This window comes from Nannobrachium achirus (assembly GCF_963921795.1).
Source record: "Nannobrachium achirus genome assembly, chromosome: 18".
NCBI classification, from domain to species: domain Eukaryota; kingdom Metazoa; phylum Chordata; class Actinopteri; order Myctophiformes; family Myctophidae; genus Nannobrachium; species Nannobrachium achirus.
The window spans coordinates 46,651,336-46,723,050 of NC_137825.1; the positions used below are offsets into that span (position 1 = coordinate 46,651,336).

Sequence of the window (71,715 nt, forward strand, 5' to 3'; positions counted from 1 at the left end):
GCAGTGTGATGTGTACACAAACCGTTGTGTACGTTGCTGTGGCAACAGTCTGTTGTTGCTGGTCTGTTAGTGTACGTTAGCAACCACCTTAGCAACCATGGTTTTACCCTAGCAACCAACTGTTTACCCTAGCAACCAACTGTTTACCATAGCAACCATGTTTTTTTACCCTAGCAACCAACTGTTTACCATAGCAACCATTTTTTTTACCCTAGCAACCAACTGTTTACCATAGCAACCATGTTTTTTTTACCTTAGCAACCAACTGTTTACCATAGCAACCATGTTTTTTACCCTAGCAACCAGCTGTTTACCATAGCAACCATGTTTTTTACCCTAGCAACCAACTGTTTAACTCATTGACTGCCAAGGCCCGAGTTTCCCGAGTTATTACAGTAGTCCCAGGCTGCCACAGCCCGAGTTTCCCGAGTTGGAAGCCAAAAAAAAAAAAAAAAATAATAATTTTTTTTTTATAAAAATATTTCTAAAAATGCCTCAAATGTATTAGGCATGATCGCAATTGCGAAATTGCATGTTTAGCCCCATAACAAACACATCTTTCAAAATGTCAAAAATGGCTGTTTTGTCTGACTTTGAAGGCTTGTATCTCATGAATGCCTGAACGGATTTCCAAGCGGATTTTTTTGTTTGAAAGCTGTTAAAAAGTACTACACATATGGTGCATGATCTAGGCATGGGCGTGCACGATCCGTGCACTAAAAATTGATCTGTGCACTCGAAATTTAGGAAGGTGGCAGTGTTTGTTTTGTCTGACTTTGGAGGCTTCTATCTCATGAATGCCTGAACGGATTTCCAAGCGGATTTTTTTGTTTGAAAGCTGTTAAAAAGTACTACACATATGGTGCATATATGGTGCATGGGCGTGCACGATCCGTGCACTAAAAATTGATCCGTGCACTAGAAATTTAAGAACGTGGCATCCTGGTACTTGGCGGCCATCTTGAAAAGGGCATTCAATGAGTTAACATATGGAGTTATATGTTGTTCGTGTCCAAATATGGGGCTTGTGAGGTCAGACAATGCCGGTCTTATATAAAGGTCATTTGTGTACGGTGTGATGTCATACTGATGTCAGCGGTGTGTGGAGATAAGCGACCAACGGTCGCTTATCTCCCGATTAGGGAGTCTTACTGGTATACATCATTGGACAGATGGCCAAGAATTGGCCATCTGGCCAGTGAGGTGTCTTTGCGACCGTCAGGTCGCAGTTTAGTATCAAAACCTCCACCGGCCGTCCGTCCGTCCGTCCGTCCGTCGGTCACACGTCACACCTTTGCCCTGCTCATATCTCCGCATCAGTATGACATCACACTGCTTGGTGTGTGCCGTCAGGGTCATTTGTGTACGGTGTGATGTCATACTGATGTCAGCAGTGTGATGTCATACTGATGTCAGCAGCTATGTCTCTATATATGGAGTTATATGTTGTTCGTGTCCAAATATGGGGCTTGTGAGGTCAGACTTAGTGAGATTCGTCGGTTATCTCCATATATGGAGGGAGAACCAGCTTATGAGCCGATGAGTTGTGTCAGAGTCGAGATCCTGCTTGCATCTAATCTGTCGGTAGATAATGCCGGTCTTATATAAGGGTCATTTGTGTACGGTGTGATGTCATACTGATGTCAGCAGTGTGATGTCATACTGATGTCAGCAGCTATGTCTCTATATATGGAGTTATATGTTGTTCGTGTCCAAATATGGGGCTTGTGAGGTCAGACTTAGTGAGATTCGTCGGTTATCTCCATATATGGAGGGATGTGTTGGTTATCTCCATATCTGGAGATTCAACCTTCAACGATTTTGACATCTTGTTACTAATCTGTCGGTAGATAATGCCGGTCTTATATAAGGGTCATTTGTGTACGGTGTGATGTCATACTGATGTCAGCAGTGTGACAGGAGATAAGCGACCAACGGTCGCTTATCTCCCGATTAGGGAGTCTTACTGGTACTAGTATACAACTCTATGGATAGACGTCAGTCTTTGCCATGCCATCACCAAGGGTTAATTTCCCCTCAAGCAGTCAGATCCACAGCCACTCTGCATTCCTTCACGCCCTGCTGCTCTCTCCTCTGTGTATTCATAGTGGCTCAATGCCTTGTTTGTTTAGTTCATGTTAACTCACCTGCACCTGCTTTGTCTCGATCATCTGCCTTTGACCCGTCTTCCCAGTGACACGGTGGCACACACGGTGGAAGTGTAGTTCACTTTAGAAAAGCCAAATAAACTCAGGAAATAAAAAGAAAAACGTCTCTGTGATCTGCTCTGGTAAGTCTTTCTCCTCTTTTCATTTGAAATTAAACTCATAAAGCAACTATTATGGGGCATATATTGCATCAGGGCACAGCCACACCGAAGTTTAATTCTAACTATGAGGGTGGTGGATTTTGCCAGTGCTTTTCAATGAGAATGGAATGGAGCATTTTTCTTCTTTTCCTCTCACTCTCTTTTTGAAGCGGTGAAAGCCGCTTCCAAGGAGTGGCTTTGTCTGTACCGTACATGTTTTTTTGAGGATTCACATAGATTCTCAAGGAGTGGCTTTGTCTGTCCCGTACATGTCCCGTGCATGCAGAATTGAGGATTGGTCAAGCTTCACATGACAATTTGGCCCTCCATACAAAATCATTCATTCATTCAGAATTCATACTATACTTTTTTGAAAATATAGATCTAGAACACAGAATGTATAGATCTAGAACACAGATTTCATAGCTCTCTTCAAGTACCTGGGCGCATGGGTCGACTCAACTGAGAAAGACCTTAAAGTAAGGAAGGCACTCGCGTGGAGGGCCCTGAACGGCATGAACAGTGTATGGAACTCTAACCTCCCCCGCCAAATCAAACTTAGCTTCTTCTTTGCAACGGTGGAGTCTGTTCTCCTCTATGGCAGTGAATGCTGGACCCTGAAGCCAACCCTGCAGAAGTCTCTAGACGGGTGCTACACTAGAATGTTGCGTGCAGTACTCAACATCAACAGGAGTGCACATGTTACCAACAGGAGCCTGTATGAGGGAATACCAAAGGTAAGCGAGAAAATTGCCACCAGAAGAATGAGACTAGCAGGACACTGCCAAAGACACCAGGAGCTTCCAGCCAGCAAATTGGTACTGTGGGAGCCAACACATGGGCACCGGTCGCGAGGACGTCCCACAAAAACATACGTGGACATACTCAAGGAAGACGTAGGGACACAGAACACCAATGAGCTGGCCAGATGTATGGAGAACCGAGATGACTGGAAACAACGATGGAGGGCTCGTCTGAGGACGACCTAGATAGATAGATAGCTCTAGAACACATAGAATAAAAATTCAATAAAATATTAATTTTATGAGGGACACCCTTTTCTATACAAACCCATTGTAACTTCAAACTCAATTTTAACCATGATAAATTAATCTAAAACACGCGTCCTTAGTTCTGATGACTCATATTACTGCCCTCCTAATACAAATATTTTTTTTTTCATTTCCACTATCAAATTACAAAAACTATTATTAAATTGTTTAGTTCATGGGGTTGAGACTATAATATTTATTTATTTATTTGCTTATTTTTAGTGTTATTTTAACACTTTCCCGCCATTTAACAATACCTTCGTACTCTATGGTGCCTCTGGTCTCCATAGACTTCCATGTAATTCATAGTGCACGGATCATGCACACCCATGCCTAGATAATGCACCACGTGTGTCCACATTGCTCACAGCTTTCAAACAAAAAAATCCGAATGGAAATCCGTTCAGGCATTCATGAGATACAAGCCATTATGTTTTCCTAAAATGTAAACAAAGATGGCTGCCATGTTTGATAGATGGGGTTGCTATGGGGGTTAAACATGCAATTTCGCGATTTCTATCATGCCTACTACATTTTTTGGGGTCCAAAAAATGTTTTGAATTTTTTTTTTTTTCTTTTTCAAAATGGCGGAAATTCTCGGGACTATCGGGCCTGGCAGGGAAAGACATTAAAATAATCTCGGGACTATCGGGCCTGGCATGCAATGAGTTAAGTAACTTTACCAATAATTGTATTTTCCTCTGTGGTAAAGGCTTGCTGCCAAATGACTTATGTAGCAAGGAGGGGAAAAAAGGCATTATTTGTTGTCATACCCTAGGCCAGCACTATAGGCACAGTCCTTACTGTACCTGTTTCCTTCTGTACCACAGAAAGGGAGATTGCAGTGAGGTATTGATATCAGATATTTGCATGCATGTCCTGAACATTGTGTTTGCACCACTGTGCACGGAATGCAAATCTTCCACCCCAGAACCATTCCAGGAAGAAGTAAGGCCAGTTCAGTGAAATGGAACTAACACGCACGCAAATTAATATGTAATGCAAATTGTATATGCATTGCATCTAAATGTTTGCCACAGAGAGCAAGTATCACCAAGCAGAAGCTTATCGTCGTTGTCGGGTGGAAACCTCGTATATGTCCAAAACCATTTGTTTTTTATATCATTTAAAAAAGTGAACTAAACTAGTTAAAACAGATGATCAACAAGCACACAACGCCTTGCAGTGCGAGTCGTTGTGTGCTTGTTGATCAGCTGTTTTCACTACTTTTGTGCGACGGCCTTGTATGATGAAGCAGGGCTTTACTTCACAAAAAAAAAAATACAAATTGGACACTTGGAGATGCGATGTTTCTGCCCGACAGTGACGTTATGCTACTGAAGTTATATGCTACTGTGTTTACTGGAGTATTTCATATCTGTGAGAAAACATGATGATGGCCTGTCATAATGCAATTCCCACAGACAAACTGTTATATTTCAGGTTTGTAATCAGATACCCGGCATAATGATAACATAAGCTGATCAGTAAAGAGTATCCCAATAGTGGAAACGTTTTCTACCATCAGTCTTAAGTTACATCGCTGGGTCAGGAAAGCAGCCATTCATGATGATTCATTGATATTACTTGGAAGTATTTGTACGTGTCATTTTCTGGCGTTTGTCTTGTCTTGTAACCTGCATCGCAGTTTATAGATTTAGTTCACCCAAAAATAACCCCAATATCGATTACCTATCCCGTGGAGACTTGAATTCATGGATATCTTTTAGTTTTCGTCGCATTCCTAAGCCAATAATTTGATGTCCAGCAGTGGCTCCCTATGGAGACACAAAGAGCCTGCTTTGTTCTCTATGGAGACACAAAGAGTCTCCCGCAGTGGTTAGTGCTTCGCCTCACAGCTAGAAGTTCCTGGGTTCGATTCCCGCTGGGGGACGCTGTGGGCACTGGGGGCGTGTTCCTCCCTCCACGTCATCAGCGCCCACACCCTAGGTGGGGTTGGCGATAGGGCCTTTCTGTGTGGAGTTTGCATGTTCTCCCTGTGTCTCCCGTGCAAAGTGAGCGGTGCAAACTAATTCCTGCAAGGGCGCCTGCGCGAATCAGTGTTGATAGGCATGCATGGCAATATTCTTGTTGTGTATGATGTCAGTCTGGAGGTCTGCTCAGACTATATAAGGTTTTCGTGTGTCCTGACCTTTACACCAGCTCAAAACGAACACCAACCAGGATTCGAAACAGCAACCATAGACTACAGGGTTTAATGTAGCGTGGTCGCTGTCTTGAATCTTGGGTGGTCGTAGATTTGCGCCAGAAAGTTCCAGGATATGCGGTTGGTCAGACTTTTTTATGTCGGTTACACCATCAGGAGTATATTATGCGCAACATACCAGCCAGGTTTGTTAGTATCCTTGACCAGACCAAATAACAATTTATCGTGCACATTCATGTGCACATTTATGTGTCACCAGAAACTCCATTTGGAGTAGCCGAGATGCAGGAGAAACTCTTAAATGTCGCTGTCTGAAAACAGATAGAGCCAAATAGAGCTTCTTGTGGGTTATAAAGCAAGAGGGAGACAGAGGGAGAACAGACAGGAGGTCAGACAAACAGCCTGGCCATTAACAGCTTGGTGGCAGTCAAAGAGTGAATAGAAGAGAAAAATAATATGCAGTCCAGACCAGAAGCTCAAACAAAACAGACAGAGGGCAGAACGGAGAGGGGATCAGACAGACAGAAAGATGGAAGGACCTTTCCTGAACTTTAAACCGGCACAAATCTTTCCTAAACTTTAAACTGGCAGATTGAACAACACACAGGATTCAAAACAGTAAATCATAGCCTGCAAGGGTAATGTAGCGTGGTTGCTGTTTCGAATCCTGTGTGGTGTTCAATCTGTTAGTTTAAGGTTTAGGAGAGGTCCAGGATATGAAACAACATGGCCATTACGCCTGGACCTTTCATGAACTTTAAACCGGTCTCAAGTGCAAGTGTAATGGCCAAGACAGATCTAAATTAACATGAACAACACAGCATTTGATTGGTCTGTTCTGTTTGGCTAACACATGTCATCATGAGTAGAACGGTTTCTGATTGGTCGATTCTAATGTTTAGTTACTCAACTAGCCAATCGATGAAGAATGAAAGAATCGTCCGGTGCTAATATGTTTTAACTAGATAAACCGAAAGTGAAATATAGGAGCGGTTTGCACCGCTCAAAAATTCACCGCTTCACTTCGAACCGAGGTTTGATATTTTTTTCTTTTTTTGCACAAATCTGAGAATGGCAAGAATACTCTTCCCATTGAAATGCATTAGCAGAATCCACCCTCATAGTTAGAATTAAACTTTGATGTGATGACCATGCCCTTTTAGACGCACAGTAGCTGCGTTTCCATATTAAGCCTTTTTTATGCACATTTTGGCATTTTTCGCAAAAAAATATTTTTACGCTTGGAGGAGGCGGATTTTGGGGCTTTATCGGAAAATAATGCTCAAAAGGAGAATGGAAACACTTAGCGAATAGTTTTTGAATTAAAATGCATTGAACTCGCGGGATGCTGGGGGGGCCGCCACCTCTTGTACCAACATCTGCCGGCCCAGCCCCCACTTGTGTCCATAGCAGTTTTCCGCAAAACCATTCGTAATTATTCTCCGTCCCGTGATGGCGTCGCACGCACAGAACGGCCGAGAACAGCAGACCTCAAGCTCACAACAGTCGCATCCACATCGAGCTGTGAGCTGTTCTCGTGCGCAATGCCTTTGTGGGGGTGATGTAGCCTATATACATATGTGGAACGTCTCTTCTTCTGTCTCTCTTATTTTATAGATGAAATCTACCAGCAGTGTCCACGTTATCCCCGCCCGCAACAATAATTATTTAAACAGAGTTGCAAACTATTGCAGAAATTACTGGTGAATGAATACCAAATCCTACCCATTCAACATGCAACTTCATGTCTTTCACAAATATTGAAAGACAGCCTGGAGTCTGGACAGCCAGAGGACTTGCAGCCCAATACTAATAGCCTACAAAGTTGTGAATCCTTGTATAATATTTTTGTATACAAACTAAAAAGTATAAAACAATAAACCCAATAATCAAAGGAAAGAAAGGTGACATTGAAGAAGAATCGCTCTCTGGTAACACTAGGGATGATGATCCCAGTGTCACATGAAAGCATAAGTAGTAGCAGATCTGCTGCTTTTGCCATTTATTAGGGCCCGAGCACACACAGTGTGTGAGGACCCTATTGTATTTGCAAAGATTATTATTCTTCTTCTTCCGCCGAATGAATTGCGTTTTTGAGGCACCAAATGTACTCCAAAAGTTGCGCAACTTTGCAAGCACATCACAAGTGGCGAAAATTTACGTATTTAAAAAACATTAAAAGGGGGCGTGGCCTAATGGTGCAACAGCGCCCCCTACAAAATTTCAACGCAACAGCCCCACTATACGGTTTCACCCACAAGTACGAAAATCGGTACACACCTGTATCATGTCCGGACTCACAAAAAAGTCTCTTGGCGCCATGTCCGAAACCAAACAGGAAGTCAGCCATTTTGACTAATTAGTGGCGTTTTGGCGCATTTTTGGCCGTTTTCACGGGTCGCACTTTAACAAACTCCTCCTAGGGGGTTAATCGGATCAACATCAAATTCGCTCTGCATACTCAAGACACCATAACGATGAAAAGTTGTGCGAATCGTGAGTTTTCGTAAAACGGCGTGCCCGTGGCGAAGCGTCAAACTTCCTTCGCCAAACAGGAAGTGCCTTTCGCCAAACAGGAAGTGCCTCTATATCTAATGAACTGTTTGTCGTACAGACACGTGGGTGGCGTCATATGACTTGATTAAGAGTCCTTAACCATAATTGGCGCTTCCTTCGCCAAACAGGAAGTGCCCTTCCCCAAACAGGAAGTGCCTCTTTATCTCATGAACCGTTTGTCATACAGACGTGTGGTTGGCGTCAAATGACTTGATTAAGAGTCCTTAACCATAATTGAGGCCTATTTCGCCAAACAGGAAGTGCCCCTCACCAAACAGGAAGTGCCTCTTTATCTCATGAACAGTTTTCCGTACAGACGTGTGGTTGGCGTCAAATGACTTTATTAAGAGTCCTTAACCATAATCCACCGTTTGTCAGCCTTCTGATTGGTCCCTGAGACTCCCTGACTGGCCAACCAGAATAAACCATTCACTTTTTGCTATCGGGGGTGGAGTTTGTGCAGTGGAGAATGTTGCTTCAGGCTTTCAAGAACGGTCCGCACTGCGCGACACGGCGTGCGTCTAGTACGGCCGCGCGAGGTGATCGCGATTTCGCTCAATATAATGAATAAGCTTCAACAAACAAGTTCACATGGACCTTATCAATGTAACTAAGAGTTACGATTGGGTACATATATTTTAAATGGGCAGAATTACGAAAGCCAGCCTATTATGTGAGGAGAACTATAATCTGGCTGTCATCTTCCTACCCAATATGCACTGCGCTTTCTCTTTCCATTTCTATTCTCTCTCTGATCCAGAGGATTAAACTAATTAAAACATATATTTTCGGGGGAAAACGACTGTTTTGCTATGTAATTACTGTACCTTTTTCTTCCCTTTTTATTAATATCACGTAGATGTGTTTTTTGGGTACTTTATATAGCTGTAATGAGGCTATGAAAAAAAGAAAATCCCATCCACTTCCACTATAAAAGAATCTGCAATGGTGATTCTGTCCCACTGGGATTACACAAATTAAAACATATATTTTCGGGGAAACCCCCTGTTTTGCAATGTAACTACTGTACCTTTGTCTTCCCTTTTTATTAATATCACCTAGATGTTTTTCCTTTGGTACTTTAAATTGCAATAATGAGGCAATGAAAATACCCTCTCCCCCCATTCACTGCCACTATAAAAACAATCTGCCCAGGGTCATCTGTACCACCATAGTAACAGGGCAGAATGGGGCGGGATTTGCAAAGGGGAGAATTGGGGCCTATTTAGCCAAACAGGAAATGCCCCTCACCAAACAGGACGTGCCTCTTTATCTCATTAACCGTTTGTCGTACAGACGTGTGGGCGGCGTCATATGACTTCATTAAGAGTCCTTAACCATAATTGGCGCTTCCTTCGCCAAACAGGAAGTGCCCTTCACCAAACAGGAAGTGCCTCTTTATCTCATGAACCGTTTGTCGTACAGACGTGTGGGTGGTGTCATATGACTTGATTAAGAGTCCTTCAGCTTAATTGGTTTAACTAGCCCCGCCCCCTCTTCCGATTGGCTGCTGCCCCTTGTGACGTGGGTAGAGCTGCGAGGGCCCGGTCATCGCTGCTTGCAGCTTTGATTGCAAAGATTATTCTTCTTACGCCGAATGAATCGCGTTTTTGAGGCGCCAAACGTACTCCAAAAGTTGCACAACTTTGCATGCACATCACAAGTGGCGAAAAACTATGTATTTAAAAATAAATAAAAGGGGGTGTGGCCTAATGGTGCAACAGCGCCCCCTAGAACATTTCAACAGCGCAGCCCCACTATACGGTTTCACCTACAAGTACGAAAATCGGTAAACACCTGTATCATGTACGGACTCACAAAAAAGTCTCTTGGCGCCACGTCCGAAACCAAACAGGAAGTCAGCCATTTTGACTAATTAGTGGCGTTTTGGCGCATGTTTGGCCGTTTTCACGTGTCGTACTTTAACAAACTCCTCCTAGGGCGTTAATCAGATCAAATTCGAATTCGCTCAGCGTACACAAGACACCTTAACGATGCAAAGTTATCAAAATCTTTTTTTTAAACGGCGTGACCGTGGCGAAGCGTCAAACTTCCTTCGCCAAACAGGAAGTGCCTTTCGCCAAACAGGAAGTGCCTCTATATCTAATGAACCGTTTGTCGTACAGACACGTGGGTGGCGTCATATGACTTGATTAAGAGTCCTTAAACTTAATTGGTGGTTCCTTCACCAAAAAGGAAGTGCCCCTTGCCAAACAGGAAGTGCCTCTATATCTCATGAACCGTTTGTCCTACAGTCGCGTGGGTTGTGTCATATGACTTGATTAAGAGTCCTTAACCTTAATTTGTGTTTCCTTCGCCAAACAGGAAGTGCCCTTCACCAAACAGGAAGTGCCTCTATATCTCATGAACCGTTTGTTGTACAGATGTGTGGGTGGTGTCATAAGACTTGATTAACACCGGGGATATTATTATTGAGTACAGTCAGTCTGCAGCAGGAAAAAGTATTCCTGTGTCCTTCTGAATTATGCAAATCACATGCAGAACTTTCCCTCTAAATAGCCCACGGTGGTTCCCGAACCAGCCCGTTCCGCGACAAAGTGTGGAAATGCACACCAGTCCCCAGGGAGTGGCGGTCGGGAACCCTTGGCCTAGACTGCTGCAGCTGTGTGCTATGTCTTTGCTGTCGGGTGGAAACCTCATGTTCAAAACGCTTCCAGGAAATGTAACATAAAACACTTTCACTTAAACCCATGAAGACGTGAGGCCGATTCCACAAATGCGTTCTAATATCAGTACGTTCTCACACTTTTTTTGTAATAAAAAAATGATACATGATTCAAACACTCTCAAGATTTTTCAAAAATGTTCAAGAATAGTAGATGTACAAGCTCGCAGTGCGGCACAAAGTGATGCGCTGTGAGCTTGTAGGCCTATATGTGACTACTTCTTATAGGCAACGCTAAAATGTTCAATGATACAGATGCTTTCCCCGTTTTAATGGGTTACGAATAAAATGAAATAAAAATAGCAGATCTATAAGTTCACAGCACAACGCCTTGTGAGCTTGTGGATGGATTTTTGTATGACACAATAGTATGAAGTAGGGCATTCGTTTACAAAGAATACAAACAGAGAAATATGGATATACAAGGTTTTTGACTGGCAGCAGTGAGATTCGTTTTGGTAACCCTATATGTGTCATTATATTTTTCTTTTCTGATTCTGTGGCAGAATGAACTCTGAGAAACTCCGAAAACGGATATCAAATTAATTCAGAATGCAGGTCTGAATTGAGCCCATTGTTTGTTATGCATTTTCTGGTCATGTGCAGCGGAATCCTGCGTTAATTTAACTGTGAGTGTAAAAATGAAACCAGATGGCCCCCTTACACTGTCTGAGTTAAATTAATTAGTCTATTTCCAATTTTATTTAACCGTCTGTCTGTCTGTCTGTCTGTCTGTCTGTCTGTCTGTCTGTCTGTCTGTCTGTCTGTCTGTCTGTCTGCCTGCCTGCCTGCCTGCCTGCCTGCCTGCCTGCCCTGTCAAAGGATGAATGTAATTTGTGCCCTGTCAAAGGATGAATGTAATTTGTGCATACAATGCACAAGCGCGTGTGCAGTGAGCACTGCCATTAACAGCTGTGGTGTTCACAAACATGCACGCGCACTTTAAGCCCCTCTACCCTGCGGACGTGTGCCCCATCCTGCCGTCTGAACCCTCGTGCTTGGTCTTAAATGCCCCTCTGCACCCCCACAGAGAGAGAGAGGGAGTACAGAAAAAGGTGATAGAGCAGTGGTTCTCAAACCTTTTCACATCAAGACCCCCGAAACGTATTTGGCTGGAGATCTCCATCTCAAAAATATTTTGTGCCATGAGACCTCCAGAAGTAAAGATTTTAGCTGAAAATATTTACTTAAAAAAAGGACAGGTGCTGAAACTAATTTATAAGCTCTATTCTGCATATTTATAGCCATATTGACCCCCCCCCCCCCCCCCCCCCCCACACACACACACACACACAAAGCATACATTTAACTAATAAGTGAGGCTAGGGAGGCAATGAGAGAGATGTAAATGCAACTGAGAGTGAATTATGATGCATCGCATTCAAAAAGATGAGAAAAAAAGAAAGAAAGAAAAAGACAAAAAAGATCGGGGTAAGAAAGAATCGGTGATAGAATTGCAATGAATAACTCAACTAGGAAGGGGTGCACCAGGGAGCGCATATCTCAGCCAGGCCGGGTGGCCAAACCAGGGCTGTGTGAGTCATGGGTTGCAACTTGCAGCTGTCAGGACCCTTGGACGTTTTCTGGCACCCCCTAAGGTTAGAAGTTAAAGCTCTTTTGGAGGTGCCCCTAAACATGCAGTTTCAATTTGAGGGTGCGTGCGGCGTTCATGATATGACATTTTCTTTCAAACAAATATGCCCAAAATGTGACTACACACCCTAGAGTAATATCTGCTTGACAGGTGGATGGAAAACCATCCGGTCACAGCGGCGTACTGCAGTGTTTCTCAAAGTGGGGTCCGGGGACCCCCAGGGTTCCTTGAGGGGTGTTCCGGGGGCATCTCAATCATTTTAACCACTTTATCCATATTTTACACGTTGGCTCTTAGCAGATGTACAAGCTCACAGGAGGTGACTGTTTGTACCATGGCACAAAAGATGTTGATATTTCGATGTATTACCTTGCTATTGATAGTCGCTCTGGATTAAGATGGGGGTCCGTGGCCAAATACAAATCAATTTGAGGAGGGTCCTTGAAATGAAAACGAGTACTGTACTAGATTGTCCAGTCTGCTGATCTGCATGTGACTGTTAGTACAAGAGACTCTTTTCACTGACAATGATTGTCCCAATGTGTTATCAAAATGCATTTTCAATAATGTGTCTCATGACTGGAAAAATTGTGCCACCGACTGCTTATTTCATGAACTATCTCCCAAGACTTGCATGTTATCAGTGGATGGAAACGGGCAAAATGCACTTTTCTTTTTACAACTTGCTGGTATCTATCTAGGTCGTCCTCAGACGAGCCCTCCATCGTTGTTTCCAGTCATCTCGGTTCTCCATACATCTGGCCAGCTCATTGGTGTTCTGTGTCCCTACGTCTTCCTTGAGTATGTCCACGTATGTTTTTGTGGGACGTCCTCGCGGCCGGTGCCCGTGTGTTGGCTCCCACAGTACCAATTTGCTGGCTGGAAGCTCCTGGTGTCTTTGGCAGTGTCCTGCTAGTCTCATTCTTCTGGTGGCAATTTTCTCGCTTACCTTTGGTATTCCCTCATACAGGCTCTCGTTTGTAACATGTGCACTCCTGTTGATGTTGAGTACTGCACGCAACATTCTAGTGTAGCACCCGTCTAGAGACTTCTGCAGGGTTGGCTTCAGGGTCCAGCATTCACTGCCATAGAGGAGAACAGACTCCACCGTTGCAAAGAAGAAGCTAAGTTTGATTTGGCGGGGGAGGTTAGAGTTCCATACACTGTTCATGCCGTTCAGGGCCCTCCAAGCGAGTGCCTTCCTTACTTTAAGGTCTTTCTCAGTTGAGTCGACCCATGCGCCCAGGTACTTGAAGTCCTTGACTTCCTTCAACACAGCTCCTTCTGTTGTTGTCAGAGGTGAGTGATCAGGTAGGTTATAGGTGATAACCTCAGTTTTCTTAGCGTTTAGCCTGAGACCAACTTTGGCACACTCTATCTCCACCCTGTTCAGGAGTTCTTGTGCTTGTTCCATGCTGTCGGAGAGCAGGCTGATGTCGTCCGCATAGTCCAGGTCTGTCAGAACTACTGCGGGATGCCGTCTTGACCTCCTTGGTGTTAGCGTGAAGCCAAGCTCTTGTTCCCGTCCCCCTATGGCTTTCCTGAGCGCATAATCTAGAACTATGATGAAGAGGTAGGGGGCTAGGGTGTCTCCTTGCATTACCCCAGCTCGGATGTCAAACACCTCACTGCTGCCATCTGGGGTCACCACTTTGGCCCTTGTTTTTGCGTACATGGTCTCGATAGCCCGGAGAATGTTGGGAGGGACATTGTAGGCCTCAAGGATCTTCACCATCTTGCTTCTGTGGATAGAATCAAAAGCCTTTTTGAAGTCAATGAAGCACAGTACAGCTGCTAGGTTGTTCTTTTTCACCTCCTCTATTAATCTCCTTAATGCCAGGATCTGTGCTACGGTTGTTCTCTCCTCTCGAAAACCATTTTGGTTCTCTCTCAGGTGAGGGTCGATGGCATGCCGTATCCTGTTCAGTATCATTCGGTTGAAGACCTTAGCAGTGATACATGTCAGGCTGATGCCTCTGTAGTTGTCTGGCTTTGAGAGGTCTCCAGCTTTAGGCACCGGGATGATATTAGACAGAGACCATATTTCAGGTTGCTTGTTGTGCTGTAGAGCATTGTTGCAAAAGTCTAGGATGAGGTTGTCTAGGTCGCAGTTCTTCAAGACCTCTGGGGGTATGCCATCCGGCCCAGCACTCTTTCCCTCTCTTAGGGTGGATTTTGCCCTGGCGAGCTCGCTGATTGTGAAGGGTCCATCGTCGATGTTCAGGCCCTGGAGGACTGTCGGTATATTTTCCTCCTCTCCCTCTTCCACTGATGTTCCCAGGAGCCTCTGGAAGTGGTCGAACCATGTTGCCACCCTCTCCTCTGGACTGTGTCCCTCCACCTGGCCCTCCTTGGCCCTCTTCCGCCCTGTCATCTCATTTATTACCTTCCAGGCCTCCCCGTATTGCCTTTCACCTTGCGCTGCCTGCACTCTTCGCACACTTTCCATCACTTCTTCCCCTTTGATGGCGTCGTAGGTGCTGAAGAGAGACTGTTTGGCCTCGTTCAGTGTCTCGCGACCCTCCTCTGTTGGTTCACGCTCAAAGTTGAGTCGTGCTTCCTCCATCCTGCCTCGTGCTGCTACAACCTTCGGGTGTCTGGACCGTGGTGGTGCTCTTACTCTGTTCAGCACTGGCACGCACAGTCTGGTCGCCTCCTCATTCGCTGTGATGAATCTCCCATATTCACGGCTGGGCTCCTCTCCCCTATCCAGCTGCCGAAAGCGCTTCCTGACTTCCTCCGAGTACCTGGTTTGGAGGCCCGGATTGGTCGTGAATGCCTTCCAGTCATGCCGAATCTTGGGGCTTGGCTTGGGGACCCTGAGGCTCAGTCGTACCCTCATGGAGACCACACGGTGGTCAGAGCCTACAGAGCTGAACGTGCTGTATGGCTCAGCGTTCAGGATGGAATTCCTCCACTTTTGCCTCACTAGGATGTAGTCCAACTGGTATAGCCTAGGTAGCTCCCCAGGCCTTGAGGCTCGGTCTCGGAAGGTCCATCTCTTCCCTGTTCTCTTCCGGAACATGGTGTTCGCTGCCAGGAGCTGGTGTTCCATGAGAAGGGCTGTGAGGTATGCGCCGTTGCGGTTGGTAGACTCATGGTATGGGAATGGAGCGTCCTCCTGTCCAATCCTGGCGTTGAAGTCGCCAAGGATTGCCAGGAAGTTGTGCGCTGGGACACCTCGGACTGCTGCTGTGAGGTCCTCATAGAACTTCTCAACATCCTCATGCGATGCCGTGTTAGTGGGCGAGTACACCACTAAGACTGTTGTTACTGGGTTACCTGCAAACTCAGCCATTAGGATCCTTTCGGTGTGCTTGTGAACCCGTCGAAGGGCCCTGCGCGCCAGAGAACCCAGCATTAGTCCTACACCCCCTGTTGCAGCCTGGGCCCCGTTTCGCCACGCAGATGCAGTGATGAACGTGCGTTTCTCCACTTTGCGGTAAACTATCTGGTCAACTATCTGGTCATCAGTGGGGTCAACAGTGTGGACTCTTCTGTGTTCCTGGACTCCCAGGATCTCTACCCCCTGCTCTTCAGCACAGTGTGCCAATTCCACCAGTCTAGCTTCTTCTCTCACTGTGCATGCGTTGAAGGTCCCCATTACAAATGGTCTCCGACAACGCATGAGTGCATTGGGTGGGATGCTGTGGTCAGACAGAACCCTCCCTCGTTCCCGTGGGTTTGAGGTCCTGTCGTCATGATGTCCTCCGGAAGGAGGACCAGCACCACCATCCGCCGCGATGCTCCTGCGGACTCCCGCCGCTGGAAGTATAGGATTTGGGATGACTTTGTTCTTCATGGTTGGCTTTTCAATGCTAGTTTAAGGACTGTGGGGTCGCAAATTCTCACAGTCCTGGTTTTTACCTCAGAGTGACCTTCTCCTAGGTGGGTTGCCTACCATGGCTAGGAGCCCCACCCGCCCCGACTGATAGCTCAGATTGCTGGATCTGAATGGTCCACTTGCTGATGTTTTAACTCACTGGATGGCTCTAAATCAATGAAAGCTTCTAAAGTGTTGAAGTAATCACCTGAGAGTTTCCAGCTGTGCTCCATGTGTCCCTCCTGAGCCATGACTGTACAGGCCACTCCAATGCCTCCCTTTATAAGCAGTGTGACATGCTCATTGGGGAGAGGAAGTGGGAACAGGCCAGCCACTCACAGAGTCAGATCAGAAACAATGGGGTTTACAGCTAAAAAGCTCCCATAGATACCAAACTAGCTAACTCAGTACAATTGCAAACTACCTTAATCACCTGAGAGTTATACAGAACTAGCTAGCTCAATACAATTGCAAACTACCTGTAAGCTCTAAATCAATGAAAGCTTCTAAATGTTAAAGTAATCACCTGAGAGTTTCCAGCTGTGCTCCATGTGTCCCTCCTGAGCCATGACTGTACAGGCCACTCCAATGCCTCCCTTTATAAGCAGTGTGACATGCTCATTGGGGGGAGGAAGTGGGAACAGGCCAGCCACTCACAGAGTCAGATCAGAAACAATGGGGTTTACAGCTAAAAAGCTCCCATAGATACCAAACTAGCTAACTCAGTACAATTGCAAACTACCTTAATCACCTGAGAGTTATACAGAACTAGCTAACTCAATACAATTGCAAACTACCTGTAAGCTCTAAATCAATGAAAGCTTCTAAATGTTAAAGTAATCACCTGAGAGTTTCCAGCTGTGCTCCATGTGTCCCTCCTGAGCCATGACTGTACAGGCCACTCCAATGCCTCCCTTTATAAGCAGTGTGACATGCTCATTGGGGGGAGGAAGTGGGAACAGGCCAGCCACTCACAGAGTCAGATCAGAAACAATGGGGTTTACAGCTAAAAAGCTCCCATAGATACCAAACTAGCTAACTCAGTACAATTGCAAACTACCTTAATCACCTGAGAGTTATACAGAACTAGCTAGCTCAATACAATTGCAAACTACCTGTAAGCTCTAAATCAATGAAAGCTTCTAAATGTTAAAGTAATCACCTGAGAGTTTCCAGCTGTGCTCCATGTGTCCCTCCTGAGCCATGACTGTACAGGCCACTCCAATGCCTCCCTTTATAAGCAGTGTGACATGCTCATTGGGGGGAGGAAGTGGGAACAGGCCAGCCACTCACAGAGTCAGATCAGAAACAATGGGGTTTACAGCTAAAAAGCTCCCATAGATACCAAACTAGCTAACTCAGTACAATTGCAAACTACCTTAATCACCTGAGAGTTATACAGAACTAGCTAGCTCAATACAATTGCAAACTACCTGTAAGCTCTAAATCAATGAAAGCTTCTAAATGTTAAAGTAATCACCTGAGAGTTTCCAGCTGTGCTCCATGTGTCCCTCCTGAGCCATGACTGTACAGGCCACTCCAATGCCTCCCTTTATAAGCAGTGTGACATGCTCATTGGGGGGAGGAAGTGGGAACAGGCCAGCCACTCACAGAGTCAGATCAGAAACAATGGGGTTTACAGCTAAAAAGCTCCCATAGATACCAAACTAGCTAACTCAGTACAATTGCAAACTACCTTAATCACCTGAGAGTTATACAGAACTAGCTAACTCAATACAATTGCAAACTACCTGTAAGCTCTAAATCAATGAAAGCTTCTAAATGTTAAAGTAATCACCTGAGAGTTTCCAGCTGTGCTCCATGTGTCCCTCCTGAGCCATGACTGTACAGGCCACTCCAATGCCTCCCTTTATAAGCAGTGTGACATGCTCATTGGGGGGAGGAAGTGGGAACAGGCCAGCCACTCACAGAGTCAGATCAGAAACAATGGGGTTTACAGCTAAAAAGCTCCCATAGATACCAAACTAGCTAACTCAGTACAATTGCAAACTACCTTAATCACCTGAGAGTTATACAGAACTAGCTAGCTCAATACAATTGCAAACTACCTGTAAGCTCTAAATCAATGAAAGCTTCTAAATGTTAAAGTAATCACCTGAGAGTTTCCAGCTGTGCTCCATGTGTCCCTCCTGAGCCATGACTGTACAGGCCACTCCAATGCCTCCCTTTATAAGCAGTGTGACATGCTCATTGGGGGGAGGAAGTGGGAACAGGCCAGCCACTCACAGAGTCAGATCAGAAACAATGGGGTTTACAGCTAAAAAGCTCCCATAGATACCAAACTAGCTAACTCAGTACAATTGCAAACTACCTTAATCACCTGAGAGTTATACAGAACTAGCTAGCTCAATACAATTGCAAACTACCTGTAAGCTCTAAATCAATGAAAGCTTCTAAATGTTAAAGTAATCACCTGAGAGTTTCCAGCTGTGCTCCATGTGTCCCTCCTGAGCCATGACTGTACAGGCCACTCCAATGCCTCCCTTTATAAGCAGTGTGACATGCTCATTGGGGGGAGGAAGTGGGAACAGGCCAGCCACTCACAGAGTCAGATCAGAAACAATGGGGTTTACAGCTAAAAAGCTCCCATAGATACCAAACTAGCTAACTCAGTACAATTGCAAACTACCTTAATCACCTGAGAGTTATACAGAACTAGCTAGCTCAATACAATTGCAAACTACCTGTAAGCTCTAAATCAATGAAAGCTTCTAAATGTTAAAGTAATCACCTGAGAGTTTCCAGCTGTGCTCCATGTGTCCCTCCTGAGCCATGACTGTACAGGCCACTCCAATGCCTCCCTTTATAAGCAGTGTGACATGCTCATTGGGGGGAGGAAGTGGGAACAGGCCAGCCACTCACAGAGTCAGATCAGAAACAATGGGGTTTACAGCTAAAAAGCTCCCATAGATACCAAACTAGCTAACTCAGTACAATTGCAAACTACCTTAATCACCTGAGAGTTATACAGAACTAGCTAACTCAATACAATTGCAAACTACCTGTAAGCTCTAAATCAATGTAAGCTCTAACTTGCTGGTGATTCGCTTCCTATTTTCGAAAAGGCTTAATGGAAACGCAGTTATTGAGTGTTACTGACTAGCAGGAATATTTGAGTAATAACATTTGAGTTATTATTCAGATCATTCAAGATTTGCCTGATTAATTGGTGAACTATAACTGCCGCACAGCAGGAACAAAATAGCAACAGGGAGTAAATGTGAAATACAAGAGGGTGAATTAGCAGAGAAGTAGCCTATAGGCACTGTGCTTGAATAGAACTTAACCCATGAAGGACCCCTTTACACAAGGCCGATTTCAGCTCCGATTAGATTGATTTTCTCGCAACAGCGGGGTGCAAATCCTTGTTGTGTGAAAGTCCTCTCAGATTTCAGCTAGGGGACTGTGGCTTAAAAAAACTTTGAAAACAGCCAATCTACAAGCTCACAAAGCGCTGTGGAACGCGTTGACTCATTGTAAGCTTAATTGTGGAGTTTATTTATTTTGATGGGGAAATGAAATTGACTTCTCATTGAACTGTACAGTCGTTGCTTGTGTTGTCTTGAATTGTCGCGACTCGCGACAATCCAAGACAACACAAGCAATATATCCAAACAATGGAAGTTGACTTATTTTTCACGACCAAATCTGAAGAACCAGTAGATTCTGCACCAACGTTGTCTTCCTCATCCATCTCTCTATCCTGCATGTGTGCGTGTGTGCGTGTGTGTGTGTGTGTGTGTGTTTGTGTGTGTGTGTGTGTGTGTGTGTGTGTGTGTGTGTGTGTGTGTGTGTGTGTGTGTGTGTGTGTGTGTGTGTGTGTGTGTGTGTGTGTGTGTGTGTGTGTGTCTGAGGGAGAGACTGACTGTGTGTGCGCTTCGCTCTATAGTTACTTAGAAACCCCGGAGCGGCAATCCAATTTTGGATGGTTTTTAATCAAATCTAACTGACTAATAGCTCATGTAACTCAGGCCTGGGCACGCAAAGACTTCGGGAATAACTCGGGCTTGGGCAGTAAATGAGTTAAGGTCATCCTATTGCAGCCTGCCATGATAACATTTTTGTTTGGTTTTGTCTTGTTTTGTTTAACCAGAGAACAAACTACAAAATAAGACTGTAGTGTTTCATACTGCTACATAAGCATTATATATAGCAGTGTATTATATTCTCATGTCCCCTCTCTTTCTGCTGCTGTCTCCACCACAGTGACCATTATGGTGTTGATGAAGGAGCCGGTATGTCTGATAAATACTGGCTTTGATGGCAAACTGTGCGTGGAGCCTGGAGCCCTGGGCATCCTGGAGAAGATTGACCAACATGTGGTTGTGGTGGCAGTAGTGGGCCTGTACCGCACCGGGAAATCCTACCTCATGAACAAACTGGCTGGGTCCAACAAAGGTGAGCATGTTTACTACATGTTTACTGCATGTGTACTGCATGTTTACTACATGGGGCGTCAGTGGCTCATGGGTAGAGCAGCCGCTTGGCTACCTCAAGGTTCTTAGTTCGATCTTGGGATCCCCCAGCGTTAGTGTCGGAGTGCCCTTGAGCAAGACTCTGAAGAACCCTTAACTCATTCTGTGCCACATGACGTCTTTGACGTTTTTTTTGCAAAGGCGTTCAGTGCCAATGACGTCTTTGACGTCTTTTGAGTTTTTTGTATAAAAAAAATGTTTTTTTTTTTTTCCATTTTTTATTGTTTTTTTTTTAAAGATGTCAAAATGACCTGGGATCAGAGAGATGCTTTTCTCTGTTTGTGTGTTGGCTCCCTCGTTTAGCTGATTGAGAAAATGTGTGTTCATTCTAGTGGATGGACACTTTTTGAGCGGTGGTCACAACGCTCCTATACGTGGCCGTGTGTGTGGGTCTGTCTGTCTGTCTGTCTCCGTGTCTGTCTGTCTGTCTGTAGCCTGCAGTAACCTTTTCTGACCACACATGTTAAGGGAGGGGCGCTGTTGCACACACACACACACACACACACACACACACACACACACACACACACACACACACACACACACACACACACACACACACACACACACACACCACCGCTCAGTTCACACGAGTGTGATTTTTTTCATTCAAACAGCTCTATCTCTGGAACCATTTGTCTGATTGACAAAATTCTTTTTGCCACTGAATCACAACAACTGTGTCTGTTTCTGTTATTATAATTATAAAAAAAAAACATTTTTTTTGATTGCGCAATAAAGAAAAACATACAAAACCGTGGCACAGCTACCTTGGAGCCATTTTGGCATGCCACCGATGAGCAGGTTGGTGCCTTGCATGGTTTCCTCTGCCATCTGTGTATGACTGTGTGTGTGTGTGTGTGTGTGTGTGTGTGTGTGTGTGTGTGTGTGTGTGTGTGTGTTACCAAGTGGGATTGTAGAGAGTAGGGATGCGAATCTCGACCACTGAGGCGATACGATACGGACCTCGATACACTGCCAGCGATACGATATAATTGCGATACATTGAAATCCTGCCGATACGATACATCGCGATCCACCCCTGTTCCCGATACGATGCGATACGATTCACGATTCACCACGATTCAAGCCCAAATCCCAAAATTTACAAAACATAGCGACTAAAAATTTATGAAATTTAAATTCAAGGCAATTTATTGTTTCACTGTAGTACTAGTCTCTGTCTAACAACCCAACATAGGCCTATAGTATTCTGGGAGAACACAAAGCTGCTGGCTATTGTAGAATTGTTTCATAACTAATCATATAGAAGGCCTATGTCATTATTAGTAGGCCTATATGTCTTCAACTGGGAGTCAGGGACCCCAATCCAGGGTTATTACAGGGGGCCTGCCAAATATTTGTGTGATACAGTAGGCTATAATGCCTAGCCTACAGCGAGGGTCCCTGCTTGATCTCTGTCTGAGCTAAGGGGTCCTTGACCTGAAAAACAATATAGTCCCTCCCTGGTTTGTATTATTATATTATATTATATTATATTATATTATATTTAATCCAGGATTATGCAATTTGTATAGCCAAAATGTTTTAAAACAGACCTACAAGCTCACAGCGCATCGCATCCACGACGCATTGTGAGCTTGTAGGTCTGCTATTTTAGGTGCGACACCCTTGTACTGCGATGTATAAATTAGGCTTCTTTCCCAGAGCAGAACTAGCAGCAGAGAAAGTGAGAGTTGCTTGCATCAACAGGAAAGTTGTAGAACAGTGACAAATACTTTGTTTTAAACGCAAGCAAGCAGTAGTCCTACAACACCCAGCAACATTGTTGTTGTGTGTGTGCAGTTAATATAGCGCAGAAGATGATCTCAATCAATTGTCCGTCGGAGATTCGCTAAGAAACGGCTGTTGATTACATATCACTCGATCAGCCTGTGCTACTCTGTGACAACAATCAGCGCAGCGGACTTGGATGTTATATAGCTAAGTACTGTACAACTAATCTTGCATCTTTTTAACCCGTGGGGCTGCTAGTTCGTCTGTGTTGATTCACTCGCATTTCGCTGCACTGTCTGTCTCCCTGGTTGCCTGCATGCAGAGTGCAGATGTTGTCTGTCCGAGTCGCAGCTCGCGTTAAAGACTGGCTTTTGGGGAGGGGGTTGAACGGCTGATGATGGTGCATTCATGGCGCCTCGGAAACACAGGATAGAATGAAATGCTATATGGAAGAACCGATACAATCGCGGAATTTACCGATCCAGACACTCACGGTACGATCCATCACGATTTCGGCCGTCTATTGTACCGGTACACACTGAATGAACCGATTCAACCGTATCGCGGACGTTTGTATCGCAATTACGATCCGTACCGGTATATCTTCGCATCCCTAGTAGAGAGGCTTAAAAGTCAGAGAAAACCCTTTAAAATGTAATGAATTGGATATGACCCACTAAACAATTTGAACTAGAAGTATAAGTTTATACGTATAAAAAATGGTCTACCAGAGGTAGATATGCAAGTTTTTTGGACGTCTAAACTTAGACTAGACGTCTAATATACGTCTAATAGACGTCTAAGTTTATACCTGGGTCTAAATTTAGACGTCTAATAGACGTCTATATTTAGACCTTAACTCTCCTCCTGCCAGATTATTTATTTATTTATTGGGTCTGGTGCCATCAAAAAGCGGCTTACCTTTGCGACGTTATAGTAGATAGATAGACATTTATTTATTTATTTATTTTTTGATTGTGCAATAGTGCACTTTGGTCTGCCAGGCAGCAGAGGGCGGCGTCATGCGAGAATGAATGTGAATTTGCCTGTTATGTGTTGCCGTGCATTCAGACCAGTCACTGGCCACAGAGCCTCACAGCCAGAGGGAATCAACAAGGAAGTGAATTGGTCTCCGTTGATGTTAACGCATAATGGATTTTTAACACCATCACCGCGGAAAATGTGTTTACAGTACACGGCGGCGCGACCCCTCATCAGCTTAAGGACATCAACAAGGTAAACGAACGAACGCTAACGAGCGCCGTATTGGCGCGGAGGTCTCTTGAGAATTGGGGCGAACAGGAACGTCCAAAGCAGTATAAGAGTTAACGGCCGGACGTCTATTAGAAGTCTAAATTTAGACCCAGGTATAAACTTAGACGTCTATTAGACGTCTAGTCTAAGTATAGACCTCTAAAAAACTTGCATATACCATTTTTATACGTATAAACTTAGACCTCTTGTATAAGTTTAGACGTATATTAGACGTCTAATATACCTCAAAATGTTTGCTGGGGAGGCAGGCTTGTAGGTAAAATAAAGATATTTATTTACATTCCAGGCCTGGATAACAGAAACAAACTATAACTCAAACAACACAACTCAAAATAAGGCAACTTAACTTTTAACAGAGAGACCAGAGCCGCTTTCCAATCCGAGGGATTCACACTTTGAAGTGCGCATTTCAAGGGCTATGAAGTCACTGGTCACAGATCTACAAGCTCACAATGCGTCGCAACGCAACACATTGTGAGCGTGTAGATTGCTATTTGGCGCGGCCCAGTGACGTCATAGCCCTTGAAATGCGCACTTCAAAGTGTGAAACCCTCGGATTGGAAAGCGGCTCAGGTGTCTGTCAACCTCTCCCCATGGCAGCCCAAACTCAACTGAGCTCTGCTCAGTTATATAGACACAAGACTCCACCCTCTGACTCAAATCAACCAACCCCAGTGCCCTATCAATCCAACCCAGATGCTTCCCATGTAGCAATCAACAGTAATCTATTACTCATACTCTGCTACTCAGCATCACATTCAAATACAGTTAGGCTTCAAGGCATTAGTCAGTTAGGCTTCAGCACCATACAGCATCTGATGAACAGATAAACAAAACATTAGTTTCCAGTCACAACAGAATGTGCACCTTCTTTGGGACTGAGAATCTACATGTTGAATGAATGAATGAATGAATGAATGAATGAAACTTTATTTGTATAGCACCCTTCATACAAAAATGCAGCTCAGAGTGCTTCACACAACAAGATATAAAAACAAAGCAGCAATAATGACAATACAGCAAGACAAAGTAAATAAAACATTAACTCAGCAAATAACAGCAATAACAATAAAGTAGTAAAAGGCAAAACAGTTAAGCTAGGGTAGGATTATTTAAAAGCAATAGAAAATAAATAAGTCTTGAGTTGAGACTTAAAGTTGTCCACCGAGGTTGACTGCCTTAAATATAATGGGAGGCGGTTCCAGGCCGTCGGCCCATAGAAACAAAAAGCAGCCTCACCGTGTTTTCTAATTTTCATTTGTAAGCTAGGGATTTCAAGTAGGTCAGCACTAGCGGACCTAAGGGGACGGCCAGGAACATATCTATTCAGACAGTCATCGAGATAGGAGGGTGCCAGGCCATTAAGGGCTTTAAAAATCAGTAGAAGAATTTTAAAGTCTATTCTAAAGGCAACCGGAAGCCAATGCAGCGAAGCCAAAACTGGAGTGATATGCTCCCTCATCTTAGTTCTTGTTAAAACTCTGGCAGCCGCATTCTGGATGACTTGTAGTCTGTCAGTAGTTTTTTTAGGCAAGCCAGAGAAAAGTGCGTTGCAATAATCGAGTCTAGAAAAGACAAATGCATGAATTAACGTTTTTGCATCATCCAGTGACAGATAGGCTCTAATTCGAGCAATATTCCTAAGATGGAAAAAGGCAGTCTTGGCTATGTGACTGATGTGTGTATTAAAGCTTAGTTCAGAGTCAATGAGAACACCAAGGTTCTTTACTGTATTTTTACTGTTTACAGCCAGGCTGGTGAGTCTACCTGTCATTGATTCCCTCTGCTCACTAGAGCCAACAATGAGAACCTCAGTCTTGTCCTCATTTAGTTTGAGGAAGTTGGCAGACATCCAGCGTGTGATGCTGGACAGACAGGACAGCAAAGGTTCAAGGGCATTAGGGTCATCTGGGGATACAGAGATGTACATCTGAGTGTCGTCAGCATAAAAATGGTAATTAACGCCATGATTGGCAATAATTTCACCCAGTGGCAATATGTATAAAGAAAACAATAAGGGGCCGAGAATTGAGCCCTGCGGAATACCGGAAGAGATGGACTGTTTGTCAGAGACAAATTCATCTAATTTAACAAAGTAAGATCTGTCTCGAATGTAGGATTGGAACCAGGACAGGGCAGTACCTGACAGACCTATAGAGTGTTCCAGACGTTTTAATAAAATAAGATGATCTAGAGTGTCAAATGCAGCTGACTGATCCAGCAATAAAAGCACTGACACATTTTTCTTGGCAGAGGCCAGCCTGAGGTCATTAACCACTTTCACAAGCGCTGTTTCGGTGCTGTGGCCCTTCCTGAAACCAGACTGAAATTTATTGTGAGTCTTGTTTTGCTGAAGATAGACTTCCAGTTGATGGCAAATAACCTTTTCTATGATTTTGCCCAGAAAGGGCAAATTCGATATGGGTCGATAGTTGCTTAGCACAGAGGGATCAAGGTTGTGTTTCTTAATCAGGGGCCTGACTTCCGCTGTTTTTAATGAGATTGGGAAGGCGCCTGAATCTAGGGAACTGTTGACAATTTCCAAGATGTCACTGATGACACTATCCAGAACGTCTTTAAGGAAGGGGGTGGGAATGACGTCCAGTGAACAGGACGAAGACTTCATTTTTGATATAATATTTCTGAGCTCTTGTTCATTTATAGCGGAGAAGGAGTTGAGGCTTCCTCTAGAGTGAGCTACATTTGCCACAGTGGCTGTCGGAGTGATTGAGGTGGCATTGTCACCTATAATACCAGCACGTATATTGTAGATTTTGTCGTCAAAAAACAAGGCAAATTCGTTGCATCTAGCTGTGGAGGCCGGGAGTGACAGCCTATGGGAGTATGTTGAGTATAGGCAAACAAATATACAATACAGCATAACACATGGATGTATATTTGTGATTCTTAAAGTGACAGAGGCTGCTCTGTCACAGTGTGTGTGTGTGTGTGTGTGTGTGTGTGTGTGTGTGTGTGTGTGTGTGTGTGTGTGTGTGTGTGTGTGTGTGTGGTTTGTGTGTGTGTGTGTGTGTGTGTGTGTGTGTGTGTGTGTGTGTGTGTGTGTGTGTGTGTGTGTGTGTGTGTGTGTGTGTGTGTGTGTGTGTGTGTGTGTGGACAGGGAATTACTACTTTGTGGGGACCTCATGTCCCCACAAAGATAGTACAATCCTTGCACAATACCTTGTGGGTACTTATTAATAGGTCCCCACAAGGTGTTTAGGGGTTAGGTTGAGGGTTAGGGTTAGGGTTAGGGTTAGGGTTCAAAATGAATGGAATGTCCCCACAAAGATAGTGGACTATGTGTAATGTCCCCACAAAGTAGCAATTGCAAACCTGTTTGTGTGTGTGTGTGTGTGTGTGTGTGTGTGTGTGTGTGTGTGTGTGTGTGTGTGTGTGTGTGTGTGTGTGTGTGTGTGTGTGTGTGTGTTTTAAGTTTTAATATAAAAATGGAGAAAGATTAGAAATCTAATATTCAAACTCTAAATGTATGTTAAAGGGGAATTTGGTTCATGAAGCATCTATGTAAAGCCGTGGCCGATTCAGCTGAACTGAATTTCCTCCTAGTTTGACACAATTTGGTATGCATGTTCTCTTGTGTCATGTGATAATTACAAATCAAGTCATCTGTGGATTGTTTGCTATTTAGTTTGAGGTGAGGACGACCGGTATTAAATGTCATGTTGAGTGTCGCAGTGAACGGGATGTGCGTGTTTGTGATTTGGCAAAGATTAACAGGTCACATAGGGACTTGATCCCGGGCTCCCCCAGCGTTAGTGTTTAAGGGCGGATTCACACTCCCTGGAGATCACTAGGACTATACATCCCGGTCCTATAGGTGGCGGTATGCACATAGTGCCTCGCCGGTGAATACAGACGTCATCAACTATGCGACATTGCTGATGGTGGTCGCCAATAAATTCAGGCACGAAAGTTGATGTAAGAATCCAATGGCGCGCGACAGCGCAGTGTGGAACAGTGTTGCGGTCTTGGGTCGCGCACCCCCGACGACCAAACCTTTTCTGAGCCGGGGTCTCGCACCCCCCGAAGTTCACACCTCGACAACTGTTTAACAAAGAAACAAGCCTATTTGCATATCCATAGACCTGTATAGTAGGTGTCGAGCGACGTTCGCTGATCTACAAGCTCACAATGCCTCGCATCCGCGACGCGTTGTGAGCTTGTAGATCTGCTATTTTCCAGGCGCAGAAACGTGCAGAATGATGAGCGAGTAACTGTGTCAGACGTCCAGCGCAGCAAACGTTATTAGTTTTATTATTTAATAATCAACGTAGCCTACAATTGAAACACTTTCACAAGCCACAGTGTGGCTTAATATTCACATTAAGGGCACGTCAAGCAGGCACAGCAGTGCCAAGGAATCTATAACATCGAAACAAATGTCAGGGATAAAGGAATACTTTTAGGCTATTTTCTATCAACAGCGGTAAGTCATTTTCGGTTTGTTTGTCATGGTTTAACTTGTAGGCTAGTGCTTTCTCTTTCTGCTTTTCTTTCCCGACGGGCGACAGCAGGAGTAGCTGCTACACATCACGCACACGCATGCATGCACGCACGAACCAAGCTCTTTTCCCCACGCTGTAAATCTGATCCTAGAGCAGCATTATCATCTCACAGTAACACAGCCATACTTCATGTCGCTGCCTCGCGGCTAATAACGGACCTGAATCTGATCCTAGGTCAGCCTAAACAGCACAGCAGTGACAGCACACAACTACAGTTCGTTCCGTATCCTGATCGCAGCAGCGCACGCCAGCACACACACACATTGATTGATTGCTTGCTTTACGGTTTGCATAAAAAGCAAAAAGTACACACACGTCACACACACAGTACGGGTCCTATCGGGTCCTCTCGGGTTATACACATGATGATTACAATCCCGTGTTCCGAATGTTTTAACGGAGCAGCGGTTCTGGCCGTTCCGTCTCACTTTCACCCCTGTAATAGTGTGGGAATTAAGGGGAGCAAATGCTAATTTCATGCAATTTTGACTTAAAGCGCGAAATTTTGCACAGATGTAGCCCAGGGCTTGCTCTAATGATTTAGCTAGGGCGCCCGAGTCTGCGACCTTCGGGGTCGCCACAGCGGCCAAATCAATTTGGGCTCCCATTGACTTTCTATACAGGAGGAAAATACCCAGAATTATTTTTTTTTCTGGGTATTTAAGGAGGATCTGAGGGGTCTAACTAGGGGTTTGTCATGATGCTGAATCCATTGCAGGCATTTGTTTTGCACAAAAAACATTCAGTGGGCTAGAAATGGCCTCAGAAAACAATACACGTATGGGTGAGTATTCATGTTAGTCGGAGGCCTTAGGGTTTTTTTTTCTCGTGCTAATCCGTCTAAAAGTTCAAAATTTTGCACAGATGTAGCTCAGGGCATGCTCTAATGATTTAGCTAGGGCGCCCGAGTCTGCAACATCCGGGGTCACCACCTAGCTAGAGCAAGCCCTGGGCTACATCTGTGCAAAATTTCGCGCTTTAAGTCAAAATTGCACGAAATTAGCATTTGCTCCCCTTAATCCCCACACTATGTGCTCAGTGCGCTGGTGCGAGACAATAAATAACTGTTCGCCAATTGCTACTTCTCTCAATTGGAAGTACATGACACCAGTCCAGCGCACCGCAGTAGTAAGCTAACTGGTGATATAAAAAATATAAACAAATTTTAGAAGACAGCCCTGCAAGCAAGCAATCTCTCTGTGAGACAAAGTCGCTGGTCTCATGGCCATGTCGACAACTGTTACCCAGTGTTTATTTGTGGCGACGCCTGACTCGTCGACTTCATAATGTTCAACATCATTCCCGTTTATGTGGACGGTAGCTTCACACTGCAGTGCACCGTTCTCGAGGACGCTCAATGCAGCCTCGAGACTACCTCCGTAGGTGGTCTGGAGGCTGGTTGCGTTGATCCGTTTCTGAGGAAAACCGCAGGCTTCACACTGTCAAAACATCTGCCAAGTAGCCTCGAGAACGTTCCTGAGACCGCAGTGCAGACAATTGGACTCGAGTCATGATGACTCGAGCCGAGTCTGACTCGAGTCACCTATTTGACGACTTGTGACTTGACTCGGACATTAAGGGCAACAACTTGAGACTCGACTTGACTTGGAAGACAATGACTCCCGACTCGACTCGACTTGAGACACGCTGACTCGGACGACTTGCCGCTACGCCACTCACCAAAGCAGTCGTGAACGCCACGCTATAGGTTCACACTTTTATTGATTGATTGATTTGATTGATTGGAGACAGGCATGTAACCGAGAGCACAAGCACTATGATCAGACTGGGCACCGACCACACACACACACACACAGCACGAATGGCTACTGCTGCCCCCCAGCCTGATACAGCCACTGCCGGTGTTCTGCTGCTGCAGTTCCAAAAGTTGTGCAGTTTGCATATAAAAACTTCCACTCCGATGGTAAACAATCAAGATATGCAACGCTAAACTCAAAGACAAAGAGGGAACGACGTCAAACTTTGTCCGCCACTTGAAGACGGCGCATGAAGAGAAGTGAAACCAAACATAAGAACATAATGTAAGAGTGAAATCCAGCCATGTTCTGGCTGAGCTATGTTTAATATGAGAACCTCCACTAGGGGCGCTGTTGCAGAAAGCTAGAGAGGGAAAGGAAGAAGAAGAGAGAAGAAGAGAGAGGGAACAGGAAAGCTTTTGTTTTACGTGCTGGTCTGTACGTCTTCGCTGAGGGACTACACTAAAGTTTTGAGCTGAACCTTTTACAGTGTCGACCTGAGTCTTTTCTACACCCACACCCACGTCGCTTACACTGGTGGCAGCGGTGGCCGTTGGGACTTTGCGCAACTTGTGGATTTTGTTCAACTTCAACTTTATGTTCCTGGGGAGCTATAGGCTAACGGACGTTAGCTTAGCTTGTCTTGAGTACAGTCAGCTAGTTTTCTCCATTCCTTTTGTTGTTTTCTTAGCTGCAAGATTCCGTTTGTGGCCTGAAGAAGATAACAGAGTGACAAAAAAAAAAAAAAAAAAAAAACGAATATAAAAAAAAAGAAAAAAGGACTACAAAGTCATGTCTACCGGGGCCTCCTTCCTGATGTTGCAGCTGTGACTATGGACAATTCACTCCTGACTATGGACAGGGAGTACTTGATTCAAGCCCAAAAAGCAGATCCTGAGTTGCAAATTGTCAGAAACTGGGTGTTGACTGGTCAGAGACCACCATTCTCACGCATTAAGGCAGCTTCACCTATATTGAGACAGTACTGGAGAGAGTTTTCTAAAATCACCCTTGTTGATGATCTCTTGTGTCGAACAGTCAGACCTCCACCTGGTGACCTTGTTTTACAGACTGTAGTCCCTAGTAGCTTACAAAAGGAGGTGTTCCACTCCTTACATGGTCACCCACTCTCTGGTCACTTCAGTGCTCAAAAGACATTACAAGGGGCTCAGGTCAGATGTTTTTGGCCTCACATGACACATGACATTACTCAGTGGTGCCTTGAATGCACAGCCTGTGAAGCACGCCGTCCACCGACACCACACCGGCAAGCCCCTATGCAAAATATAGTGACATCCAAACCGTTTGAGAAGATTGGAGCAGATCTGACAGAACTACCACTCACAAGGCGGGGGAATCGCTATGTACTTGTTGTAATGGACTATTTTACGAAATATGTCAACTTATATGCACTTCCTGATCAACGTGCGACCACTGTGGCTAAATGTTTGTTTGAGGATTACATAAGTTGTCACGGTGTTTTCCAGGCTTTGCACACAGACCAGGGCCGCCAGTTTGAATCGGACCTTGTCAAAGGCCTATGCACCAGCCTGGGCATAACTAAAACAAGGACTACTCCTTATCATCCTGAGTGCGATGGTATGGTGGAACGTCATAACAGAACAATGAAAGACCAGTTGGCAAAGATCTTGTACGACAGAGAAGGTGAATGGGATGATTACATACGGCAGATTGAATTTTCCTACAACACAACAGTGCACTCCTCAACCAAACACACCCCGTTCTTTTTGGCCCATGGTAGAGAGGCCTGTCTACCTGTTGATCTCCTACTTGGGGGTCCCCCGGGTGTTTCACAAGCCACCCCGGGCACTCCAGGTGACTATGCCACTTCAGTAGCACAGAGACTATGTACTGCGTTTCATTCTGTTGCTCAAAATATTGAGGCAGCAGGTGCTCAACAGAAGCACTATCATGATCGTCGGATGAAACACACAGCCTATGAACAAGGAGATTTGGTTTGGGTTGACCTTCCGGCCCTTTCTAGGTGCAAACTGGCACCTAAGTGGGCTGGCCCTTTCAAAGTGATGAAAAGGATGGATTCAGACACGGGTGACATTGGGGTGGACTATGAACTCTTAGATCAACGTGACCCCAGAGCTAAGCCTAAGGTCATCCACTACAATCGCCTGAAGCCATATCGCTCTGCCTGGTCACCAGACCATCAGCATCCGCCCCTGTCTGCTACTCTGGCTGCCCCTGCATGCAGCCCGAGCCTCCCGCCACTTACTGCACTCTCTGGTTCCTGGCCTAATGTGTACCAACACCCAACAACCACTAGTGGGTGTTCTGTACCTCCGACTGGTGCCCAATCAAATGTTATCCCTCTACCTCGAAGTGTAAACCCCACACCACAGGTGGGAGGCACCGCCACTGGAGGACATTCAAATGACCCATCTCCTGTAGTTCAACCTTTGCCATGTCAGCGGACCAGGACTGGTCGTTGTATCCGCCCCCCAGTACGGTTCAGGCATGATGTGTGAACTGTGACTAAAAAAAAAAAAAAAAAAAAAAGGAAAAGAAAAAAAGAACATTGTTAAAAAAAAAAATACAAAAAAAAAAACATTGTATGCTACTATTATTTGTGTGAACTGTGACTCAAAAAAAAGAAAAAAAAAAAAGAAAGAAAGAAAAAAAAGAACATTGTTAGGAAGAAAAAAAAACATTGTATGCTACTATTATTTGTGATTTATCTTTCTGAGGTGACTTATGCATGCTGTTTATTTAGTCTTGGTTCTAATGTCTTGTTTCAATTTGTATTTGAAGCGGGACGCTTCTTTTGTAAGGGGGGGAAGAGATGTAAGAGTGAAATCCAGCCATGTTCTGGCTGAGCTATGTTTAATATGAGAACCTCCACTAGGGGCGCTGTTGCAGAAAGCTAGAGAGGGAAAGGAAGAAGAAGAGAGAAGAAGAGAGAGGGAACAGGAAAGCCTTTGATTCATTCATGCTTTTGTTTTACGTGCTGGTCTGTACGTCTTCGCTGAGGGACTACACTAAAGTTTTGAGCTGAACCTTTTACAGTGTCGACCTGAGTCTTTTCTACACCCACACCCACGTCGCTTACAATAACATTATTAGAAGTGTGTGCGCGTGTGCATGTGTGTGTTGGTGATATACTGTCGGTCGTACATTTTTTGAACATTAATAATAAGACAACAATGTCACTCACCACTGTCACGAACGTTGATCTATGACTGCATAAATAATATCCAATTATCCATCATGGTAGCAAGCCTCCGTCTTCCAACACTTTCTCACTTTTCATAACATACATCCAGTCGTCAGCAGGGTTAAGAACTTCACTAAATAACTCCCACGCAAAAGCTTTATTCCTTTTCATTTAGCCTCCGACAAGTTTTCCACTCCACTGTTATTCTTGGGAGCTTTTCGCATGGCCGGCCCGTAATGTTACACAGACAAATGTGACCGACCAGAAATGTGTTGCCAGCCTCAGCAGCCTGTGGTGGTTGCGTAGTCATTCTATAGTTTACGACGGGTAACGAAATTTGGTGTAACTTGGGGTTACTTAAGGTCATGAATGGGACCCCATGCCAGCAAAACAAATGATGCACGTGTCGTGGAGTAGGCAGCTAAATGTGTGCCTGATGAGAAATGACTTTAAAATACAGTACTAGTAGTACAAAACAAAGCATGCACGTTAAGATTATTGTGTCTTGTTTGTTTTTGTTTTTAAAGCAATAGGCCTGTAGCAGTATTAAATACATTTAAATAAATGTTGCAAAATGTTGAAAATAAACATTTGTCAAACATGCCATTTCTTTAATGGAGTGTAGCCTTTGCCATCTACCTAGGTTCTAAAGGATCAGACATGTAATGGATAAATGAATAGCTTTTAAGCTGTATACTGGTTTAATTCATGCAGAGTTGCAGACTAATCTGCATGGTATTTTTTGACATTTACTTTAGGAAGAAAGGTTTCTCTCTTCAAGATATAAACCTGAGATATAACCTGTGACTCGACTTGAAAAGCGTGTGACTTTGTGACTTGACTCGACGCGACTTGACTCGACGCGACTTGACATGACAACCTTGTGACTCGACTCGACTTGACTTGACATAACCTTGTGACTCGACTCGACTTGACTTGCCCACAACAGAAAAAACTTGAGACTTGCTTGAGACTTGGACCAAATGACTTGCTACTCGACTTGGACTCGGATCAGAGGGACTTGTACAATTGTCTGCCGCAGTGTGAATCCGCCCTAAAGTGTCCTTAAAGGAGTAGTTCACCACTTTTCAACCTGTCTTAATATGTCCTCACTAATGTTCATAATAAAATAGCACAATTTTTTTCTATTCAGTCTGGGTCTCATAGGAGAGCTGTCAAATCCTTCTACCGGTGACAAAAAAAATATTTAGATTTTTATTATCATGAGAACAATGGCTTCCACTTTAACATTGCAACTTTTTCAGGAATAGAAAGCCTGCAGTTTCTATTAGCTTGCTTTTCCCATTGATGATGTCACCGGTAGAAGGATTTGACCCACCCACAGCTCTCCTATGAGACCCAAACTGAGTAGAAAAAAATTGTGATATTTTATCATGAACATTAGTGAGGACCTATTATATGAAGATAGGTTGAAAAGTGGTGGAGTTCCCCTTTAAGAAAGACTCTGAACCCCATAATTGCTCCTGATGAGCAGGTTGGTGCCTTGCATGGTTTCCTCCTGTGTGTGTGAATGGGTGAATGTAATGCACATTGTAAAGTGCCTTGGATAAAGACGCTACTGTATATACATACAAATCAAACAGCATTTCAATAGTGTTTTTTTAATATAATTGGCTTGTTCTGTTTTCTATTAATTTTTTTGTAAAATGAGTATGTATAGTGCATTTTATCTGTCCTCTAGTGCAGTGAGCCATTGCCCGTCCATATAACTATTGCTATTTGCCCTTTCAGACTCTCAATTGATATAAGTGTAGTTGAAATATCATTTGATGCCATTTTGTTTGTTATTATTGTCCCATATTCTATCCTTAAGGGTTCCCCCTGGGGTCTACCATCCAGTCCAAGACCAAGGGCATCTGGATGTGGTGTGTACCTCACCCCACGAAGGATGACCACACTCTGGTGCTGCTGGATACAGAGGGACTGGGAGACGTAGAGAAGGTAAGATGTCCTTTTGTTTCATGTTGGGGTCATCAAATATGACCGTACACAGACAAAGGTGTCCGTGGCAAAGACTTGGCCATGTCCGTGGCCATGATTTTCTGTTTTACACACCATTATAATGTTTCTTAGACCCAATTCCTGAACGTCAAGTCTCCAGGAGTTTTTCAGAATATGTACTATGCCACAACGACAGTAGTGCAAACGTTTGAGTCCATAGTACTAATGGTAAAATGGTAAATGGTGCATTCATATAGCATTTTTATCCAAGGCGCTTTACAGAGATTGTGGATTACATTCACCAATTCACGCACACATTCATACACCAATGGCAGAGGAAACAATGCAAGGCACCAATCTGCAAGAGCAACTACAGTAGGGGTTCAGAGTCTTGCTCAAGGACTCTTTGACACTAACTTTGGGTTGGTTCTCAAAAGTTTTATTTGCAAGGATCCCCTCTAAGTAAAGGATCCCCTCTACTTGTACACTCTAAGAGTGTACAAGTTCCATTTGGTTCCATTTGTACACTATCAATCCGCTTGAATGAGCAATGAGCTTTATTCAGTTAACAAAACGTCTACTGATGAACAAACACATCATCATCAGTGTTGTTTCCTGGAGTCACTGCGTGTTTGGGGTCTTGCAACAGACACCCTCCTCCAGGCAAGCTGAACGAGGCTGATCAGACACCGGCCTGTGCCCAAGTGGTATACTACAGCCTCTACTGTCTCTTGGGAGGAATACGAAAGCTCAACGTCTCATTACTCCGACTATGTGGCTACGCGTGGGGTTAGGAATAGGGTTTGAGATCGGTTTAGTCATGGATATAGGGTTAACTCCATGAGTTGCATTATTTCATTTGTATGAAAATGTCCACCTTATGTACGTGAGTCAAGCACATGTCCGTGAGTCACATATCGTTACCTATCGACTTCATTTCCTCCCTCCCTTTCCATCCATGAAGGCAGGTCACAAAAAAGTTGTAAGTAACACATTTGGTGTAACACTCACTCACATGGGTCTGGCAGGTCGCTGATTGGCTGTGGCTTTCACAGGTTTTAACACGCTGTTTAACCGAACGCTGCTCAGTCAGCTGCTTTTCAGCGCGACCCATGGCGGTCGCTTCTCGGCCTTAGGGCGTCTTACTTGTTCCTAAAACTTCAAATATATCCCAGCAGGTGTGAACATATTTCATGAGCCAACATGAACTGATATAAACACTCATAGGTGAATGCAAATAATCAATAATGAGATTGATTGATTGATTGATTGATTGATTGATTGATTGATTGATTGATTGAAGACTTTATTAGAAGTTTGCATAGGGAAAAGGTAGTTTCATGACAGTACAGTTCACTGGTACACAGTTAATTAAAAGGATATACCCCCAAAAAAACAATGGCTTGTTCAAATTGAGGTGCATTTTTAACTCATATAGCGTTGACTGACAGATAGAACACAGTACTATGCAGAAAAAGAAAGAAAGAAAAAAAAACATTTTGTAATCTTAAAAAGTTAGTTTGGGTAACTCAGTTAGATTGGGGTAAGAGCGCTCGTTTTGTAGTTCACCACACACCCCTACCACCACCTGGATCAATTCACTTTGATAGTTACTTATCAACACACCTGTGTAATTCTGCGTATTGACAACACAATGGCGACAACAGCCATTCACTTGTGCAGTCGGTGACATCACTGTTCTGCAACGACTCTGTGATTATCTACTAGCCTATCTCATCTGTGTTTAGCCATTAGCTTTACTATGCCTAACCCTAACCCTAACCTTAACCTCAGTAAAACTATGCCTAAACCTAACCCTAACCTCCGTGGGGTGAGGCGATATCCTGCCAACGCTACGTTGTCTCGTTATCATTGTTGTGGATCAAAGCGACCGCTTGCTCTGCCCCGCGCCGCACGACGAGCGCTCCTGTTCTCAATTTAACTGAATCTCAAACTAACTGTGACATATATATGTGACAATTGTTTTAGGGGAAATCAAGAAACAGCCCTATAGGATCATCTTGACCCATGTTTAAAATTCCAAGATGGTTCTTGTGACTGCATGGACCTGCAGTCCCGCAGTTCTAGAATCTACAATCTAGATGAAATAAGAGGGTTATAAAGTATGTACTACATTTGACAACGGTGAATTAACTAACACATGCAATTGACTTGTGGTTTCAGGGTGACACTAAGAATGACAACTGGATCTTTGCCATTGCCGTGCTGCTCAGCAGCACCCTGGTCTACAACAGCATGGGAACCATTGATAACAGAGCCCTGGAGAACCTTCAGTATCCTAACAGTCCTTCCCTCATTATTAAAGGGGCTACACCATGCATATAAAACGTTATTCTTTGTACTAGTAAGACACCTCAGGGTGTCTGCCTTTGTATTTGATGTTATGCTTTTGAAACTGATATTATCCTATAGATAAACTATGTTCTATCCGTCTGTCTTTCAATGTTATATGAGATACTTAAAGTGTGGTTCCTGTGGAGATAAGCCTCGGCTTTCTAGGATCTCCTTTTAGTTGACCTTGTACCAGTGATTTGTACTGTCATGAAACTGTACTTTTTTTCTATTGCAAACTTCTAATAAATTCTTCAATCAATCAATTCTTCAAAAACTTGCGACCTCAGGGTGACATGTGACATGCGAACAAAAACCCTATCAAATTACGCTTGTGGTTCCCCCTCTTCTGTGTTGCCTAGAACTGGAGGATTGATTTTGGGGTTTGTATTGTAAAGTACAACGGTGTGATGTCATCACATTGTGATTTGCAATACAAACCCCAAAATCAATCCTCCAGTTCTTGGCAACACAGAAGAGGGGGAACTTCTTTTTTATTTCCACACAACTCCTCTAAAGGAAAATAAGATGAATGTGTGGTAAAAGTAATATGTGGACTGTATTTAAGGTGAGGTGAGATCGCTGGTAAATAGTATTTCACCTGAATGATGGTAGTATGACAGTCGGGGACTAGTCAGGGACCAGTCGGGACCAACGCCGTTGTCACGTTTGAATAGCTTTAATCTATTTAAAGTTAAAGTCCCTGGTTCAATTGATTGAAAGCCTTCAATCTGGTTCTTCTAGTAAATAAGGTAAAATTATAAGATTAATGAGGTTCTGTAGATAAGTAAACTAATCGGTAAACTGTAGAATCTCTGAGAGATATTACGAATCTCTAAAGGAAGTGAGTGATTATCTAATAATCTACTGCTAATCTCTTGTCTTCAGTGACATTTATAGTCGAAGGTGACGTCATGCCGTTGACGTCATGCATAATGCTTGTTTCCTCGACAACAATGACATAGTTCAATATTGAAAATGGGTGGTCTTCCCCTTTAATATTGACAATATAGGAATCTCCATATATGGGCATAACACGTACGTAAGTAATGCCAAGCAGGGCCTTGGTGAGTTAGGGCCTTGGTTTGATGCCTGTGGATCTCCATATATGGGCATAAGGGGGTACCCTAACATTCTCATTTTCGGCCTGGGATTTATGACATCAGAAATCTCCATGTATGGGCATAAAAGGTTTTTTTCTTTTTCTGGGAATGACCATATATGGACTTTTTATTTTATTTTATCCTTTATTAATAATAATACTGTATGTATCCATATACATACAATATATGTTATGCCCATACATGGAGATGGGCATAAAAAAAAGTATGTTAATTAGTAATGCCAAGCAGGGCCTTGGTGAGTTAGGGCCTTGGTTTGATGCCTGTGGATCTCCATATATGGGCCATAATAATGTTCTTAATATTGACAATATAGGAATCTCCATATATGGGCATAAAACGTAGGGCCTTGGTTTGATGCCTGTGGATCTCCATATATGGGTATAAGGGGGATTCATTCAATTCAAATGTTCGGCCTCCATTTTCTGTACAATGTCACGTGACATCCCTTTTATGCCCATATATGAGTCATTCTGTACCACATCACTGTGATCAACTTTCGCTTTGCCATGCAATCAACTTCAGAGCAGTGATGTGGCACAGAGTGACAGTGAGTCACAGTGATGTGGTACAGAATGACTCGTATATGGGCATAAAAGTGATGTCACGTGACATCACTTCCTGTACTAAAAAACACGTGACATCACACTGACATCACTTCCTGTACAGCCGGACAGACAGTCAAGCGACACAGGCATGTTGTATTGTGATTAAACGAATCCTGGAGCGTATTGTCGGAAAATGCGCATTGTTTGGGCATGTATGAAGACGCATCCGTATTCTTTTGCGAATCATAGAAACAAATGCAAATCCCCCAAAAACAGGCAATGAAACATTGTGGTATATAGAGCCATGGGGGACTGCCCACAAGTCAGAAATCTCATTAGTCCTACATCTCATTAGTCCGAATTTAGTTAGGGTTAGTGTTAAATAAATTATTAAAGTGAAATAAATATGGAATATGGATAAAATCCATAACCAAAATAAAACAGAGACCAAAGGACGTATATCTTAGATTGCTGTATTTTAAGAGAGCAGACAAGGAAGACAGACAGTGAGCATACCATCCTAGTGGCAGCTTGATAATTCTCTCTCTCCTCCAAAATGGAGGAGAACAGTATATAAAGAGTACAGTTTATGACAGTAAGAATCGTGGGACTCATTCATTTGTTCCCAGATCATAACAAGGAAGTAACAGGAAGAAAGTGACACGTAGTTGGTAATTTTCCACTAGTGACATACAGTATATCATGATTTTGTAGTCAGGGCAACCAAAGTTATTATGACCTGTAATCTATTAGCCTGAACCTAGAGTATCCGACCAAAATTTGGTCTCTTATACTGTAAGTTCAGTTCATAATATATATTATATGGTCATATGAGCCTCATACACAAATCATGAATTATGTATCATAATTCTTATCTTATCAGTTAGGTTTTAGGGTTAGGTTTAGGCATAGTTTTAATGAGGTTAGGGTTAGGGTTTGGGTTAGGTTTAGGCATAGTTTTACTGAGGTTAGGGTTAGGCATAGTATTTTTCACCAGGTTAACATCACCAGATTCTGTCTAATTGAATGTACGAACAATGAGATTTCGGACCAATGCCATGGCACCGAGCCATGTGCAGGTTAAATCCATAGTATATAATAGGTTAAATCCCCCTCCCGACCGTCCGCTCCCATTAGATCTCTGACCATAAGCCTACGGCCCGTGGCTGTCCCCAATGATTTCTGATCACCGCTCCCTCGATAGTTTATTTGCGAGGAGTTGCTCACAGTCAGATAAAAGTGCCACTGGAGTCACTATTGTATTATAGCCTATAGGCCTAATATAATATAGGCCGATGTGTGAGTTTCTCGCTTCGCTCTCTGACTCTGTGCCAAAATCATGTGCCAAATGGAGACGCTTTACACGCGCCACGTGTAAAGGGGAGAGAGAGGGAGGGCGAGACGAGGCAGAGAGAGAGAGAGAGAGAGAGAGAGAGAGTTTATGTTCTCCTCTTCATAGAGATTCATATCTTGCTAAAGTGTTAATTGACAAAGTGCAGTGTGAGCCCAAACACATTAATTAAATATGCAAGAATGTTGCAACTTCACCCCTGGGAAGAAAAAGAATAATCCATGGTTTAGCCCCTATAAATGGTGCACTTATATAGTGCCTTCATCCAAGGCGCTTTACAATGATTGTAAAGTAGGATAGGGTGTTTCTAGGGTTCAGGGCTGGTAAGGGGTTTGTTGCATCGCCATGGGGATTCGATCAGAAAGTCATTGAAGAGTGGATGGATTCCATTGTTATGTCATGGTTTATTTCTACAAACAGATAAATACAATAATATTACATTCAATATAATTCATCATTAATAAACAATAGTCTTTAAGATTATACAACATTTTTATACATAATAAATTCAGCCTCTACTTAAAGGTGATACACCATGAAATTTCCCTTTTCCTATTTTAAAACCTTTTTTTGGGGTCTCCGTCCCACTAGCACCTTCTATCCTCACAAAGTCCCATTTCTGACCGTTGAGTCTTTCTCTAGTTTTTTGAAGGCGAAGGTTAAAAGTATCCCACGGGTTCTCAAAACAGGCTGTCCAGACTTGCTGCCGATTGTGGCGTCATCATAAAAAAAAACTTTAAAAAAATATATATATTCTGGCCTTTTCTCGCCTCTCTGGTATATAAATGACAGGCAGCTAATACAAGTTTAAAAATACAAATGAACAGCCTTTGAAAAACCTCTTAGGTCTTGGTCTTGGCCTTAAGCTCTAGAGGAAAATAAAGTCAAATCTGTAGCTCTACTTATTTTGGAAAAGATAAGTATCCACACGCTTCCCCTCTGCTCCAAGGCTCCACCATGGTCACCTTGTCCTTTGGTTTCCTCTCCCAGTAACTACCCCCACAGACAGATCCACTATGGGTAGACAGATCTACTATGGGTAAACAGGACACCCCCACATAGAGTGCCTGATTAATTGTGGACCACGGGTGTCCCTGTCCTGATCTCGGGCCTGACACTTTTGACTGGATCTTATGTTATGTTTACTATATACCATCTATTGTGATGTAGACATGACATCATGTACATGATTGAATAGAATTGGTTTATATTGATGTATATTGTGAATGTTAACCTTGTGAATGCTAACTTGTCGATGCTGATAAATGCTGACTTGGTGATTGTGAATACTAAACTACTAGTGTTGAATTTGGCTAATTTATGGTTAGAACAGCTAGCTATTGATTGATCATGGCCACACACACACACACACACACACACACACACACACACACACACACACACACACACACACACACACACACACACACACACACACACACACAAATATATTAACCATATGATTTTGATTATTTAAAGAAAATCGAAGTCCACAATATATCATACTCCCTAAATATTTTTGCACCGCTCACTTCGCACGGGTGCGATTTTTATACACAATAAGCCCATTCCCAAGATGTACAGTACCACAATCTACAAGATGTGACAAGATGGTACTGTAAATAGTAATAAAGAAATCACCGGCTTATTGAGTCTAAAAAGACATATTTAGCCACCTGTACACATGCCCCCATCCACTGAAATCAAAATCGCTAAAATAGCTAAAATGATAGAAAGCAGTAAAGTTGTCCTATATAAAACATGTCTCCCAGTCCTCAAAAAAGTGCAAAGAAAAAGAATAACCATTAGAAAAAAAGTATTCTGTAAGTTTGTAGAATTTAAGTATAACATTGTGCTTATGCAACTGTGAGAAGGTTTAGAAACGTTGTCATCCTCAACACCACAACGTACAGCTATGTGACGACACTGACAGAGCATATCAAGATCAAGTCGGATAAGGACGATGATCAGACATATGTGCGTTTCCTTCCCTCCTTCGTGTGGGCAGTGAGAGATTTCTCACTGGAGTTGGAGCTGGAAGGGAAACCCATAACAGCAGACGAATACCTGGAAAACGCTATCAAGCCGAAAGCAGGTTTTAATGATCATTTATTTGGATACAGTTGCACATTTACAATAAAAGTTATTGTTTAGTCAGGAAAACTCACATAGGTTTAACCATTTCTTGCAACAAATGGAATACAGTTAAAATTGGCGTTTGAGGGCTCCGCGTTCAGAGATGTTCTTTGAATTTTGAACATGGATGCCTGCTAAGCAAAATCAGTGAACTTTAAATAAAACCCCCATAAGGATACAATAGTACAATAGCAATACATTGACATATTAGCTTGAATTAGCAGACACAAAATCACTAGTATCTGAGTCTATGCCAGACTCATCAAAAGCTGGAGGCTGGGGTGGAGGAGGCAGCTAAACAGCAGCGGATCTGAGGCTTCAGATCCAAGACAAAAAGAGCCATAGTGAATGCAAGCCGTATTTAAAGGCGCTCTGATTGGATTATGACAGTGTGATGTAATGATCAGCTGTGAATGAAGAAATATCTGAATGACAGCTGATTACAGCTGAGGCAGGTGAGACTCACGTAAACTAACGCTATGCTTCATTCATTGTTTAACTGTATCAAAGGTAAAAAGAATGAGCAGTACAACCAGCCCCGTACCTGCCTTCGCAAGTTATTTTTGCCTCGTTCGTGCTTTGTGTTTGAGAGACCGGGAAACAAGAACGTACTGAAGAATCTGGAGGATCTGGACGACGCTGACCTGGAGCCAGAATTTGTCCAACAGGCCAAAGAGTTCACTCAACACATCTACACCAACTCTGACCCCAAGACCCTCGATGCTGGCCAAAGGGTCTCTGGCAGTCGTAAGAGTGATTCTAAAAAAGCTATACACAACTGCCACTCAATGCCATTTAATTCGGAAATCAGTGAATACTGCATCTGTTCACTTTTTATTCTGACCATTTTCAAGTGTTTGTTGTCATGAATCTATGGCTGAGTTATTTGGTCTTAAGAATGTATGGGATGAGTTTTTACAAATTGTCATGGTGCTTTTTATTTTATCATTTTGTAATTTATCCTAGAATATGCAAGGAGCTTCTTTTTTTTTTTACTTTGTTTTATCATACCAATCCATACCAATGCAGGGATTCTTTACATCAGGGGTTCTCAAACCTTTTTCTCCCATATTATGAGGGATTTTTTTGGCGACCCCATCATGTGTGCGTGTGAAGAGTGTCCGTTCTCTTCAAGGAGTTCATGCTGGTCGCATCTATTCTACTAACCCTAACCCTGTCCCTAACTGACCGCTCAGACAGCTCTGAAAAACCTAGCCTAACCTTCCCCTTCCCCTTGACCCTTCTTTGTAAAACTTTACCTTTTATTTGCATTGTTGTTTTTGTTTACAACAGTTTTTTCTTCTTAGTAATTTTCCTTTTTCTCTAGATATCTTTTGCATACTGTGTTTTATCTGTGTCATTCAATGTTATATGAGTTAAAGAAAAGGATCTCCTTGGAAATAAGCCACAAGACTTGGGTTTCCCTTTAGTTGACCTTGTACCAGTGAACTGTACTGTCTGTCTTCTAATACATACTTCACTCAATCAATCAATCAAACCATACAGATGGTTAAATAACATTTTACTCAAACATAAGTCATGGTTTGCAGATTTTATGTGCTGAATATTTCTCTGATTGATTTGTTGCCTGAAATTTGCAATGTCTGACTTTTACCAGCTCCCGAGTTAAGCATCACCGTTCTTCCTCCCGTTCTTCCTCCCTCCACAGTGCTCGGTAAACTGGCAGCCACATACGTGAATGCCATTCGCAGTGGAGAGATTCCCTGTCTGGAGAACGCTGTGGTGGCGCTGTCTGAGATCGAGAACGCCAGAGCCGTGGAAGAGGGTCTGGACCACTATGTACAGAAGATGAGATCCGTGCACTTCCCCACCAATACCGAGGCAGAGCTGTCTGAAATCCATCAGTCCAGTGAGAGTGAGGCCGTGGCCATTTTCATTAAACATTCATTCAGAGACGAGGACCAGAAATATCAGAAGAAGCTTGTGGTATGTTGTACATTTTACAACAGATAGTTCCGATGAAGCAATCTCATTGGTTGAAATAGCTATCTATCCGTGGTGATATTGAGCATTTTGGAACGGGTCTCATCAAACAAAGAAATCAGCTGCGCTGGTCGCAAAAAAGCTTGCTTAATTATTAACCATTCTTTTCACATTTGGTGACACCATCAAGGGTTGGGTATCGTCGGCGATACTTTTAATGGTATCGATCCACTGAAACGATACTATCGAGTATCGGTTCACATAAAAACGAACGATACCTTGTTTCGATACTTTTGAATGCACCCCTTGCCGTTCGCATCTGTAATAGTTGGGCTACTGAAAGTTTAATGACTGCTTCAGTAGGCTACACTCGTTACTGTGAAAATAGCCGAGAATAGCCTATAATGTTTATTATTATGATAATGATCCAACGTCTATAAAATAGCCCATAGAAAAAGGCAAATAATAATTATGATAATAATAAATAAAAAAGTATCGAAAATGGTATCGAAAAAGGTATCGTATCGATTCTCAGGTATCGAAAAAGGTATCGTATCGATTAAAAGGTGAACGATACCCATCCCTATCATGTTAGAGCTGGGATACCCGACCGAAAACCCGCGGGCCGACAAGCCTGGGCTCGGGGCGGACGCATTTTCTTAATTAATTGTCAAACGTCGATTCGGGTCGGAGATATTGTTGATATAGCCTCTGCCTACCTATGACATGCATCATGCACTCTCTCTGATGATGCAGGCAGCGTACAACTCTGAGTGTAACGGAGGTGATCCGAACCTGCCCACCCGGCTTCGAACCCAGGTCTCCCGCCTGAAAGTCCAATATCTTAACCATTACTCCAAAGGGATATCCCTATGGAACAAGGGCAGATACTAGACTTTTGAGGCTTCAGGCTGGGGCTGCGACTTTCTCCGCCACATGAGCATGGAGAAAAGTCCCACGCTGAGGTAAACGCGTTGTTGTGGTTTGATTGGAAGTGGCGTGCCGCTGAATGGAGCTCCTAGCTTGTGTCCCACTACTGTCCCTTGCATTGGATGTTTCTTTTTCGGCGCTGTTGTGTGCAGCTGCAGACGCAGTGCACTGTGCCAGCCTCGTCCGTCCGTACGGCCAACACACATCACATCATCACCCAAGTAAACCCTGGCTTATACTTCTTCATCGCGACTAGTTCCGTGCCAAAAGTGGCTGATCTACAAGTTCACAAAGCCTCGCATCCGCGACACGTTGTGAGCTTGTAGATCTGCTATTTTCCAAGCGCAGAAACTTGCAGAATGAGTCACTGCACTGCAGTCTTCCAGCGCAGCGCACATTATTATTTGTATTATTTAATAATCAACGTAGCCTACTATTTAAACACTTTCACAAGCTGTGGCTTAATATTCACACTAAGGGTAAGAAGCAGCCATGTACTGCACATTAGAACAAGCTTGCTAGTGAGTGAGTGTAAATCAGTGGCTTCCTCAAAGAAAAATAAATGAGGGGGAAAAGCGGTGAAATCTAATAGTAAGGGAAAGTTAGCCTCATGCTGGACCAATCTGGGAACTAAATCATTTCCAACATCTTTCTTCACAAATGTGTTCACAAAGGTGTCTACTATCACAACTGAACTTTCTAAATCACAACTCCCTCTGGAACCTTTGTGGGAGCCAATCAAAGTTGGGGGTATCCCGAGGGCCTGTATAAAGGGGGCGTGTCTTATAAAATGAATATCAAATATCTAAATCTAAACTGAATCAAGCAACTCAAAAACGGTCCTGGGTGTTCCCAAAAGCCTGATTATATGATAAAATTAACAAAAGTTTTATGAAAGAGAAATATTCCTTGAATAAATAATACAAAATGTATAATGCAGCAGCCACTTTGTTATGCAAATTAGAAGGTCAAAATGAGCGTATGAGGTGTGTAATTGGGGTATTTTGGGGCTGCTGAATCCATTCCAACCATTAGTCATCAGTAAAAATTACTCCTTGGCCATAAAATAGGCCACGCTTACTTTTGTATGTCCATGAGACATATAATATTTGCAATAAAAAAATGGTTGGAGTAGGGTTTGAATTCATGAAAACTATTCAAGATCACGCACATCATGACACACAGGATAACATGATACAATCTGACAAGGAACACTCAAACACAGGGTTTAAAACATAGGGACTAACAGGACACAGGTGAACTCGAATGACATGATTGGCTATAAGCCTTAGCCAATTAGGCCTATGTTATGGCCAAGGAGTCATTTTAACTGAAAAATGGTTGGAATGGATTCAGCAGCCCAAATATACCCTAATTACACACCTCATACGCTCATATTGTCCATTTTTTATTTTTCCCCTTTAATCCCAGGCTCAGGGTATCCCGATACCCCCAACTTTGATTGGCTCCTACAACGTTTCCAGAGGGAGTTGTGATTGAGAAAGTTCAGAGGTGATAGTAGACACCTTTATGAACACATTTGTGAAGAAAGATGTTGGAAATGATTTAGTTCCCAGATTGGTCCAGCATGAGGCTAGCTTTCCCTTACTATAAGGGTCGGACGCATTTTAATGATTAATGTTCGGACATCGATTCGGGACGGACAAAAAAATGGGCCCGATCCCAGCTCTATATCACGTTACACTTTTAAAATATGTCTATGCCCTAGTTGCATTACATCCTCTTGAGCAGTGTTCAGCTAATTCCAATTCAGTCTTTTGATTAACACACCATTTAGTTTTAGTTCTATTTTAGTTATCTGAAATGGTTTACTCTTAGTCTAGTCCTTTATCAAAATACTTTGTCTTAGTTTTCAGTCTTAGTCTAAGTGAACAGCATGGACACTGTAGGCAACCCGGCCTGGCGGAGACCTGCGCTCAGAGGAGCACACTTTTCCAGTATATTATATATGTGTGCTTAGGCCTGATACACTATTCTGTTAAACTATTCAGTACTTTTGCCAGAGTCATCTACTGGATGATAGTATTGTTTTTAGGAGGCACTTCTGGAGCAATATGCCCACATCTGTACGAAGAACTGTGAGGAGTCCAGGAAGGCCTGTGAACTCATCATCAAACGTGTCTTCAAACCCCTGGAGGACAAACTGAGGAGTGGTTTCTACACGACCACCGGAGGATACGACCAGTTCATCATGGACCTCACTGTGCTGACCAATGAGTACCGGTGTGAAAATGGCAGAGGAGTGAAGGTAATAGCCGGGGAGCCACTGGGCCAAAATGAGAGAGGACCTGTGATGTCATGACATACTCCAAATTTTTGTTTGTCCTATTAATTTGGTCAATAAGGTACACAGAATGAGAGGCCTGCTCTGCCGGAAATCCTGCGAAAAAAAGTTTCCCATTGACTTCACTATACTGGAAAAAAACACACCAATAAAAGTAGCATGTGAGGGGTCAAACTAAGGGTTCTTCATGATTCTGAATCCATTGCAAGCATTTGTTTTGCATGAAAAACATTCCTTGGGCTAGATTTCAGCCTCTCAAACCTGTGAAAAGTGATGAGTCATCACTTTTCACCGTTATTTTGGTCCGTTTTCTAGCCCAAGGAATGTTTTTCATGCAAAACAAATGCTTGCAATGGATTCAGAATCATCAAGAATCCCTAGTTTGACCCCTCACATGCTACTTAAAGCATATTTTTTTTGGTGTGTTTCTTTCCTTTATATTGAAGTCGATGGAGTGAATATAGAAATGGCCATAACTTTTTTTCGCAGGATTTCCGGCAGAGCAGGCCTCTCATTCTGTGGACCTTGGTGACCAAATTAATAGAAAAAACAAAAATTAAAAGTATGTCATGACATCACAGGTAACATCCTATTCTTTGAGCTTTTGGGCCTGTGGCTCCCCGGCTATAAGAAGCCTACTTCAGGTGGTTTCTTCTTCAATAAGATAATAAGCTTAAAGGGATATTCCACTTTCAAAAAAAGTTTGGCCATTTTATCGTCTACTCAGGCTTTTGAGAACACCCTGGGCAGTTTTTAATTTGCTTGATTCAATATTTAGATATTGATATTCGTTTTATCAGACCAGACCATCCAGGGCTCATTCCTATACAAACCCATTGTAACTTCAACTCCATTTTAACCATGATAGACCGTGCCATGTCTTCTTGGGCCTTTAACGGCAACGTGACACAGCATGCATGATTTGAGGCATTTTGTTCTAAAAATTAGTTGGCAAAAGTCAGCCTGCTGGTGCTATAACAGGCCAATGTGAAAAGATTGGCATTTGTTCCTTGACCCAGTGGGAATGTGCATGCAGAATTCTTCTGTATCACAAGCTGTGTTCATGATTTAAGTAATTTTGTTCAAAATGGACCAATCCTGCAAACTTTGGAAGCCAGTGTTTACCATTATAGGATGGAATATGAAAGTGCAATATCCCTTTAAGTTCTTCAATAACAGTGTGAGCTTAATAATACAATTCAATTTAATGTATGCGTGCCTGCGTGCAGTCTGCGATATCTCCAAAAGGAGGGATAAACAGCATGGTACTGCTCAGTTTCAGCTATAGAAAGCTGCTTTGGAGGAGGCGTTGTTTCATTTATCCATGATTGATGTCTGTTGTGTTTGACAAGTACGCCAACATTATTGTATGTAACAACTTTCTGCCTTGTAGGCACTTTGTAACTTCGTGTGTGTGCGCGCGCGCGCGCATGTGTGTGTTAAAGGCTGCGGAGGTGCTGAAGACATACCTGGATGAGAAGGCAACAGTTGGCCAGACAATCCTGGCAGCTGATGAACGCCTCTCTGAGGCAGAGCGCAGAGCAAAAGGTAAAACAGAAATGAGTTCAGTCAGTCTCAGTCCCAGATTTATAGACTAGGCCTATTCTTTGAGACACACATGCAGGTATTTCGGGGCTCGGCCAGCTTCTCCGGGTGAAACAACCAAAAGCTTTCTTCATTGGGATTACGGAACGTACATGTGGGAAAATCTCGATATTTTGACGGCCCATTAGTCCGACTAAGGGTTAGGGTTAGGATTTAGGATTTAATGGGTTTATTATCATAGCGCAATAGGTAGTGAAGTGTTGTAGTGCAAGTCATTACAACCACTGATCTAGTGAAGAGTGAAAATGGGACTGCCAAATATTCCCCTTCCCCTAATCGCTCGTGTCATTGTCTCCGCTAGGCTGAAAGGCATGGCTGAGACTATGATTTCGCCCCTGTCCATCCGTCTGTTCGTCCGTCTGTCTGCGTGCGTGCATGCGTGCGTGCGTATCTGTCCGTCCTTCCATCTGTGGACAGTTAATCTCTGGTACCGTTGGCACGATGGCAGCGAAACCGTACACACACACTCCCTGGGTGCCAGAGCAGAATCATTTTAGCCCTTAAACAAACACAAAGTAGATTCTGATAATAAATATAAATTACACTGCGGTATTTTTCTTTGTCTTTAAAGTGATCCCTGGCTAATACGACAAATATGCCTTAATACATCATAATTGTCCTCTATAACTACAATGTAAAATTAAAAACACCTCAATTATTTTATTTCTTCAAGAAATAGCTAATCTTTCACTCAATAGGGGAAATGCCTGTCGCAAGTTGTAGTCGGGGGCGTTAGGGAGATGACATGGTCATTTCGTGCTAATCAGTCTAAAAGCGGCAAATTTTGCACAGATGTAGCCCAGGGTATGCTCTAATGATTTAGCTAGGGCACCCGAGTCTGCAACATTTGGGGTTGCCACAGCGGCCAAATCAAGTTGGGCTCCCATCGACTTTCAATACAGGTGGAGAATACCCAGAAAAAACTTTTTTTCTGGGTATTTAAGTGGGATCTGAGGGGTCTAACTAGGGGTTTGCAAGCATTTGTTTTGCACAAAAAAACATTCCTTGGGCTACAAATGGCCCCAGAAAATGATAGTTTAGTGATGAAAAGTGGTGAGTCATCATTTTCAGAGTTTTGTGGGTGTTTTCTGGAGCTGTGGCGACCCCGAAGGTTGCCGACTCGGGCGCCCTAGCTAAATCATTAGAGCATGCCCTGGGCTACATCTGTGCAAAATCTGGCGCTTTTAGACTGATTAGCACGAAAAAAAAAAAACCCTAAGGCCTCCGACTAACATGATTGCTCACCCAGACCGGTACATGCATCGTTTTCTGAAGCCATTTATAGCCCAAGGAATGTTTTCTGTGCAAAATAAATGCTTGCAATGGATTCAGCATCATGACAAACCCCTAGTTTCTCAGATCCTACTTAAATACCCAGAAAAAGAAATATTAGGCGCAGGAAGAATGACGTAGCCAGTTCAGGGGGGAGATCTAAGAGGTTGGCGGCGCGCCCCCAGGTGGGCGGAGTATTATATTCCGCCCCCCACTCAGAGTATATCTAGGGTACTAACCCTACAGTGCTTCAGTTGCTAAACTCAGCGCTGCAGGACACACACAGGTGCCACACCTGTTGCTGCTGGAAGCGTACTGCTGCCCATGCACCGCTCCGAGAGGGTGCCTAACTTGGCTGAGTATTTCTGGCTGTTTCTGCTATCTACTATTGCTTATTTCATGTTCTTAGCTGCCAAACTAACCTAGTTAAGAAGCTGTGTTCTGGCCAGGTTGTATGGGAAGGTTGAGGTTGTTATTCTGGTAATCACTGAATGCTAGAAGTTGTGTTCTTGGCCAAGTCGCATGGGTAGTTTGGAGATTGTTATTCGGGTAATCGCTGATTCTAAAGTTTCAAGGTCCATATTGTCTTGCTAAAGTTGCTGGTGCCCCAGCTGAATTCTGTACTTCAGTCATGTTGCTAAAGCTAATCTAAAGGTGCTACGGGCTTGCTAACATGGCTAAATGTATACTAAGGAGGATCATAGAAAGTGGGCTGTGGCTACGGGCTAAATGCTAACTTATTGTGCCCCGGTGGGCCTTTACTGGGCTACCATGAGTTAAGGTAATCTCAGTCGTTGGGTTTGTCGATGATAGCCACAGTGGTTTTGCGACTGCACGGGCCGTATCGGCTAGCATGGAGCAACAGGTTCAATGTATAGTCAGCCAGGAGCTAGCCGGTGGCTATTGCTAGCCGGCTACTCCGGTAAAGATGCTGTTAGCTGGTAAAACAACGTGCTAGCCATGTCAATGCATAGAGCGGCGGCCCCTCGCGATAACGTGGCCCCGTAGCAAGTATGAAACACGCCAGGAGGATTCAGTTTGTAGGCTGTTGTAGGTATCGGCAGCATTCACCTAGCATCCGAGCTAGCCGAGTTCATGTCAAGCGGTGGTTTACGGCATGACGTCGTCAGCGCATACTAAACGCTGGGGATGGGATATGTAGTTCGCTAGCATGTCAAGCCCAGCCGGATTCCGTGCTACAGTCTAATGTGGCAGTCGTTTGTTGCTAATGCTAATTTAAGGTGCTTATGGGTTTCGCTAACGTTGCTAAAGATTAGCGGCTGTCCAGGCTGGGTTCAAGGCAAGGATTATGGCATAAAGGTTGGGTTAGCTGTTGTGGTAAACACGGCCGAGGTCTACTTCTAACTACTGCTTCATCAAGGTAATGGTGCTCTTTCCAGCTGAGTTTGCATACTACAGATCGAGACGGGAGCAGTTGCGGCTCCTGGCTAACGCTAAAATAACTTCTTTGTGCTTGGCTTGCTTGCGACCGTTCGCTAGGTTAACTCAGTTGCTTGTGCTTATCGGGAACAGTGGTGTATTTGTCGGGATCAGTGGCGTATTGGTGTATTTTGTCAGCCGTATATGCTACTGTTGAGCAGCGTTCCTTCCTTGCAGTCAGCCAGGGGCTAGCTTTGCTTGTTAGCCGGCTAGCTTTAACTAATGTAAGGATAGCTGCTAGTTGGTAAAACAGCTTGCTAGCCATGTTCTAGGCGCAAGTATGGCCCCGTCTGAAAACGTTGCTCTATAAACAGCTGCTGCTTATGAGGTGCTAGTTGCTATCAGAGCAGTATAATCAGAGAGTGGTGTCACCGCGGGGTCAGAAACAGCGCTGGTCACGTGGTTCATTGTCACTTTACACCTCATAGACTTCAATGCATTTTGTAAACTTCCGGTTCGCCGTTTGTCACTATACGCCAATAGATGTGTGCGTAGAAGACCTGGCCCATGAAGTGAACGGGAGTGACGCAACTCTCTACTCTAGGGCTCCGGTTGCTATACCTTAGCAGCTTCTAAATGGTTCCTGTCGCTTGTATGTTTGCGCGGGCTCCTGGAAGGAGGAAAACCCGCAAGCTCATGGGTGCCACAGTTTACGTGCAAACAATGTTTTGCGTCCGCTAACGCTAGGCGTGCTGTCTGTCTTGACGTCACCAGTTGACTCGCTAATGCATGCAGGGAATCGTAGTCTTCTCTAAATGCTTGGTAGCTCCACTCAACCTGCGGCGGCGTGCTAGCATAACTGCTAATAATTACAGCTAAGGCTGATGCTTGTAAAAATGCTGTATCATGTTTTCTTTCAGCTCATGCTAAAGCTAATACTTGTTGGTTGCTAACATTCTGTCTATTATTTCAGCAAGTTATTGTTTCTACTGCATGTCAAGCTGTTACTAGGGTGTTGAGTGTTTCTGCTAACATGTTGTCATTACTGCTCCAGTATGGCAGCTCCAGGCTAAAGTGGCACAGGCTCAGCTAAATCACTTTTCTTAACAGCGTCTCGCTGCGGCGGCTATAAGGGCGCGGCTAACACCAGGTCTACGTTGTATTTTTCAGGTTCCTAACCCTAACATTATGTTTATTTTTCAGGTTTCCTAAACATGAGGTTTATCTTTCAGCTTCGGGCTAAAGCCGACGCATAGCGACAGCTACAGCAGGTCGTCATTGCAGCGTCGCACGGCAGCTGCGGGGTGTTTCAACTGCTTGTTAAGCTGCTACCAGTGCTTCAGAAGTTAAAGGGATTTAACTCAGATATTTGTTTCAAACTAAGGCTATAGTACCGGGTCACACAGCACACCGTATGTCCTAGCAGTGTTTCCGTGGCCGCTGCACTGGCTACAGTTCTGTTTTCCTTCAGCTCATGCTAAGCTAATACATACTGGTTGCTATTCATCCTGTTTATTTCAGTTTCAGGCCGGAGCGGCTGCAGGCCCACGGCTATGACAGCAGGTTATCATGGCAGCTTTGGCTGCGGGTCCCACTAATCATGTCATGAAGGTTATGTTCCTAGCTTAGTCGACTGCTGTGTGCGGCTGGGAGTCCGTCGGCACCGCGGAGGCTATTGTTGCGACGGCGCAGCTGCTTCCGCTGCTGCCTTGGGCCAGCCGGCCCTCCAGCCTTCCTGACTTCCCGGCGACCCGCGAGCCCACGACGGAGGCGTGTAGGGCTCAGGCTCAGCTTCCGGGGGAGCGGCACACCGACACCGCCGTCATGCCGCGAAGGAGCAAAGGAACGCCAGTTCTAGCGCCAGCGGCGGGAGCCAGTTCTCTCGCCAGCGACGGCTGCCCCGGAAGCACAGCGGAGCCAGACTCTAGCAGGTAAATAGCAGCGCATTTGCTTGTTCGGTTCCGTCAGGGCGCAGTCGCTCTAAGCTGGGGACTTTACGCATATCGGTTGGGCCATGTTTTGGCATTGCTTGACTTCAAAAGTCAAGAGCTGGGTTGTAGAGTTTCTTATATGTGCGTCAGCAGACTCTGCAGCAGAACTAACGCACTTTTCCATTCTGTGTCTCCATGCCGAAACACCTGGCTGCCCGCCCGATGTCTGCCCCAACGACCCTCTGTTCCATGACGCACGCTGGTTCGCCGCGAGACTGAGGGAGCAGGGCCAGAGTGAAGGCGTCGCGCCATCCCTCTACACGCCACATTCCCTGCGGCGCGGAGTAGTTTCGGCAGTGGCGCCCCTGGCGCGGAGCAGCTCGGCGGCAGCACTCCTGGCGCGGAGCAACTCGGCGGCAGCACTCCTGGCGCGGAGCAGCTTCGGCGGCGGCTCTCTGGCGAGGAGCACCTTCAGCAGCGGCGCCCCCGGCGCGGAGCAGCTTCGGCGACGGCGTTCCTGGCATGGAGCAGCGGCGGCGCTCCGGGCGCCCTCGGGCCTCAGCTGGTCGTCAGCAGCAGGCGTCCGCTGCATCGGATGCAGCAGGCTGGGTTCCTCCGTATGCAGCGGCGGAGGAGCAGTCAAGCGGCGTGGGAACGATGTGAAGCAGCCCGTGGTTAATGGACTGATGGGGCCGAGGCACGCAATCAGTCACGCGTCCCGTGGAGGACGCTCAGGTTCAGAAGGCCGCATTATGAGGTTCTGTTTCGGCTGTGTGTTTATTGCTGCCCCTCACATGTATTTATATACAAGGCAGGGTGTCTTTAAGGTTATAACAGTATAGTTACTGTTATGTGCAGCGTATACCTTATATTTGTGGGTTTTTACGTGCTGCCTCTGCTGCACTTCACAGGTCTTTAATTAGTGTTATATCTAGTTGCTCATGCCCACTACAGCATTGCCAAAAGTACACTAGAGCTACCTTTCTTATCATTGGTTGGCTTTAGGCAAGCTGCTAATATCTAATACTTTGGTACTAACGAGTATTCCTTGCCTGCTCATTCTAGTATTCAATAGCGCTCTAGAGTTCTGGAGTTAGCAGTAGATATTTTAATTGCTTCAGCTCAGCAGTAACCGCTAAAAGAAAGAACGTCACGCGGAGGGACGGAGCCCTTCGTATAATGGTGTTCTCTTCTGCAAAAGCAAGGTGTGTTGGGAAGGGGGAGAGTTTAATAAAATGTATAGGTTGCTGCATAATTCAGGTAATTAAAGGTGCTGTATTCTGAGTATGGGGGCATAGTAAATGTACGCTATAGTGTCAGTTTAGTTATTTCGCGCTTCTGGTCACAGCAGTGTCCAAGCTGTTAGGTCCGCGGAAACAAATCATCCTCACCGGTGATTAGGAGTCTATGGATTCTAAGCGTTGCGTGTGTTGGGGGGGGACCCGCGTGGGTCCTTCCTTTTAGAATCCATAAGCCACTCTTAGGTTCCGCTTGTAGTATAGATTATGCTGCATTTATCCATGCGTGCTGCTCATTTTATTATGCTGCCTGCGGCTCATGTCCTATGCTGCTGTAATTGTTTAGGATTGATCATGGATTCGGAAGCATTGCGTGTTTTGGGGGGTTAGGACGCCGTCCTGGCAGGACGCCGTCCTTCCTTCTTTGGGGGTCTCGGATCATGTGACGCGGAGAGCTTCAGTCACGTATAGATGATTATAGCTTAATCATTTATCGTGGACGCGGCACATGATCCGTTAGCCGAATCCATCGCCAATCCATCCGCATGTAGTCTGGTTACGCTACATATTCATGCTGCTGCTTAGGCTATAGGATGCTGCTGCTTAGGCTATAGGATGCTACCGTATTGCTATATATATATTGCTCATATGTCTCTGCTGCCTGCTATATTGTATGCTTCCATTCTTGTCAATAAAGTCCATTCAACCTTAATGATTTGCCCCCTGAAATTAGGCGCAGGAAGAATGACGTAGCCAGTTCAGGGGGGAGATCTAAGAGGTTGGCGGCGCGCCCCCAGGTGGGCGGAGTATTATATTCCGCCCCCCACTCAGAGTATATCTAGGGTACTAACCCTACAGTGCTTCAGTTGCTAAACTCAGCGCCCCACCTCCTTCCCCAACTCCACCTCAGGATTAGGCTATCCCCTTGCTGGGGGTCTCGGATCATGTGACGCGGAGAGCTTCAGTCACGTATAGATGATTATAGCTTAATCATTTATCGTGGACGCGGCACATGATCCGTTAGCCGAATCCATCGCCAATCCATCCGCATGTAGTCTGGTTACGCTACATATTCATGCTGCTGCTTAGGCTATAGGATGCTGCTGCTTAGGCTATAGGATGCTACCGTATTGCTATATATATATTGCTCATATGTCTCTGCTTCCTGCTATATTGTATGCTTCCATTCTTGTCAATAAAGTCCATTCAACCTTAATGATTTGCCCCCTGAACTGGGTATTTTCCTCCTGTATAGAAAGTCAATGGGAGCCCAACTTGATTAGGCCGCTGTGGCGACACTGAAGGTCGCAGACTCGAGCGCCCTAGCTAAATCATTAGAGCATGCCCTGGGCTACATCTGTGCAACATTTTGCACTTTTAGACTGATTAGCGTGAAATATCCCTAAGGCCCCCGACTATTGATGATGTCATAAATGTCATGTGTGATCTATCCCTATGGAATTTATGGCAAAAATAAATAAAAATAAACATTTGAAATATTGATTTGATGGTCATATTAACTCATTTACCGCCTCCCCCGATAGTCCAGAGAAAATCCCAATGTCGTTCCCCGCCAGGCCCGATAGTTCAGAGAATTAGCTTTTATATAATGTAATGTTTAATTACAGTCTTCCCCAGCTCGTGACAAATTTTGAGCCTTTTATCTTAAAGGAAACCTAAAATATCACACATCAAAGTAAGTGTGTTTGAAAAAAAGACTGTAATAATGTACAAATTGCAATACAAATGTATAAATCTCCCCATAAAGCACAGTGAACTGGCAAAGTGACGCATTTGAGCACACAAAGCTGGCAGCCGAAAAAAAAAAAGAAAAAAAGTGTTAGAACAGCTGTGTGTGTGTGTGTGTGTGTGTGTGTGTGCGCGCACACATCTCTTAGCTGGCTGCTCCACGGACCACTCTGTATGTGTTTCAGTGGTCCCCCTGATCAGGACACAGTCCCATAAATCAGAGATCTGCCTCTCTCTCTCTCTCTCAAAATTATCGCCAATTCGCCATATAAATGCTTCTAAAACATACCTGAGAATGCTGGTGGTTGATAAGAATCCACACCATGGTTTATAATCCATATATCCAGGCTATAATATATTGTTTTGTAATGGTATTTTAGTCCACAAGCAGCCAAGCAGGCCATTGGCGCCAGGCGGTCCTTTGCAAAGGGGGGGTCCCTGCATGGTCGCCTCCAATAGGGGGTCCGCGGGCCCAACGCTTCGCTCCGCAGAGCAGTGGGAACACGATAATCAACTGTTACACAACGTTGTAAAATCAATCAATAAACCACCCGATTACATAAAGTTCACACGACACGACACGATCCAGTTGAAGTGGTCCCTGGAGATGCGATCTCGAAGGGGGTCCTCTCATTTCCAACATTTCGAAGGGGGTCCTCTCACTACCCTGGTCTCCAGCCAACACTTCTCAGGGAACCAGGCGGTGGTCCGCTCCCCCAAAAAACAAGTGAAAAACTACTGTAGATGAAGCCTCAAAAGACGCACCAGAGATCAACTACTTGCCTCGTTAGCAAAGACGCGTTTAGCAGGGCAGTGCAGAGGATTTTTTAGGGGCAGGGGGAGACATTTTTCCAACATGTCCTAGAATGTGAAAATAGCAGATCTACAAGCTCGACTTTGATTGATTGATTGAAGACTTTATTAGAAGTTTGCATAGGAAAAGGTACAGTTTCATGACGGTACAGTTCACTGGTACAAGGTCTACTAAAAGGAGATCCATGAAAAGACTAAGCTTATTTCCACTGGAAACCATTGAAGTATCTCATATAAAATTGAATGACAAGCTCTCAATGTGTCACAGAGCGATGCGTTGAGCTTGTAGAGCTTGTAGATCTGCTATTTTCACATTCTAGGACATGTTAGAAAAAAAGACTCATGCCCCCTTTTATGTCTATTTGTGTGTGTGCACCTGTACAGAGCAAAAAACAACCAGCACACACACAGAGACAGAGAGAAAGCGCCCCCAAGTGGGGGCTCACAGAAATACTCACAGAAATACTGCAATATAGTATGTGAGTTTTTTGGTCAGATATAGCCAATAAAAATATTTTTCTCTGCATTTTTCTAAACAGAAAATTCTAAAAATAAATCCTATTACATAATTACATTAGTACACTTATCTAATAATGCCTGAAGCCATAAAGACAAATCTCAAGTGAGTTATCCACTTGAAAACAGATCATTCACAAAAAGGTCAATAACTCCAATTATTTTGAATTTCCACCTGGATTTTGAAAAAACAAGGGGTTTGAAATGGCCAAAACTCTAGATTGCTACATCGTACATACAAAAAAAATTTTTTTTGGAGAGACTAGAGGATGTCTTCTTTTATTCCAGGCACTGTATGACATTTTCGTGCAAACAGGGAATTTAGGAAAAATGTCTAAATATGAAGAAAATGCTTAAACAAAATGGCAGGAGAGCCTACAGTGAATGTTAAAATGGCGGTCAATGTGTTAACCATATAAAGTATTATGTTTGTTTTTATTTTCACATGAATGCCATAAATTCCATAGGGATAGATCACACATGACATTTATGACATCATCAACTTGCGACGGGCATTTCCCCTATTGAGTGAAAGATTAGCTATTTCTAGAAGAAATAAAATAATTGAGGTGTTTTTAATTTTACATTGTAGTTATAGAGGACAATTATAATGTATTAAGGCATATTTGTTGTATTAGCCAGGGATCACTTTAACATTTCCGATGCCAAAAATGTCGAGGAACGTGATAAGAATTACTGCAGTGCGACGCCATGGCCCTGTTATCACGTCTAGGGACGTGTTCGCTCGTTACCATGGTAACCAGGTGCTGTGGCGGCTGGTGAGCAAAAAAAAAATCATATGATCACAAGCCCCTCCTACAGCATACCCTGCTTTAAAATATAACATAAATTGGAATATATTTTCACAAAACGCATTGAAACAAGGTTTAAACTAGCGACAGGAACCATAAAGTATTTATGACAATGTTTATTAAGGTAAAAAAATCTAATGTAAAAGTTTGGGGGAAATTAATGGAATCCTATGGAGAACATGTTGCCTCTGGTACCAGAACAGCGCAAATAGCAGCCAATCATAGGAACTTTTAGTTCTGTGTTTGCTTCATTTTAAATCCGGACAACTGGCCCTACCCCCTGCTCTGTATCCAAATAATTACAAAAATAATGGCATCCAAAGTGTTAAGAAACGGTTCCTTTTTTCTGTTTTTCCCCTCTAGAGGATGAAGCCAAGTGGGCGGAGGCAGAGAGACGGGCGGCGGTGGCAGCGGAGAACCTCCGCGCAGCGGAGCAGCGGGCGGCGGACCGTCAGAAAACCCAGGATGAGAACATGAGGCAGCTGGTGGAGAAGATGAAGAGTGACGCCAAGGCAGCCCAGGAGCAACATGACAAGCTGCTGGTTGTAAGTTATGTGAATATTGATTGTAGAATGCGCCTCACAGCTAGATGGTCCTGGGTTCGATTTCCACAGTGGCACTATGGGTGTCTTCTCTCCTCCGCGTCATCAGTGCCCACACCCTAGGTGGAGTTGGCAAAAGGGCCTTTTTGTGTGGAGTTTGCATGTTCTCCCCGTGTCTCCTAGGGTAGATACCCTCACAAAAACATGCAGTAATCCTGGTCTCTATACTGCCTCTCCTGGCCAGCCAGGGCGCCTGATGGAGGGGAAAGGGACTGGTTGGAGTAACGTGTTCCTTCCACACGCTACGTTCTACCTGGGAAATTCCCCCGTCAGGCATGGACAGGGGGCCCCTGGCCAATAATTTTTGAGGGCCCCCCACTCTCCATCATCACCCCCCCCCCCCCCCACCCCCACCCCTCCCCCTCCCTCCCAATGCACACTACCCAGCTCGTATTTTAAGCCATGATTATCATGTGGGCCAAGAAAGCACCTGTAGACAACAGAGGAGGGGCCCACACATTATATTTGTAATTAATGTATACATTTAATTTTAGTAAATTGTCAATGACCACGCGGCCCAGTTCCCCCAAGGGCCCCTGAGAGCCAAGGGCCCCTGGCAACGGCCCCACCGGCCCAATGGTTAATACAGCCCTGCTGTCAGGTGATAAGAAGTGGACTGCTCACTCCTCATGCACTGAAGAAAACATGAGCTTCCCAGGTTGGCAGAAAGAGAGTAGCCCCCAGGATTACAGCTCCTCTCTGTCACCTGCATGTCTTCTGAACCTTGCATAATAATTTAGAGATTGTATAACAATGTGCTGTTTCAGGAGATGAAGAAAGAGCAGGAATACGCGCGAGCTCAGCTGGAAGAGCAGAGGAACGCGTCAAAAGAGGAGAAGATGGTGCTGATAAAGCAGCAGCAGGCGATGGAGAATTTGGTCCAGCAGTTGAAGGAGGACAGGAAGCACGACCGACTGGAGATGGAGAAACGCATGAAGGCGGCGGAGGCGAAAGCGGCGAATGCACCATCATGCATCATTTTGTAATCAATACATTTATATATATAACATATTTAAAAAAAAAACTGTGTCATTTTATCTTCTAATGAGGCTTTTGGGAACACCCAGGACAGTTTTTGCATTTCCTCATTCAGTATTTAGATATGAAACTGCTAGGCTCCAATAGTCTTCAAACCCCACTGAGTGCACCGTAGAATGTGTTAGGTTCGTACGCAGGCAAAATAAAACAATGTCCACAACCTTGACTTGAGTTGGCTTTTTACTTGCTTAAAGTGCAGGTGCAAAACAACAAACAGATCTCCATGGCATAGGCATTGTACTGTTGCACTGGTAAAAACCATTTGCTCCCATACGGTGACTGCCCCTTCCCCCTCACCTGTCCATAATTATGCCCTCTGTTGTAATCAAACCCAGCCTGGGAGAGGCGTGCCCTTAATTAGTGCCCAAATTGGCCAATAATTGAATTAACTTTAATCTAATAATAATACAAAATAATATGCTAAATCAGTCATACGGCTTCTACAACACCAGCCCCTAATTGGGCATAATATGCACAATTACAAAAATACATTTATAGAAGCAGTTAACATGAGAAAATCATAAATCAAGGCTATGTGGTATGTGTGATGTAATTAAGCTTTGAGTCTTCTGATGTCACTGTAAAGAAAGGAAAAGGAGAAAGATTGAGAAGAGAACTTTGGTTATAGTCTGCAACTCAGCGGCCTCCCATTGCCACCAGCACTTGACAGGTTGGTTCACTTCTCTCTCTCTTGGTTGACTGGAGAGGGCTCAATGTAGCCCTCACACCACCACAGGAAGTCCAGGTCCCTTCCCTCTGGCAGATGACAGCTTCTCTTCAGGTTGAGTTGTTGTTTTGTTGTCGGTTCTGGGATCTCCATGAAGGCATGATGTTCCTGATCCATTCTCTCTGTGTGCATGATGGAGATAGCATTGGTGGCAACACTGGAGCAGCCCCTCTTGCTCCTACTGTTAGTTCCACCTCAACGTTGTGGACCCCCACTAAGAACCCTGGCCACTTTGGTTCTCACTGCATGGGGCCCATCTCCCTGACTGTTGATTGGCACAACTGAAAACATAAAGGTGTCCCCACCACCGGCCCCAATATGACCATGTGATGTTGGTGGGGTAGCAGTTGCTTTGCTGTCTGCTGGTTCCTTGGTTGGCTCCATCTGTTCTGAGGATTTTCCTTCATCCTGATTTTCCAATGTGTGATTGCTCTTCTTGCCTTGGCTGGAAGGGGAGGAGTGTCCTTTCTCCACCACAGCAACATCAGTGTCCAAACTGCTTCCATTGTGCTCCCTCAGACCCTTATCTGACTGGGAGCTTGACTCCTATTTGAGGAAACAAGTTTAGTGTCCTGTGTGTCATCAAAATAGCTTTTCACAATTTTGTCAATGACCTCCAGACTTAGCTCTGGAGGGTCGTCGTCTGAACACCAGTCTTCTGACATTTTTGCAATAACCTCCGGACTAAGTTCTGGAGGATCATCTGACCACCAGTCTTCTGTGTACAAAGCCATGCTCTTCTCTTCACAATTTAAGTTCAGTTTTTTTGTTGCACTTGCTGCGTGATGTCCGATATAGTGTGAGCTTTTTCTTTTAACCACACAATAAAGTGCTGCAGCTCACGTACAGTGCAAAAAACGAACAGTCAAAAATAAAACGGCAGTGGCAATGCCAAGCAAATGTATGTCACAAATAAAAGTCCAACAGTGACAATACAAAAAACTAATACAAACGGACTGTAGAAAACATGTCACCTTTAAAAGTCTGACAGTGACAAATGAAAAAGGATGGCAATTGATGGAGCAAACGATCACCAATAAAAGCTCAGTGCGGTAAAACAAAAACAAAAATAACTCTAATAGTTAAATGCTGTTTTTCTTTAGAGCTTGTTTTGTTACATACCGAGCTCTGGCCTTGTTGTGCAAATTCTGCAAAAGCGATCAGGTTACCAATCCTTTTATTCAACTTTGTCTTTATCCATCCAGTCAAAAACCTTGAGACTCCTGCCGTGTCTAGTCCCGAAATGTCCCCAGGTTCCTTTCTTCCTTCCTGTAGGCAACTTCAAGTTCCATGGGATAGGTTTTTACTTTGAAACTGCTAGGCTCTTGGACTCCAATAGTCTTCAAACCCCACTGAGTGCACCGTAGAGTGTTAGGTTCGTACGCAGGCAAAATAAAACAATGTCCACAACCTTGACTTGAGTTGGCTTTTTACTTGATTAAAGTGCAGGTGCAAAACAACAAACAGATCTCCATGGCATAGGCATTGTACTGTTGCACTGGTAAAAACCATTTGCTCCCATACGGTGACTGCCCCTTCCCCCTCACCTGTCCATAATTATGCCCTCTGTTGTAATCAAACCCAGCCTGGGAGAGGCGTGCCCTTAATTAGTGCCCAAATTGGCCAATAATTGAATTAACTTTAATCTAATAATAATAATACAAAATAATATGCTAAATCAGTCATACGGCTTCTACAAGATATTTAGATATTCATTTTCCCCCTTCCAGGACCTTCCTATACAAACCCATTATAACTTCAAACTCCATTTTAACCATGATAGATTCAATTAAAACACTTGTCCTTTTTTCTGGTGACTCCTGACACCCTCCGAATACGTGAGCAGGCCGTGTTTTTTCGATAACATTTTTCATTGATTTCTATACATTTTTGGGGGAAATGAAAATTATTAAATACAACAAAAGATTATAAAAAAATAAATGAAAAACTTTATCGAAAAAAACACGGCCTGCTCACGTATTCGGAGGGTGTCTCCAGAAAAAAGTACAGTTGTTTTCATTTAATCTATCGTGGTTAAAATGGAGTTTGAAGTTATAATGGGTTTGTATAGGAAGGTCCTGGAAGGGGGCAAAATGGGGGACGTGAATATCAAATATCTAAATACGGAATGAAGAAATTCAAAAACTGTCCTGGGTGTGCCCAAAAGCCTGATTAGATGATAAAATTACAAGAAGTTTTTTTTAAAGTGAAATATCTATTTTGTAGTTTGTTTAACCCATTTAGACCAGGAATGCATCCTAGATTTGAACCACTTTAATCAAATATTTGCACCAATATGCTGTTATAGTGCATAGAAGTGGGAGTGGTTTACTGGTGCCACAAAAGAAATCTGCCTTTCATTTTCGCATAGACTTTTACAAAAATATTTTAAGAATAGAAGCAAGCCATCCTAACCTGACTGCGCCAGATGGTGGCAGCAGTGCGTATGCCTGCATAACGCTCTGCCTTACATCTGGGATTGCTCGGGCAGACCCAATGTAAGGGGCGGGCCATTTTTTCCAATTCTTTAGCAGGTGATTGGATGAGGCCGTCTCTATCACAGTCTGGGAGTGCCAACTCCAACCACCCATAATCCGCCTCCTGGGTTTCCACGTGGTCTGCAATCAGACTCTATTGGCTCAGAGCCGCTCAGAGCCCGCCCGTAGTCTGCCGCTGATTCGTCCGGCCCGGGACTTTACGAGTGTTATCAACTCTCCCTGAGCAATCTCAGATGGCAAAGGCAGAGCGTTATGCAGGCATACGCACTGCTGCCACCATCTGGCGCAGTCAGGTTAAAGCCATCCAGGATCCTGGTTAATCCCGACCATAAAACCTTTGATTCTGTGCAAAGAAAAGTATATTTGTTCTATGTTTTGTTTATTATTAGCTTATTGAGAAAATCCTTAAATTCCATCTTGAGTCAATCAACTTTATTCGTGTAGATTCAGAGGACCATTAAAAAAGAAAAACAACAACATAAAAACACTAGCATGTAAAAAGAACACCCTATGTATGTTTAAAAAAAAATCAGCTTTGACAAGAGAGGCGATCATACCAGTGGTTACTAAAAGAAGATACTTGTAGTACTGAGACTCTGATAAGGGCTTTAGGAGACATTCAGGCGCGCTAAACACAGTTGCGACAGCTATCGTGTCCGTATCGTCAGAATGAGTGGGGGAGGGGAGATCCAATTCATTGTCAATGAAGGTCACGTGGTTTTTTGTCGTTGCCGTGTCTCACGCATATATGTGATTGCGGCCTTAGAGATAGGGCCACAGCTGCATAGACACTTAACAAAACAAAAACACCAAGGAACACTGATGGATTAATATTATTTAATATAATATTTGTTGGAGCCATTCTCAGTTCAGTTGTTTTTTTTGTGACTAAATGTCGCCCCCTCTCGGTAGCCTTAAGCAATGGCACCATAGGTCCCTTTAATTAGTCCACAGCTGCGTGAAGGAAGACGCCAGTAGTAGAGAAACAGATTTTCAACCGCTCGGTGGACGCTGTGCTCTCCACGCATGCACACAACACAAAGCGCGTATTTTGAACGAAAGACTTTGAACTTTGTATCGAATCATTTTGAGATTATTAGAAACTTTGTTTAAGCGCTTGTTTGTTTGAAACCCTTTTAGTTTAGTTTAGTCTGTCTGGAGCCTGTTTTGTTTCACTCGTTTGCCCCCCGTTTTGGTTTGAAACTTTCACTCATTTGCAATAACAATACAACTCTTGCCATAAACTAACCTGCATGAATTCACCGTCAAGATTCACCACTCAACAAACACCAAACAGTGAGTACAAGGACAGCCCAAGTCAACTTTATATGAGCGTGTTGAAACTATTAGTCTACTGGCCTAGACGGGGAAATTGGCCCTACATTCAAGTTGAAAATCTTCTCTTATATGGACGCAAATATTGAAATGAACGGATCAAAAGGATCTCATGGATGTGTCTATTGAAGTTTATGGATTAGCGCTAATCTGCTAATGGAATGTGCGATGTCATATGGATAAATGGACGCGAAAATCGCGGCATTTAATGTGGACTTGGAATGAATATATCGCCATTAAATGACACTGTGCTTTGATATAACTTTGGATTGGGACAAATAAATGCTGCTGGTGTATGCTAAACTGTTAACTGTACTGCGGCTTTAAGATGTCTGTGAAGTCTGTGACAGAGGAAGTTGTTCATTGTGGAGATGGAGGAATTGTGAGTGGAACTGATGTGACCGTTCACACCTCTGATAAAAGTGCTGGTGTACAATTGTCCATGGCTGAAGAGAAAAGACAAGGGAAGCCCACGCAAAAGGCCCTTGAAGCTAATTATACAAAACTATTGAATAAAAGAAAAGCTAAACTTGGACAGCTCACAGGCAAAAGAAATGTATTACAAGCACTCATGGTTGATTACAGAAATGTTGAACTGGTTAAACAAGAATACAATGATTTCCATACAAAAACAAAAGACTTCAAATCACTTCACAATTCAGTACAGCTATCATTAACGGAGGAAGAAGCCTCACGTGATCATGATGATTGGTACAAGCCTAAATACAAAAACATATGTGAATTTCATGATACAGTTTTGGATTGGATTAGTAATGCCCCAGTAGATATAGGCCTGGCACCAGAGCCACCAGCCAAGCCATCACAATTACCAAAAGCACCAAGTGTAACATCATTGGACAATGTATCAGTGGGCATTATCAGCAGAGAAAATATTGAAACCACTACAAGCTCCTCAGCATTAAAGCACGCAGAGGCCGAAAGGGCCGCATTACTTACTCGTGCTGCTGCTCTAAAGCAAAGGCAAGCTTATGAATTGGAGGAGGCACAGCTCAAAGCTAAAAAAGAAGCATTTGAATTGGAAGTGGAAATTAAAGCTGCTGATGCCAAATTGAAAGTGTTGGATGTCACTGGTAAAAAAGTTGACACAAAGTCTGTTAACCCCTTACTTCACATCAATGAATATTTTGCCTCAATGCAATCCATGCCTATGGACAGCCAAAGGGTTGATAATTATGGGTTGGATGATGATGATGATGATGATGATGAAGAGGAGGATGATGATTGTGATGAGGAAAATGAGGATGATGATGATAATGATGATGAAGAGGGACTTGGAGCTTCATGTTCCCCTTTCAAAAAAGGGTCTCAGCATGCCCCTAGTGGCCGATCACGGCAGCCACAGAAACTAAAGTCTCTGCAGCCCAGGTCAGGCATGTCTGTTCCTCACCAACAGCCCCAACAGCCAAACCCAAATGTAGGCTTAGGCCTGCAAGATGGTGCTCCTGCTAATGTTCCAGCAGGTGTAGGCATGATAGACATCATGAGAAAACAAAATGAAATTACAGAAATGTTAATTCAAGAACAGAGGTTCTCACTCTTGCCTTCTCGTGAGGTGCCTGTCTTTAAAGGTGATCCTTTAAGTTTCATTTCTTTCATTCAAACTTTCGAACATTGTATAGAAAGCAAGACAAATAACAGAGATCGACTTCTATTTCTTGAACAATTCACCGATGGACAACCCAAGGCAATTGTCAGAAGTTGTCTCCACATGGACCCCCAAAGAGGCTATATTAAAGCAAAACGGCTGCTACGCAAACACTTTGGCAACGAGGTTCTTATTGCTGCTGCTTATCAAGAGAAAATTCTGAACTGGGATGTCATCCGATCTGAGGATAGCAAAGCCTTACACAAATTTTCACTTTTCTTGAGAACCTGCTGCAATGCAATGAGCAACAATGAACTTCTTCAAGACATGAACAATCCTACACACTTGAAATCTGTCTTATCAAAACTACCATTCAAGCACAGAGAGAGATGGAGGACTGTCTCATATGATTATCATGAACGTACACACCGAAGAGCCAAGTTTTCACAGCTTGTTAATTTCATTGAAAGACAAGCAAACATTGCTATTGATCCACTCTTTGGCGAAATATCAGACACAAAACCAAAAGACAAGAAGACTCTCTCTGCTCCCCGAACTACCTACTTGAAATCCACTCCTGTCTCATCATACAACAAAAGCAGTTTTGCCACAGTAACAGAATCACCAGAAGCAGAACTAAAGTCTCAGTCAAGCAGCTCACAGAAAACATGTTTCTTCTGCAAAGGAAACCACAGCACGGATTGGATAAAAAGATTCACAAAGATAAAGTTGAATACTTTAAAGCAAATGGTCTATGTTTCGGTTGTGTCACTCAGGGTCACATGAGTAAGAGCTGTAAAAGGCGTCTCACTTGCAAAGTATGTGCAAAAAAGCATCCTACAATGCTGCACATTGAATTTAATAAAGATGCAAGTCCAAACGCCGACAACACGTCAGTAAGCAGCGCTTTAGTCACCATGAAAAGGCCTACCCATACTGGGGCCGGTGACCAACAGAAACTGTCAATTGTTCCTGTACAAGTCAAGCTGTCAAATTCGGATGAAATAATTCAAACATACGCTTTCCTTGACCCAGGAAGCACTGGAACTTTCTGTACCGAAGCTTTAAGGAAGCAGCTCAGTGCAAAAGCGACACCAACTCGAATCTTACTTCGTACTCTCGGACAAGAGAAGGTCATAAGTATCAGCAGAATCAATGGACTGGAAGTGTCAAGTCTTGAAGGAAACGATTTCCTAAAACTGCCATCACTTTACACCCAAACAGAAATTCCTGTAACCAAAGAGCAAATTCCCACTCAGGTTGACGTGCAAGAATGGAACTACCTAAAAGAGGTTAAGTTGCCATATATCGATGCAGACATTGGACTCCTGATTGGCAATGATGCAGCTAAGTTTATGGAACCTTGGGCAGTAATTAATAGTAAGGGTAATGGGCCCTATGCAGTTAAGACAATACTTGGATGGGTGGTTAATGGGCTTCTACATGAACCCACTACAAGCCATAAGCAGCCAACCCATATTTTCATTCACCGCATATCTGTAATCAATTTGAATGACCTCATGATCCAACAATTCAACTATGATTTCCCAGAAAAGGGCTATGAAGAGAAGGCAGAAATGTCTATTGAAGATAAGAGATTCATTCAAATCATGTCTGACTCCACTGAGATAAAAGATGGTCACTACCAAATAAACCTTCCATTCAAACAGAATGATATAGCAATGCCTAACAATCGCCATCTGGCAGAACAGCGTGTAATGTCACTAAAAAGGAAATTCAAGAAGGATCCGGAGTTTCAGAAAGAGTACACTGACTTTCTTGAAAGTGTCATTCAAAAGGGACACGCTGAAGCTGTACCAAAGGAGCAGTTAAAACCAGAGGAAGGAAGGACATGGTACTTGCCTCACCATGGTGTACGCCACCCAAAGAAACGCAAACTTCGCGTAGTCTTTGATTGTTCTGCCTCATTCCAAGGAACTTCGTTAAACGATGAGCTTATTCAAGGTCCAAATTTAACCAACACACTGCTGGGTGTCTTAATTCGATTTAGACAGGAGCCAGTAGCAATGATGGCAGATATAGAAGGCATGTTCCATCAAGTGAATGTCACACCAGCTGACAAGAACTTTCTCAGATTCCTTTGGTGGCCAAACGGTGACATCAGTCAAAACCTTGAAGAGTACAGAATGACAGTACATTTGTTTGGTGCAACATCTTCATCCAGTGTTGCTAGTTATGCCGTAAGAAGGACTGCTGAAGATAACAAAGACTTGTTCTCAGCAGTGGCAGTTAATGCTGTTAAAGAAAACTTCTATGTCGACGATTGTCTTAAGTCTGTGTCAAATGAGAAGGACGGCATAGAACTATCTAAAGAACTAAGAACCCTGTGTGCTCAAGGAGGTTTCCGCTTAACCAAATGGGTAAGCAACAGCCGCACTGTGCTGGCCTCTATTCCAGAGGAAGAGCGAGCCACAGAGGTAAAGGACATTGATTTGGATCAAAAGCACCTACCTGTTGAGAGAGCCCTTGGAGTGCAGTGGAATGTGGAAGAGGATACATTCAGGATTCAAGTGAACATGAAAAATCAACCCTACACAAGAAGAGGAATTCTTTTGACTGTAAGTTCAGTGTACGACCCACTGGGGTTCTTAGCTCCATTCGTATTCACTGCAAAGCACATCTTGCAACAGTTATGTCAACTGAATTATGGATGGGACGACAGGATTCCGGAGGCCTTTTGTCATTCGTGGCATAAATGGCTCACTGGACTACAGCAGATGGAGAACTTCAGCATTCCAAGATGTATTAGAACTAAAGAATTTGGAAAAATCAAGTCAGCCCAACTTCATCACTTCTGTGATGCAAGCGAGACAGGATATGGCACTGTAACCTACCTGAAAATGACCAATGCTGCAAACCAAATTCACATCTCTCTCGTCATGGCAAAAGCAAGAGTTGCCCCCTTGAAACAGGTCACCATTCCTAGAATGGAACTTACCGCTGCAGTACTTGCTGTAAAAGTGAACAGGATGCTGGAGACTGAGTTACACCTTCCTCTCAGAAAAGCTGTATTTTGGACAGACAGCACATCAGTCTTGAAATATATCAGAAACAACACCAAGAGATTTCAGACTTTCGTGGCTAACAGAGTCAGCATGATCAGAGACCACTCTTCTGTTGAACAGTGGAGATACTTGAACACCAAGATCAACCCTGCAGACCATGTGTCCAGAGGTCTTACAGCTGATGCATTCTTAAAGTGTAAAAGCTGGAAGAAGGGACCAGACTTCCTACAGGAAAAGGAAGATACTTGGCCAAACTTACCTGCTGATCTTGCCTCCATACCCGCCGACGATCCTGAAATCAAAAAAGAGAAAGTTACAGTCAACGCCATCCAGATGACAGATCAAGATCCTGCTAGCACTCTAATACACCACTACTCAAGTTTCGACAGATTGAAAAGAGCTGTAGCATGGATGCTGCAGTTAAGAACTCACCTTTTGCAGTTAAGTAGAAAAAGAAAAGATCTGGTTGCTCTTATGCAAATTCAAGAACCAGACCCAGACAAACAAAGACAGTTAATTGAACTGGAGATGAAGAAATTCAAAGACACAGCAAGAGTACACAAACTCTCTCTGGATGAACTGAACACAGCAGAGACAGCTGTTGTACAGTATTGTCAAAGACAAGGATTTCAAGAGGAAATCGAAACATTAAAGAAGGGAAGTTTGAACGTTCGAAAAGACAGTTCAATCTACAAACTTGACCCTAAACTTGACCAGGAGGTATTAAGAGTGGGTGGGAGATTAAGCAAAGCAGCTATGCCTGAAGATGCAAAGCACCCTGCCATCCTCCCAAAAGACCATCATGTGTCTAAGCTCATTCTCAGAAAGATCCATCAACAAGTAGGACACTGTGGGAGAAACCACATGCTTTCCCTACTGAGGGAAAAATATTGGATTCCATGCGCCAATTCATTGTCAAGAAAGATTATTTCTGAATGTGTGATATGTCGACGTCTCAATGCATCTGTTGGAGAACAGAAGATGGCTGACCTGCCAAGAGATAGGGTAACACCTGACCTACCACCTTTCACACAAGTAGGAGTGGACTATTTCGGACCCATTGAAGTGAAAAGGGCCCGTACCATAGTCAAAAGGTATGGAGTCATTTTCACATGCTTAATAAGTAGAGCAATACATCTTGAAGTGGCCCATTCTTTAGATACAGACTCGTGCATTAATGCTCTCAGGCGTTTTGTTGCACGAAGAGGACAAGTGTGTGAAATTCGGTCAGACAATGGAACTAACTTCATATCCACTGAAAAGGAGCTGAAAGAATCTTTGAAGGCATGGAATTTGGACAAAATAGAAAGGGCTCTCCAGCAGAAAGGAGTCAAATGGACCTTCAATCCGCCCGCCGGTGCCCATCATGGTGGAGTATGGGAACGATTGATCCGTTTGCTCAAGAAGATCTTGTTATCAGTCACCAAACAGCAAACTCTGGATGATGAAAGTCTCCATACAGTTATGTGTGAAGTGGAAGCCATACTTAACAGCCGCCCACTCACAACAGTTTCAAGTGACCCCAATGACTTGGAAGCACTAACACCAAATCATCTGTTATTGCTCAAGAAACAGCCGATCCTTCCACCAGGAGTGTTCAAGGCCGACGATGTCTATGCAAAGCGCCGCTGGAGACAAGTGCAATACCTGTCAGATCTATTTTGGACAAGATGGATAAAAGAATACCTACCTCTGATGAATGTACGTCAAAAATGGAACCGCATCCGCAGGAACTTTGAAAATGGAGACATTGTGAT

General features: G+C 43.8%; 1 protein-coding gene across 1 annotated transcript; it reads left to right on the top strand.

Annotated features, from left to right (window-relative positions):
• Nucleotides 1–20,421: 20,421 nt before the first annotated feature.
• On the top strand, nucleotides 20,422–60,714 carry LOC308303145 (guanylate-binding protein 1-like; the record flags this gene model as incomplete). Its single annotated transcript, XM_080747468.1, has 10 exons — nucleotides 20,422–20,605; nucleotides 34,996–35,123; nucleotides 37,308–37,417; nucleotides 42,409–42,590; nucleotides 43,142–43,378; nucleotides 44,301–44,578; nucleotides 47,601–47,774; nucleotides 49,256–49,358; nucleotides 59,490–59,671; nucleotides 60,496–60,714. 10 exons carry the CDS (start codon nucleotides 20,422–20,424, stop codon nucleotides 60,712–60,714), a joined length of 1,797 nt encoding a protein of 598 aa, XP_080603594.1.
• Nucleotides 60,715–71,715: the final 11,001 nt, after the last annotated feature.